Source organism: Castor canadensis, chromosome 9 (assembly GCF_047511655.1).
Source record: "Castor canadensis chromosome 9, mCasCan1.hap1v2, whole genome shotgun sequence".
Taxonomy (NCBI): domain Eukaryota; kingdom Metazoa; phylum Chordata; class Mammalia; order Rodentia; family Castoridae; genus Castor; species Castor canadensis.
The window spans coordinates 49,856,344-49,928,432 of record NC_133394.1 but is presented as its reverse complement, the minus strand read 5'-3'; positions in this window follow the sequence as shown (position 1 = coordinate 49,928,432).

The following is a 72,089-nucleotide window of genomic DNA, read 5'->3' as shown; positions in this document are numbered from 1 at the left end:
AAGGTAGGATATTCTGATACCATGTGTGCCCAGAAGGAGGAGATCTGGAAATATTGGTAATGTGTACTAATGTGTAACATTCATGACATACATAACATAGACCGAGAGGAATTACTTTGTTGAGTGTCATACAGTCATGGTCATAACACCACCACAAAGGAAAAAAATGCAAATTGAAAATAAAATCAATTCAATCTAAAAGAAAAAAGAAGACAGTTTTGATTTCACAAAGGAGTTGTTGACAAACTATTTATATTACAATAATTGTCATTTATTTAATAAGTAAGGCAATTATCCTATTATCTATCAGTATATATTATTCATATAAAGGAGTTTCATTATGTAATTTCCATATATGCATATAATACACTTTTTTCACATTTCTCCATTTTTTGACTTATATTTCTTTTCCCCATTTTGCTTTGCCCCTTCCACATCCCCCTTTTACTTTTATGCCCTTTATCTTCCTAGAGTCCCCACATGAGAGAAAATCTATGATATTTATATTCATGAGACTAACTTATTTCACTTACATGATGATTTCCAGATATATCCATTGTTCTGCAAATAACATAATTTCTTTCTTCTTTATAGCTGAATAAAACTGCACTATTGTGAACTCTGTGGTGGTAAACATGGCTATGTAGATTTCTCTATGAAAAGATGACTCATTCTGTTGACTTCTCAGCTGTGATATACCTAGATCATATGGAAGTTCTACTTTCAGTTTTTTGAGGACTCTCTATGCTGGTTTCCACAGTGGTTGGAACTTATTTACATCCCCATAAGCAGTATAGAAGGATTCCATTTCCTCACATCCTCACCAACACAATTGCTTTTTTAATTATTGCCATTCTGACTTAGGTTTTGATTTGCATTTCCCTGATGACTAAAGATGATCATTTTTTTCTAGTACTTTTTGTTCATTTGTACTTCACAATATTTAAGCATTCTTTCCTTGAGATGGCTCTTAGTCCCTGGTAAAGAGGACCTGTAACTTGTAAACTGGTGTGGTGTTCTCAGTTTTCTAAGAGCAAGCATTAGTACATCTCAAACTTTTTACATGCTCACTATTTTAAAATAGGCTTTCATTATTAGAAACATCCAAACTAAAAACCACATGCTTAGTTACATTTGGTTTGATTAAAAACAAAATGGAATGTGATGGTACAATGACTATGTGAATTCATACAGATGTTATGTAAGAAAAACATGTTTCACACACATGCTCACAGGCCATGAGCACCCAAGTCAGTTCTGCTACTGAGGCTAATGATGCACCTTCACAATTATTTTGCTGAGCTATCTTTCAGTAGTCCTGAATTTAAATAACAAGGGTAAGTCCAATATGGAGAGCAATATGCAATTGTAATTAGGAAAAAAGATCTTTGGTTATGTATGGAATGTCTGTCAGCAATATTTTAGCATTGTGTGTGAGTAGAAAAATTATTTTACTTCCTTTACAAATGCTCAAAATATAAGTTATCTTGAAGAATTGATTTTTGATCTCAAGTCTCTTCTAAACAGGCACAAACAGCAGAAGTAAAATATACATGCTAATTTCCATGTGTTTAAGCAAAATTGCAGAGACTTAGAGAGCATATTGGTCAGTACATATTATTTTAGACATGTGTTAATACACATAGGGTGCAGTGACTTTCTCTAAATAATTTCAGGACATTTCTTTTATGTACATCATAAATGATTTAAATATGCCATATTTATGATTGGTATACAGTATATTTTCAAAAATTATATATAATAATTTATTTTTAGTCAGAAGTCTAATATAATCATGTAAATGCATCTGGCTAGGTTTTCAGCCCACAATTTGGAATTCATAGGAAAAATATAACACTTTCTTATTTTATTACATAATTTATGTTTAGGAAACCTGTTAATCTCCAGTTCTCTCAAACTCCTGGAGATGTAAGCGAGCTTAAGAAAATAATTTATGTAGCTCAGTGGTTGAGTGTTTGTTGAATATACATGAGGCTCTGGGTTCAATCCCCAGTACTGAAAAAAAAAGAATATATATATATATATATATATATATATATATATAGGAATTTCCCTCAGTTACCCAAGTATGAGTTTTATCAAGGTTTCTAGGACTTGAAAGTGTGTGTATGTTAATGAAGTAAAAGAGGTAGCTCAGTGTCATTCATGCTTTGTTGTTTGTTCACACACTTTGCTGCTGTAATGTTCTTTGTTTCACTCTCTTGTCCCTTTCATTATATCTAACACTTTTATCTTCCTTTTGAGGATCTTGGGGGGAAGTTACTTGAATTTCTATTTATGAACACTAGCTATCTAGATGATACATGTAGCTGTTATCACATTCAACATTATGTATAATCCATAGGGTCTCTCTTTTCTCTAGGGCTTGAAAATATGTCTCTAACAGTGATAGGAAGCCCCTCATTACTTCTAGCCTCTTTGGCCTTCCTAGAAACAAAATACAGCCTAGATAGCTGTTACCTGGCACTTGGCCTGGCCATGATATTTCCTTCTTAAAATCAACAATTCCAGAAATCACCATTAGTCAATGTCATTCTATGAATGTGTTTAAGCAGAACAAAAATTAGATCACCCTGTAATCATCTCTGAACCCAGACAAAAACAAGTCCCCTGTGAAAACTATAAAAATGAACAAAAGTTTTTCCTTTCTTGATTACCTGAGAGAATGAGAATGATGTTTCTTTAAGAAGTATGTTAGCCCCACTTTGTTTTACCTATTTCCTCAGTAAAAAAAATTTCAGAATACCAGATTACAGAATAATCCCAAATTTATGACACAGACAATGCACCTGTTTCTTTCAAATCCTATGCTACACCTTTCCTGAGAGTTTCTTTCTCATTTGCCTCAGGGACCACAGAGTGTGGGATCAGAATGCTCAAGTTCAGCTGTACTCCTAGTGGTCTTTTTTTTTTTTTAATTTTTATTTTTTTATTATTCATATGTGCATACAATGCTTGGGTCATTTTTCCCCCCTGCCCCCACCCCCTCCCTTACCACCCACCTTGTCCCCTCCCTCTCACCCCCACCCCCTCAATACCCAACAGAAACTATTTTGCCCTTATCTCTAATTTTGTTGAAGAGAGAGCATAAGCAATAATAGGAAGGAACAAGGGTTTTTACTAGTTGAGATAAGGATAGCTATACAGGGAGTTGACTCACATTGATTTTCTGTGCATGTGTGTTACCTTGTAGGTTAATTCTTTTTGATCTAACCTTTTCTCTAGTTCCTGGTCCCCTTTTCCTATTGGCCTCAGTTGCTTTAAAGTATCTAATTTAGTTTCTCTGCGTTGAGGACAACAAATGCTAGCTAATTTTTTAGGTGTCTTACCTATCCTCATATATCCCTTTGTTAGGACCCGGAATCCTATTCCCCCGAGAGACAGAGAGCCAGGCGTGAATGCAATCAACAAAGCAGAGTTTATTGGACTGGCTAGCCAGGGTCGAGCTCCCACACGGACACGCAGGACCGGTTAGGAAAGCAAGACCCTGAGCCTCTTAGGGGGAAATCTTATATAGACTGCAGTGGCGTGCATATTTTTGTTATCAACATTAGACAAGCAGGCAGAGCACATCCTGCACGTACTTCACATCTTGCTCGTACCTCACATCTTGCTCGTATCTCACATCTTGCTCGTATCTCACATCTTGCATTCCTCACATTCTATATGCCCTAACTGAGCCCTGCCTCATTGCTTATCTTATCTACATGGGATGTTTGGTACTGGTTTCTCCAACAAGGGGGTTGGGGCCCGCTGAGACCTCATATTCCTTTCATTCCCCCCTTTCTTATGGCCTAAATTGAGGAATCATCCTCGAGAGGATGAAGAGCCTGATATTGTTGGCGGAGGACCAGAAGTTGGATAGTATTAATTCGACTTTTGACAAAAGTCATAAGTCGGTTTAGAATCCAGGGTCCTATGGTAACAAGCAGTAGGATGATTATTATTGGCCCTGCCAGTGCAGATAAAAGGGTAGCCAACCATGGGGACTGGTTAAACCAAGACTCGAACCAGCTTTCCCCTGCCTCTTTTTCTCGTTTTCTTTGTTCCAGGCTCTTTCGAAGTTTAGACATGGAGTCACGAACAACTCCGGTATGGTCAGCGTAAAAACAACATTCTTCCCCTACAGCAACGCATAGTCCCCCTTTTTGGAGGAACAACAAGTCCAGACCTCGTCGGTTTTGAAGTACTACCTCAGACAGGGTAGTGAGGGATTTTTCTAGGTGGCTAATGGAGGTTTCTATTCTCTCTATATCTTCATCTATGGCTGCGCGCAGTGAAGACATCCCTTTATGTTGAGTAGCCAGGGAGGCTATGCCGGTCCCTGCCCCAGCCACCCCTAGGCTAAGTAGGGTAGCAATGGTTAGTGTAGAAATAGGCTCTCTCTTCTTTCTCTCACCTGTTCCTATATTCCAGTATGAATATAGACTTTCCTCCGAATGATAGAGGATGCAGGGCAGCACAACCACTATAACACAGAATTCTTTAGAGCTGTTAAACACCTTAGTTGATAGGCATGGGGTGAGTCCGGACCGCGAGCATAGCCACCACCCATTGTCCTTTGGAATTACCCATTTAATAGCATTTCCCCAGGTAGAACTGGCGTTAATAACAGTACATAAGTCCCGTCTGTTCTTTGGCACTTTTCCTAAGCAGGTTCCTTGGCCGTTTACCTGCTGTATGGTCAGACCTCTCTTACGGTCTCCCCAGGAACATTGACTAGGGTTTTCCTCAGATGAGGTATCGTGAGTGGTGTTTAGCCCTATTGCCTCATAGAATGGGGGCCTCACATCATAACATAACCAACAGGAGTTAGTCATGTTAGGGTTGGTGTGGTTTAACGTCAGGAAGGCAGCACCCACTAGCTCCCAGAGGGGGTCTTTAGATGCGGTCATGAGACTGGGCCTCACCAGGGGAGGGCTGGTTTCTGATGGTCTTGGAGTTGTAACATTAGCCTGAGCTATGGTTGAGGGAAGGTGGTGAGTTGTGGAAGGTTGGGGAGATGGCTTTACATTGGGCGGCCTAAGTACCTTATTGGGGCCTACTGCTGTGGACGGTGGCCCTATGGGCTCAATTTTTAATCTGACCACTATGGTCGAGCCAGCATGTCCACCATATTTATAAAATACAAGTCCCCATACCTTACCTTGTATCCACCCAGGGGTGTCCTTCTTGCCAGTTTCAGTGAAAGTGACCTTGATTCTATCTAGATCCGTGGGCTGGCATTTATGGGTGGGTATTGGAATTCTGTGCCCCCTTAATATCCCATTTACAAAGGCAAATTTGACTAGGTCTGATTTTGATATCCCCCATTTCCATTCACTATCATTGGATGTGACACATGCCCATGACCTACAGAAGGAGTATTGTATCCCCCCACATTCCTGGTTCTTTTTGTGGCCGGGGCAGGCATAAAACCCATAACGTCGGGCTGACTCCGGGGCAGTAGACTTGTAGGCAGGATTGATGTCTCTGAAGCAGAACTGAAGCTCCGGCCACCAAGTTCCTATGGGGGCAGTGCGAGTAGTCTCGTTGAGGGTGGTATGAGTCTCCCCATCGGTGAGTATCCAGGTTTGCTTATAGGGCTGGTGAGGGTTGGTTTCTGCGAGGCTCCCGCTCTGGGCATTGAGCAAGATCAGAGCGATCAGCCACCCCATCCGTGGCTGCTCCTGAAGGCTCTGCATGTTCCCGGGGCCACAAAAGCTTTAGCTTTAATGGGTTGTCTGGGTGCCGCCGTACAGTCCACTCCTTGACCCCTTCTTGTTTTTGATGATTGGCTCGACGCACGTGGGAGTGGTGGATCCAAGGTCCGATGCCATCAACCTTGAGGGCGGTAGGGGTAGTAAACAGTACAACATAAGGTCCTTTCCATCTAGGCTCTAGGGTTTTGGACTGATGCCTTTTAACCCATACCATGTCACCCGGGACTATGCCATGTTCCGGAGCCGGGTCCCTCTTAACAGCGTGGTATGCTTGAATTAAGGGCCAAATCCGTTGTTGCACTTTAGCTAAAGCCTGCAACATGGTCAGGTAATTTGGGGCCAGATCACCTAGTTCTGGGCTTAAGGTCCTCTGAATGATGGGGGGTGGAGCCCCATACAGGATCTCAAAGGGAGTTAGCCCATGGACATAGGGGGAGTTCCGGACTCGGAAGATGGCCAAGGGAAGGAGCGTCACCCAATCACCGCCAGTCTCCAGGGCCAATTTGGCTAAAGTCTCCTTTAGTGTCCTATTCATCCTTTCTACTTGCCCTGAGCTCTGGGGGTTATATTCACAATGTAGCTTCCAATTGGCCCCCATAGTCTGGGCTAGTCCCTGCAGGACCTTACTAACAAAAGCCGGACCGTTATCTGACCCAATTGCCTCGGGCACCCCATATCTGGGTATGATTTCCTCTAGCAAAGCCTTTGCCACTACCTGACTCGTCTCCTTCTTTGTAGGAAAAGCCTCCACCCAGCCTGAAAAGGTATCTATGAATACCAGCAAATATTTGTACCCAAACTTTCCCGGTTTTACCTCAGTAAAATCCACTTCCCAACTTCTTCCCGGAGCCCTCCCCCGTTCCCGAGTACCTGTATGGTGCCCCTCCCTTCGTCCTGGTTTCATGATTGTGCAGCTGGCACAATCTTCCACAATTTGGCGGACTGCTATGGTCTGGTTCGGAAATCGGAGCTGCGCAGATGTCAACAAGTCTAGTAATTTTCTCCGCCCCAAATGGGTGGACTTATGTAAGTTAGCCAATAGGAATCGTCCGAGTTTTTCAGGCAGAATTAACTTGCCTTCCAAGTCGCTTTTCCATCCGTCTTCCCCTTCTCTAAAGGGGGAGTGGGCTCTCATCCAAGTGAAATCCTCTGTGGAGTATTCTGGTCGGGTGGGTAGCGGAGGGAGCTCTGGGACCGGCACGTCTATCGCCGCAACCGTGGAAGGTTGCCCTGTCTCCATGGGAGGACTCACCATTGCTACTCTCTTTGCTTCTTGATCTGCTCTGTTGTTACCGACAGCTTCCGGCGTCTTGGCAGACTGGTGGCCTGGGACATACATCACTGCCACTGCCTTCGGTTTTTCCACTGCCATTAATAGACGCTGGACTTCGGCTAGGTTCTTTAGATGTTTTCCTTCTGCTGTGCGGAATCCTCTTTTGCGATAGATGGCCCCGTGGACATGGATGGTACCGAAAGCATAGCGGCTATCGGTGTAGATATTGACTCGCTTTCCTTTTGCCCTCTCCAGGGCCTCTGCCAAGGCAATTAATTCCGCTTTTTGGGCTGATGTTCCGGGTGGGAGGGCGCTGCTCCATACCGTATTTCCTTCTTGGTCGACTACAGCTGCCCCTGCCCTTCGGGCTCCATCTTGGAAAAAACTGCTTCCATCCGTGTACCAGTTTAATTTGCAGCCGGACAGGGGGGTATCCTTTAGGTCAGCCCGTACCTGTGTAACTTCGGAGAGGAATTCTTTGCAGTTATGGACAGGTGTCTGCAGTTCCGGGTTAGGCAACAAGGTGGCAGGGTTCAGGATTACGGGATCTGTGAATGTGATCCGAGGGGAATCCAACAAGAGCCCCTGGTAGTGGGTGAGCCTGGCATTCGTCATCCATTTCCCAGGGGGTTGTTTAAGGATTCCCTCCACCGGGTGAGGGGCCATTACCCAGAGGGCCTGTCCAAAGGTTAGTTTATCGGCTTCTCTCACCAGCACGGCAATGGCCGCTATGATGCGGAGGCAGGGGGGCCATCCTGCCGCTACTGCGTCTAATTTCTTGGAAAAGTATGCCACTGGTCTCTTCCAGGGACCTAGCTGTTGGGTCAAGACTCCTTTGGCTACCCCCTTTTTCTCATCTACAAACAGAGTGAATGGTCTTGTAGGATCTGGCAAAGCTAAGGCAGGGGCCTGCAAAAGAGCGTCTTTTAGCTGATCAAAGGCCTGTTGTTCTCTCTCTCCCCAACTCCAATCTGGAGCTTCTTTGGTGGCCTCATATAGGGGTCTGGCTATTTCCGCAAATCCTGGAATCCAGAGTCTACAGAACCCCGCGGAGCCCAGGAATTCTCTCACCCCCCTAGTGGATGTCGGGGATGGGATAGCCAGAATAGTCTGTTTCATGGCATCAGTCAGCCACCTTGCCCCATCTGCAATCCGATAACCCAAATACGTCACTGACCTTTTACAGATGTGAGTTTTCTTGGCACTTGCCCGATACCCCAGCTCACCTAATTCCGTTAGCAGGTGTTCAGTAGCCTTGATGCACTCCTCTCGGGTTTCTGCCGCTAACAGTAAGTCATCAACATACTGTAATAGAGTGACTCGTGGGTGGCTCCGACGAAAAGGTTCCAGGTCCTGGCTCAGGGCCTCATTAAACAGGGTGGGAGAGTTTTTAAATCCTTGCGGCAGTCTGGTCCAAGTGAGCTGTCCGGATTGGCCCCCATCTTCTTGCCATTCGAAAGCAAATAGCGGCTGACTAATTTCTGACAATGGAATGCTGAAGAAAGCATCTTTCAAATCAAGGGTTGTATACCATACTTGCGAGGGGGGTAGGTGGCTGAGCAAGGTATAGGGATTTGGAACGGTGGGATGAATGTCCTCCGTCCGCTCGTTTACCTTTCGTAGGTCTTGCACAGGCCTATAGTCCCCGCTTCCCGGCTTTCGGACGGGGAGCAGAGGAGTATTCCAGGCAGACTGACAAGGTCGCAGTACTCCTTCCTTTATTAGCCTGTGGATATGAGGGGCTATGCCTCTTCGGGCCTCCTCAGGCATAGGATACTGTTTCACCCGAATGGGGAGAGCAGAAGCCTTCAATTGTATAACTACGGGCGGGAGGTGTTTGGCGAGGCCGGTTCCCGCAGTCTCCGCCCAGGCCGTGGGAAATCTTTTTACCCAATGAGTCATGTCCCCTCCTGGTTCCTGTTGACTCTCAAACAGACGATGCTCGTCAGCCAATGATAGGGACAAGACATGAATCGGGCTCCCTTCTCGATCAGTCACAATTATTCCATCTGGTTCAAAATGGATATGGGCCCCTATTTTGGTGAGTAGGTCCCGTCCGAGCAGGGGAGCGGGGCTCTCAGGGACGACCAAGAAGGAGTGTGTGACCTGGTGTTTTCCTAAGTTCACCTTTCTTTTGGTAGTCCATGTACATAACTGCGTACCGGTGGCCCCCTGAACAACACTTGTTCGTGCCTTGTTCAAAGGTCCATGTGCCTTGTTTAAAACCGAATATTGGGCGCCGGTATCCACCATGAACCCCATCGGCTTCCCCTCCACATGCATTGTTACCCAGGACTCGGGGAGGGGGTCTGAGCCCCGTCTCCTTCAGTCCTCTTCTCCGGCTAGTAGGACTCTGGCCTGCTCTACTGCTCGTTCCCTTTCCCTGTTTTCCCCCGGTCTCCTTCCAAACCCTCTTCTTCCCTTTAACTTAGGACATTCTCTCTTCCAATGCCCCGTTTCCTTACAGTAAAAACAGTGTTCCTTATCCGGGGTCCTGGCGTGGCCCCCTCCTCTGGGTTGGTCCCGGACACCCGCTAGGAAAATACGAGCCATTTCTCTCTGTTGCTTTCGGTTTTCCTTAGCCTGGAACTCCCGGTCCTCCTTTCTCAATTTCTCCTGGGCTTCCCTGTCTTCCTTTCTCTGTCTTTCCTCCCTTTCTTCTGGAGTTTCCCTAGCGGTAAAAACCTTTTCTGCTACCTGTAGCATTTCCCTTATAGTCATCTCCCCTAAGTTTTCCTGTTTATTGAGTTTTCTCCTAATGTCTGGGGCTGCCTGATTAATGAATGAGAGTACCACAGCAGACCGGTGGAGGTCCGCCTCAGGGTCAATCGGGGTGTACTGACGGTATGCCTCATAGAGGCGCTCTAAGAAACCGGCTGGGCTTTCGTTTTCCCCTTGAATGACTGCTTTTACTTTTGCAAAATTGGTGGGCCTTCTAGCGGCTGCTCGGAGACCGGCCATCAGAGTCTGGCGGTAGATCCGAAGACGCTCCCTACCTTCTGCGGTCCCGAAATCCCAATCAGGCCGGCGTAGGGGAAAAGCCTCGTCTATGGCCGGTTGGAGAGTTGTGGGTCTCCCATTATCCCCCAAGACATTCTTCCTCGCTTCGTTGAGGATGCGCTCTCGTTCCTCCGTCGTAAAAAGAGTATTGAGCAGCTGATGACAGTCATCCCAAGTGGGGCGGTGTGTATGCATGATGGACTCCAGGAGATCTATGAGACACTTGGGGTCTTCAGAAAAGGGCGGGTTCTGCGTCCTCCAGTTATATAGATCACTGGAGGAGAAGGGCCAGTACTGAAACTGTTGCCCTCCTCCCGGTCCCCCTTGGCCCACCATCCGGACTGGAAGTGTAGGGACAGTTTCCTCCCCCTGTGTTGATGAGGGGGGCCCGTCTTCCCCCTCCCTTTCCCGGATCCCTCGGGGGCGAAGTCTTCGACCCATTCCTCCTCCTGCTGCCAGTCCTGTTGAGGAGGATGAGGAAATTTCCTCCTCCGGGGCACTGGCTTGGCCAGGGGGAGTCACGTATGGAGGCGGCCGATCTTCCTCTGCCCCTGCGAGGGATGGGTAAAGGGGGGAACTCTCTGGTAAGACCGGAGATGGTGAAGGAGATGCCCTAATTTGAGGACCGGTCAAGGTGGGAAGAGGAAGTTTTTCCTCCTCCTTTATGACCAAGGCAGGCGTAACTGGGGTTTTAGCCCCGGGGGCCGAACTGGAGGGGTGGGTCAGAAAAACTGTTAACCAAGGGGGAGGGTTCCTCACCAGATCCTCCCAAACCAAAATGTAAGAAACTTGGTCTGGATGGCCTCGATTGTCTGGCTGAAAAATGACTGCTTTAACCTTAGTGATCAGGTCTAGGGAGAGGGAACCTTGAATGGGCCACCCGACTCCAAAGGTGGGCCACTCTGCAGAACAAAAGGTGTCGAACTTACCTTTCTTGATGACCAGACCCGCATTTAAGGCCCTTTCTTTAACTTCTGGAAAGTGAGAAAGGATCAGAGACTTTGGGGTTGTTTGTCCCTGTCCCATTGTGGAAGGAGACTCAAACACCAAGAGAGATAGAACAAAAAGGGTAAAGGCAACAATAATTCCACACACACACAACACTCTCCAGCACTCGCTCGGACCGGTCCTTCTCTCACACTGGTGCGCACCCCATTCAACCTCCTCACCGTCCAACTGGGATATCAGGCCGAAAGGCGTCCACTTGACGGGTGGTCGGTCGACTAGCTCAATTAGTTCTTCACCTGGCGCCAGGGTTCCTAAAATGCTCGAGCCCAAATGAGAGGAAAGCCTCTCCCAATAGGACCCTGTGGTCCTCCTTGCGAGATTCCCAGAATGAATCTCCCTGGGGATTGGCCGAATCCCCGCCGCGGCCCAAATGGAACACTCAAGTTCCTCCAAATGAGGGTCTGGGATCCCCTCCCAACGCCTAGGACTTGGGATCGCCCCTGCTTTCTCGCAGGCAGGTTCTGTCTCTCGAGAAAATGAAATCTCGGTGGGACCTCCAAATGTTAGGACCCGGAATCCTATTCCCCCGAGAGACAGAGAGCCAGGCGTGAATGCAATCAACAAAGCAGAGTTTATTGGACTGGCTAGCCAGGGTCGAGCTCCCACACGGACACGCAGGACCGGTTAGGAAAGCAAGACCCTGAGCCTCTTAGGGGGAAATCTTATATAGACTGCAGTGGCGTGCATATTTTTGTTATCAACATTAGACAAGCAGGCAGAGCACATCCTGCACGTACTTCACATCTTGCTCGTACCTCACATCTTGCTCGTATCTCACATCTTGCTCGTATCTCACATCTTGCATTCCTCACATTCTATATGCCCTAACTGAGCCCTGCCTCATTGCTTATCTTATCTACATGGGATGTTTGGTACTGGTTTCTCCAACAAGGGGGTTGGGGCCCGCTGAGACCTCATATTCCTTTCACCTTGTGTGCACTCGTTTTTATCTTGTGATCAAAGTTCAATCCCCTTATTGTGTTTGCCCTTGATCTAATGTCCGCATATGAGGGAGAACATACGATTTTGGTCTTTTGGGCCAGGCTAACCTCACTCAGGATGATGTTCTCCAATTCCATCCATTTACCAGTGAATGATAACATTTCATTCTTCTTCATGGCTGCATAAAATTCCATTGTGTATAGATACCACATTTTCTTGATCCATTCGTCAGTAGTGGGGCATCTTGGCTGTTTCCATAACTTGGCTATTGTGAATAGTGCTGCAATAAACATGGGTGTGCAGGTGCCTCTGGAGTAACCTGAGTCACATTCTTTTGGGTATATCCCCAAGAGTGGTATTGCTGTATCAAATGGTAGATCAATGTTTAGCTTTTTAAGTAGCCTCCAAATTTTTTTCCAGAGTGGTTGTGCTAGTTTACATTCCCACCAACAGTGTAAGAGGGTTCCTTTTCCCCCGCATCCTCGCCAACACCTGTTGTTGGTGGTGCTGCTAATGATGGCTATTCTTTCAGGGGTGAGGTGTAATCTTAACATGTTTTTGATTTGTATTTCCTTTATGGCCAGGGTTGTTGAATGTTTCTTCATGTGTTTTTGGCCATTTGTACTTTTTTGCTTGCAAAATTTCTGTTTAGTTCATTTGTCCATTTCTTCATTGGGTCATTGATTCTTTTGAGTGTCTATTTTGAGCTCCCTGTAAATTCTGGTTATTAATACTTTGTCAGATGTATAGCTGGAAAAGATTCTCCTCCATTCTCTGGGCTGCTTCTTAAGTCTGGTGACCATTTCCTTTGCTGTAGAGAAGCTTTTCATCTTAATGTAATCCCATTTGTTAATCCTTTCTCATAATTTTTGAATTATTAGAGTTCTTTTTTGGAAGTTACTGCCAATGCCTATATGTTCCAATGTATTCCCTATTATTTCCTTTAGTAGTTTCAAAGTTTTAGGTCTTATATTAAGGTCTTTGATAGACTTTGAATTGATCTTTGTATAGTTGAAAGACAAGGATCTACTATCAGTTTTCTACATGCATATATCCAGTTTTCCCGCAACATTTGTTGCAGTGGCTGACTTTTCTCCCTTGTATGTTTTGGGCACCTTTGTCAAAACTCAGGTTGTTGTAACTGTGTGGATTTATGTCTGGGTTTTCTATTCTGTTCAGTTGTCCTTTGTGTCTGTTTTGTGCCAGTGCCATGCAGTTTTTGTTGCTATGACTCTAGTAGAATTCGAAGTCAGGTACTGTGATACCTCCAGTGTTGCTCTTTTTGCTCAGTATTTCCTTGGCTATTTGTGTTTTTTTTTGTTTCCCTATGAACTTTAGGATTGAGTTTTTAACCTCTGTGAGGAATGTAATTTGGATTTTGATGGGTTTTGCACTGAACATTTAGATTGCTTTTGGTAGAATTGCCATTTTCACAATATTGATTCTGATGACCCAGAGCCTGAAGATCATCCATCTTCTGATGTCTTCCTCAATGTTTTTCTTTGGTGATTTATACATTTTGTTGTAGAGGTCTTCTACTTCCTATGTTAAATTTATGCCTAGGTTTTTTCTTTTTTTTGTGGTTATCATAAATGGGATTGTTTTCCTAAATTCATTGTCAGTCTGCTCATTGTTGGTATATAGAAAAGCTAATGATTTCTGCATGTTGATTTTGTATCTTGCTATTTTGCTGAAGGTGTTTATAATGTCAAGTTTTTTGGTGGTGTTTTTAGGGTCTTTTAGGTATAAGCTTGTGTCATTTGCAAATATGGATAATTTGGATTCTTTTCCTATTTGAATTCCTTTTATTTCATCTATGAAATAAATAATAATATAATATAAATATTATAATATTTATTATATAAATATAATAAAATATATAAATATAATAAAATACATCATATTATATTTATTATAAAAATATAATAAAATATAAATATAATGAATTATTATATAAATATAATAAATATTATATAATCTATATAATAAATAATATATAAATATTATAATATTCCATATGATTTGTATGACTAGGAATTTCCAACACAATGTTCAATAAAAATGGAGAGAGATGACACTCTTGTCCCATTTGGACTAGAGTCCAAACTCTAGTCCTACCAAAAAAGACACCTTGATAAAGTGTTTTCTAATATTTATTTCTAGTCTGCATATTGCCTATTCATCTTTTGCAGAGTTTTTTACAGATGAATTTTTTATTTTAATAAAGTTTAATTTATCAATTTTCATATTCTGGTGATAAACTTTTTTGCATGTCAAGTCTAGGAACTTTTTGCTTCACCCTAAATCCTGAATGTTTTATCCCTTTGCCTCTAAAAGTGTGCAATTTTTATATTATAGACATATCCCATTACCTAATTCAAGTTAATTTTTTTGAGAAAGTAAGAAACTTAGGTCCAGCTTTTTTTCCTTGGTTTATGTATCATTTGTTGAAAAGACTTTTTCTCCTGCTTTTCTGCAACCACCATTTTATCCTCAACTTCTATGAGATCAAATTTTTTATTGTCCATAGGAATCAGATCATGAGTCTTTCTGTATCTGGCTTATTTCATCTAACCTAGTGATCTCTAGTTCCATCAAAATATTTCAAATGACACAATTTAATTCATTTTTATGGCTGAATAATAGAACTATAAAATTTCACTATAGAACTATTATATATATCACATTGTCTTCATACATTTATTGTTTGACAGACAGGTTGTTTCCATTTCTTGGCTATTGTGTGTAGGGTTGTTCTGAACATGGTTTTACAAATGTTTCTTCAACAGACTAATTTCATTTTCTTTGAATATGTAATCAGTAATGGGATTCCAGGATTCCAGAATAACATGGCAGTTTTCTTCAATGTTTTAGGAACTTTCATGCAGTTTTTCACAATGGCATTAAGCATTCACATAAACACCAACAATGTGCAAGAATCCCCTTTCTCCATTTCCTCACAAGCACGTGTTATCCTTAAGTTTTTGATGTTAAGAATTTTTATGGGTGTGAGGTAAGTGCTTCATTATGGATTTGATTTGCACTTCTTTGATGATTAGTGAAGTTAAGCATTTTTTATATACCTGCCTGCCATTTTATATCTTCTTTTGAAAAATACCTTTTAAAGTCTTTTGTCCACTTTTAATAGGACTATTTTTTGCTATTGAGCTTTTGGATTTCCTTATCTGTTCTAAATATTAAAAGTTTGTCTGCTTTGTAGTTTGTAAATATTTTCTGCAGGTTGTCTCTTTACTCTGATGATTGCTTCCTTTGCTATGATGAGACTTTTTATGTAATTCTATTTATTTATTTTTACTTTTTTTACAGTAATTTTGGGACCTTGTCCAAAGACTCATTGTACCATTTCTTGAAAAGACTCTTCTCCAATGTATGTTCTCAGAATCTTTGTTGAAAATCAGTTGGCTGTCAATATATTGGTTATTCTTAGGCTGACTATTCTCTTCCCTTGGTTTACATGCTTGTTTTTATGCCAGTACTATGTTCTTTTTCTTCTTTTTTATTTTCTCTTGTGATTGGGTCATGAACTCAGGGCTTTGTGCTTGCAAAGCTGATACTGTAACATTTCAGCCAAAGCTTCAGTCTATTTTGCTCTGGTTATTTTGGAAATGGGGGTCTCATGAACTATTTGCTGAGGCTGGCATCAAACTATGATCTTCTCTATCTCAGTCACCCAAGCAGCTAGGATTACAGGCATGAGCCAAAAGGACCCAGCTTAACATAGTGTTTTGATGATTAGGGCTTTTTTTTTTTTTTGAGGTACTGAGGTTTGAACTCAGGGCTTTACACTTTCTTGGAAGCATTCTCCAAGTTGAGCCATGCCTCTACCCCTTTTCTCTGTTTATTTTGGAAATAAGGTCTCATTTTTTTTTCACAGGACAGCCTGGACCATGATCTTTTGATTTTATGCTACTCCTACTGTCACTGGGATGACATGTGTCACAATTTCTAGCATTTTCCATTTTCTATGAGGTCTCCCAAATGTGTTTGCCTGGGCTGGCTTCAAACCTTGATTCTACTAATCTCAGCCTGCCACATAGATAAGATTGCAGGGTTGATCCACTGGCTTCTGGCTGTGGTATTTTTTAAAGTCAGGTAAATGCTTCCTGCTTTGCTCTTGTTCCTTAAGATGGTTTTGGCTATTCATAATTTTTGTGGTTTTAAACATAGTTCAAAATCATAGTTACTGATTTTTATGAAGATTGCCATTGGTATTTGGATAAGGATCTCACTGAGTGTGAAAATCATTTCAGGGACTATAGAGTATATTGATTCTTTAAGTTGTGAAGTTGGAATGCTTTCAGTGTGTGCGTGTGCCTGTGCATGCAAGTGTGTGCATGTGTGTGTGTGCGTGTGCATTTGTGTGCATGTGTGTGTGCATGTGTGTGTGTGTGCATGTGTGTGTGTTTGTGGTTTGTATCCATCCTTTTGAATTTCTCTCACAGGTACTGCATGTTTATTGTAGAGATCTTTTACATCTTTGTTAAATTTATTCCTACATATTAGCTACAATTTTTTAGCTAATATGAATTTGACTTCATTTTTTATTTCTAATTCAAATTATTGGCTATTGGTATATAGAAATTCAAGTTGTTTTTACATATTGATATAATATCCAAAACCTTGGCCAAATTCATTTATTAGTTTTAAGATTTTTTTGGTGGACTCTTCAGGTATTTTCTATCTATAAAATCAAAACATCTACAAACAATAACAATTTGAATTCTCTTTTCCAATTCAGATGTCATTTATTTCTTTCTCTGGCTTGATTGCCCTGAATAGGACTTCCATCACTATACAGAATAAAAGTGTTAGGTCCCTGGCATTCTTGGGGCAGGATGAAAGTCCTGAGGCTAGCACCAAAACCAGACCCCCTGATTTATGACCACTTGCCAAACTCCCCTGCTTGTTTCCCTGCTCTGCTTGCAAAACAACTCAGGAACTTCCAGTTTCTCAACTAGCCAGGCATGTCGACCTGTTCCATCTATTGATCACAGATAATCAGAGACCATAGACTCTCTCCCTCCCCCATGGCTTGGCCCCTCCTATAAAGTCCACTACCCATTTCAGCCAAGCTGCTGCACTCTGAATCCAAGAGTGATGGCCCTGTTGTCTGGTTCCTAATAAATCTTTCTTTTCCATATGTGGCATGGTCTTTATTTGGCAGGACCTTACATCTGGGGCCAAAACCCGGGAGAGGTTAGAAGGACACTTTGGCTTAGGGCTGCTCCCTTGGCCTTCGTGTCCTGCCCTCTCCTGAACCCAGACTGCTAAGTTTACCCCATGTGCCTCCGGACTATGAGTTTTGAACCTTACTGCCTTGCTGGCTTTCCCGTCCATCATTAGCCTTTCTCTTCCACTGCTCTCTATCTGACCTACTTCTCTCTTCAGACTAAGTAACTGTCATCCTTCTTGGGGCTGCCTGCTCTCTCTCTCTCTCTCTGTCTTGGAAGTTGCAGGCACCATGCCAGGCATACCCCCTACCCTGGCTTGGAGGACTTCTCTGCTTAGCATGGATATGCCTGGCTAACCAGTTGGGCATTCTCTGTCAGATGGCAACCCAGGCCAGGGACGCCTGCCCTTGGGAACCCGTTTGAGTGACACCTCCCCCCTCTCTCTCACTTCATCACTCTCTCTGTCTTGCTCTCCCTCTCTGTTTTCCTCTCCTCTGCCTAGGGTGAGAGCTCAACAGCCCCTCCAGCTTACTTTGACCAAATGGCAACTGGACGATTATTCTCTCCTTGCCTGAGTCACGTAAGGGAGGCTAGATCTGGACCTAGGTCTATATTGGCCTGAAGGGTAAACTCACCAAGGCACCTGCCCCCCCCCTCTTTTTCTCTCTCCTTTTTCTACATTATGGGGACCACACACTCTACATTAGACGCGTCCACTGAGATGCCTTCTCTGCACTCTCACCTTGGTATCCAAGACAATATAAAATCTAAGCTACTGATTTTCACACACTTCTAGATCTTGAAAATATCTGCCATTGCAGTGGCAAGTAGTCTGAATTCCATTCGTCCAAGCTTTCCTTTCTCTCCACTCTCAACACTCCCTGCTCCAATCCTGTAATGCTGTTCAAATCTTCCTTGCCAGTGACAAAACCCCCTCAAAGTCTGTGTCTCTTCCTCCCACTGACCACTCTCCTGAAGACTCTTCTCTTACTTGTGACCTCACAGCCTCCATCTGCCCACGCACCTCCCAACTCCACCCACTGGTCCTCTACTTCAATCTCTTCTCCCAACCCATCCTCCTATGACTCAGACCCCCCTTCTTCCACCCCTGCTGGCTCTTCAAAATATCTGCCACCCTATTCCCCTTCCATAGTAGTCACAATTGACACTGAGCCACTGGCTCCTCAGGAACCAACACCTCCAGCCTTGCCCTCAGCCCCTGCTATGCTTTTACCCTTCTCCCCACCTGCATCCCATACCTGCTTCCATACCTCCTCCCCAACACGTTCAGTCCACCTGTACCACTCTGGGAGGTGGCAGGAGCTGATGACACTATCAGAGTTCATGTGCCCTTTTCCATGACTGATCTCTCTCAAATTGAAAAGAGATTTGGCTCCTTCTCTGATGACTCAGCCTCCTATATTAAAGAATTTAAATACCTAACCCAAGCATATGATATTACTTGGCATGAGACCCATCATCCAAGGATGGAATAATTATTCTCAACTCTCATTTTATTTCCCAATCCTTTCCTGATAGTCAAAGAAAACTTAAACAAGCAGAGGGGCCCTCAAATCCCCCAGGGAGATCTTGTGAAAATGGCATTTAAGGTATTTAATAACTGAGATGAGGCTTGAGACCAGCGATAGGCCCAGCTCTTGGCAGCTGCCCTGAGGCTGCCTCCTCCAACTTTGAGACAGGCAAGACAACAATGCATGCCTCCAGGGGCCTGTTTCAAGTGCAACCAGACAACACATTGGGCAAAAACACTGCCCTTCACCTTGCCTGCTGCCAGAACCCTGTCCACAGTGTGGCCAGAATGGACACTGGAAGGACAACTGCCCCCTTTGTCTCCGCAAGGTAGGTCAGTCTCCCATTCCCACTCTCAACAGAGTGAAGCCCTCATGGACCTCTTGGGCCTGGTGGCAGAAGACTGATGTGGCCCTGGGACCTTGGCCACCTTTAAGATCACCTCAGAGGAGCCCAGGGTAACCATTCAAGTAGCAGGTAGGCCTCAATCACCTACTTGGTGCTACCTGACGTCTCAGGTAAGCTTTATCCTTCACAGATCTCCATGGTGGGGGTGGACAGTCTCCTCCACCAGCCAAAAAGAAAAGACAGTTTTATTTAAATTTAAAATTCTTACAAAAGTTAATTTTAAAATACAGGTTACAAAGTAAACAACTGGAAAGGATATAGATAGGTAAACTCCAATGTGTGACTAAGTTAAAGTTGATTATAATCTAAAGTTGCCCAAAAGATTTTTAAGGTTATGTCAAACTAAAATCAAATTCTCTATGTCTATAAAATGACAAGGTTATATTAATGTTCTGCTCTGAGTAACATCCACAGAAAACTATTATAGGGAAGCATTTTACCAAAGAAATTATTTGTGTTTTCTGCTGATCTTGTCAAGCTTTAAGTACTACTAAATCAGAGTTCTTACATATTTGCTCATGTGTCTTAAATGACCACCTTGTAACAGTATTGTGTCTATACTTGATCTAAATATAATACAAACATTTACAAAGTTAGAAATGTAGATTTATATAAAATAATGAACTAAAGCTCTCTTTTATCGAAAAGTGTTACATTTAACCTGCATTCTGACAGTCAGACCCTGTTTGCCTTTAAAGATTCCACAAACCCTTCACAGCAACTAACCTGGACAATTTTGCCACAAGAGTTTAAAGACAGCCTTCATCTTTTTTAAACAGATCCCAAACAGAAATTTATTAGGTTGGCACTACCCAGAGGCCACACTTCAATGCCTCCTGGGATACAAAGTCTCTAAGGAGAAGGCTCAATTATGTCTCCCACAGGTCACCTACCAAGGTGTGGTCTTAAAGGGACAGACTCCCCAAAACCCTTCTTCTTGAGCCCCTTTGAAATAATGTTTGGCTGCCCATTTCTCTTAGGAAACTTGCCTCCAACAGACCCTGCTCTCCTCTGGCTGACTATCTTCCTTACCTTAACCTTCTCAGGGAACTTCTCAGAGAGCATGCAGACCAGATCCTGCCCACCCCACAGAGGGCCCTATAACCATTTCTGTTAAACCAAGGGATCTTGTTCTCCTAAAGGATCTTTGTCCCTCTCCATTGGGACCTTGGTGTACCGGCCCTCATCTGGTCATCCTCACAAAACCCACCACTGTCAAGCTCAATGGGATTCCCTGTGTTAGCACCTTTCAAAGATAAAACATTACCCAACAACTTCAGACTCTTCCACTGCATCACAGGATGAGTACTCTTGCATACTGCTGGGCCCCACATGGCTACACCTCCCTGCAAACTCTATCGCTCTTCCACTCCTATATAAGTTCTTAGTCCATATTTAGCTGTCAATCTGCTTTCCCTTTGCAGCCCAGAAATCCTCCTACTGTGACCCACACATGTGCATTACATGTGCAGGAAGTATTGTTACTAAGACTTTACTATTCCTGTGCAGGCTCTGTTATCGGGTCATGCACTCACAATCACACTATCTATCAAGTGTGCTTCAACCCCACTTATCACCCTGTGGATCAGTGGTTAGAACTCAGGAGTGGCCACCACACTTGGAATATTGTTACTTGCACCCAGGTGTTCGATCCTGAAAAACCAGTGTCATTATTGTTTGATGCGTGTGCGACCATAGACAAACTATGTGGAGGTACAGGCTGTGGCTGTGGAGGCCTGGGTTGGGAAAAGACCTATACATCAAATGAAAAATATATGTGCCGGGGAGACAACTCTTGGCCATATGATGATGAGGGTTATCATTTTTGCCCTTATTGGAGTTGTGTTTCATGGGCCACATGGCACGGGGCTGCACACTTAGCCCTCCTTCAAGGGCACCACTACCCCTAGCTGCAGTCAAGGTACCTGTAACCCTGTAAATGTCACTGTACTTAAGCCTGGACACAGGGACAGATAATTAGCATAAGGAGAGATGGCCAAGGCTTTGACCCCAGGACTCTGTTACACCTGAAGTTAACAACTGTTATCCATGAGAGTTCTTCATACCAGGTCTTCCACTCCTTTTATGAAAATATGCCAGATAACTTCCCCATTTCTGTTACAACTAAAAACTTGTTCCTCACACTGGCCGAATCTATAACCCAGACACTAAACGTCATTTCATGCTATGTGTGCGGGGGAACCAACATGGGAGACCACTGGCCCTGGGAGGCAAAGGAGTTAAACCCACGAGTGCCTTTCAATGAAAGTGCCTTCCCATGACACAGGACAGGTGTCTGTCTCCTTAAAACTTCCATTATTGGGAATTACTGTATCTCCCTCCATGGAAAACAATTCTCCATCCTAGTGGGGGACCTAACTTGTCTAGGACAAAAGTTTTATAATGACACAATCCAAGAGACTCAGTGGTGGAGTACTCCAAACTATATGGAACCCCAGCCTTACCCACTGGCCAACTTTTCTAATCTTAAAACAGCATGGGACAATCTTACTGCAGATATAGATTGGCAGGCTCCCAGGGGGCTATATTGGATCTGTGGAAGGCAAGCTTATATGGTGTTGTCTAGAAGCTGGTTTGGGTCTTGTGTGCTGGGCTCCATCAGACCATCCCTCTTCTTGCTTCCCCTGGGACAAGGTGAAAATCTGGGAGTCCCCATATATGAACAAAGATTAAATAGAAAAAAAATGGGGAATCTTACAAGCAGGCACTTGGAAGGATGATGAGTGGCCTCCTAAGCAAATCATCCAGTACTATGGTCCTGCCACCTGGGCAGAGGATGGGTCTTGGGGCTACTGCACCCCTATATATATGCTCAACTGCACCATCAGGCTGCAAGCTGTTGTTGAAATTATAACTAATGAGACTACAAGAGCTCTCAATTTGCTGGCTAAACAAGGCACTAAGATGCGCAATGCTATCTATCAAAACTGCTTGGCTTTGGACTATTTGCTAGCCTCTGAGAATTTGTGGAAAATTTAACCTGAGCAACTGCTGCTTACAGATTGATGATAAAGGAAAAGCCATAGAGGAGATCACTGAGGGAATGACAAAGCTTGCCCATGTCTCCATCCAGACTTGGAAAAGCTGGGATCCTAATAACTTGTTTGGAGGATGGTTTTCTGCCATAAGTGGGTTTAAAACACTGGCAGGGGCAGTGGACCTAATTCTGGGAGCATGCATACTACTTCCCTGCATCCTTCCCTTGGTTATATGATCCATTAGGTCCATTATAGAGGCTACTATAGAAAGAAAAACAGTTGCTCATGTAATGATGCTATGGAAATACAAACCCTTAAACCAGGAAAATGCTGTTTAACCCTAGATGCCTCCAGGATCATTCGGGAAACTCAGCAGACAGACTTCCCACCAGATGCTACTACAAGCTTCTCCCAACAACTGGCCTTGTCTGCAAATGAAGCCTGGGAAAAACCATCAGCCTCCACTCCTGGGGACCCCACAAATTTCCAAATTCCAGCTGAACCTCCCTTAACAATGGTCCCACTCAACATGAAGCATCTAGATTGATAGGCACCTATAATACCAACAAAAGGCTGGAATGTTAGGTCCCTGGCATTCCTGGGGCAGGCGGAAGGTCCCAAGGCTAGCACTGAAACCAGACCCCCTGATTTATGACCGCTTGCCAAACTCCCCTTCTTGTTTCCCTCCTCTGCTTTCAAAATCTCAGGAACTTCCAGTTTCTCAACTAGCCAGGCATGTTGACCTGTTCTGTCTGGTAATCACAGATAATTGGAGACCAGAGACTCTCTCCCTCCCCCATGGCTTGGCCCCTCCTATAAAGTCCACTACCCATTTCAGCCAAGCTGTTGTGCTCTGAACCTGAAAGTGACAGCTTTGTGCTCTGGTTCCTAATAAATATTTCTTTTCCACATGTGGTGTGGTCTTTATTCGGCAGTTCCTTACAAAAAGTGGTGAAAGTGTAAATCTTTGTTCCAGAATTTAGAAAGGAATCTTCCAGTTTTTCTCCATTTAAAGTGGTTGTCTGTTGGCTTATTGTATGTAGTCTTTCTTATCTTGCAGTATATGCAGTATATTTCTTTTGTAAGTCAAATTTGTGCATTACTTTTATCTTGAAAGAATATGATATATCTTTTCCACATCTGTTGAGATAACCATGTGGATATTATCATTCATATTTTTGGTCAGTGCTGTGGTTTTGAACTCATGCCCTTGCACTTACTAGGCATGTGCTGTGCCACATGAGTCAAACTCCAGCCCTGCTTTAGTTATTTTAAGACATGGTCATATGCTTTTTGCATTTTTATTCCTGATTTAATCTCATTACTCATACTTGTTGTGTTACTGTTTCTTCATGATTCAACCCTTCAATGTGTATTTGTTCAAAAAATTGTCCATTTCTTCTAGGTTATAACAATTATTGGTATATAGTCATTCACTAAAATTTCTAATGATCCTTTATTTTTGTGCTGTCAGTGGAAATGCCTCACTTTTCTTACCTGATTTTATTTATTTGAGTCTTTCCTGTCTTCCTAGTAAATCTAGCTAAGCATTTATCTGTTTTACTTTTCAAAGAACTAGCCTTTATTTTCATTGATCTTTGTTACTTTTTATTCTTCATTTCATTTATTTCTGGTCTGATCTTTATTATTTCTTTCCTTCCACTAATTTTGGGTGTGGTTTATTCCTATTTTTCAAGTTCCCTGAGATTTAGTGATAGATTATTTCAGTTATTTCTACTTTTTCAATGAGGGAGACACTACTACATATTTTCTCCTTAGTTTTCTGATACTATGCAGGTTTTTGTTATCATACCTCTCTATTTTCATTTATGTTAAAAATGTTTAAATTACTTTTTCCATTTTTTTCCTTGGCTAATTTGTTATTCAAAAGTAAGTTGCTTAACATCTATGCAATTATATTGTTTTGAGAGGTTTATCTTTTACTATTGATTTCTAGTTTTATGCTTTGATGTTGGGGTACTCAGTATCATTTCATTAAGTCTTATTTATGGCTTATATGCTTTATCCACATTCCATGTCATGATAATATTCCCTGTCATTATATGCTATTGGATGGAATATTCTTTAGATTTCTGTTACGTATGTTTGATCTATGGTACAATTTAAATCTACTGTTTCTTTATTTTCTGTAATGTTCTGTCCATTGCTGAAAGTAGAGTGCCAAAGAGTCCTACTATTACTATATGGAAATATATATCTCCCTTTAGATCTACTCATAATTGCTTTATATCTTTGTGCCCTCTAATGTTGGGTATATACATTTAAAATTGTTCAATTGACCCCTTTGTCATTTTATAATGACCTACCTTATTTCCTTTTACTATTTGTCAGTTAAATTCTCTTTTAATTGCAATAAATATGGCTAATCCTTCCTCCCTTTGGATTTCATTTGCATGAAATACATTTAATTATATGTATGTCCATAGAGGTAAATTTTGTTTCTTATAACAACACAAAGTTGTGTTTTGTATTTCTTTCTATTCTGTCACTCCTTGCATTTTAATTGGAGAATTTAACCCATTGTAATATAAGGTAATCATCAATAAGTAAATTCTTACTGAAACTGTTTTGTAACTTACTTTCTAGTTTCATTATAATTCCTTTCTTTTCTTTCCAATTTCTACTGTCATCTTTTGTGGTTATGATTTACTGCATTAATGTGTTGTGATTCATTACTTATTACACTGCACTATTATAGATTTTTTTCTTTGTGGTTACCAGCAGCTTACAAAAAGCATCTTTTTGTTATAATCTATTTTGTAATGATAACAACATGATGATAAAGATAAGAAAAGGCACAAAAATAGAGAAATACACTCATAAAAACTCTATACTTGCATCCACTTCTCTTCAAATACTGAATTTTTGATATACCATTTTATATCTTCCTATGATGTGTCTCTGGTAGTATGTTCTCATAGTTACTATTAATTTAATTCACTTGCTTTTAAATTCTGGTTCTAAAGATATGAATGGTTTTCTCACCATGATTATAATATTAGAAATTTTAATTTGTATACTTACTGTTGCTAGTGAATTTTATCCCTTTTAATGTTTTCTTCTCAGTCATTACTGTCTCTTGCTGTGAAGAACTCTCTTGCCAGTTTTCATAGGACAAGTCTCTGAAGATATATTCTATTAGCTTTTGTCTGGCAATATCTTTGTCTTTCTTAATTTCTAATGGATTGCTTTACTAGGTAAATATGTTTGCTTTACAGATTTTTTTTTACATTGATATAGTGAAAATCTTTTGTCAATCTCTCTTCCCTAATAAGATTTCTGTTGAGAAGTCTTCTGTCAAGCATATTGCAATAGCCTCATGTATCTGTTTCTTTTCTTTTGATAACTCAGAATATTCTCTTTAGCTTAAATTTTTATTGCAATATACCTTGAGGTAGACTTGGTTGAGTTAAATCTAACTGGTGACCTTTGAAATTTCTATGCCTGGATATTTGTGTCTCTTTCTAACTTTGAAAATACTTTTTTGTTATTATCTCTTTGAATAATCTTTCTATCCCTTTTACATTTCTAGTATCTTCTTAAACCCCAATAACCTACAAATTGATCTTTTAATACTGTCCTCAAAGTTCCAATAAGCTTTGTTTGTTCCTAACATTCTTTTTTTTCCCTCTTCTATGTATTTTCAAATGTCCTGTCTTTGAGCTCACTAATTTTTTTTCGTTTCTTTGATATATCCACTATTGGTACTTTTTACTGCATTTTATATTGTCCTCACTTTCATTTTTCAGCTCAAGGTTTTATGTGTGATTTTTTTAAACTTGCTTTCACCATTGTGTAAAGTTTCTTTGTTACAGCATCAAAATGTTAAATGTTAAAGTCATTCAGTTTTCTTAAAATAGCTGTTTAAACTCTCCAGTTGGAAGTTCTCCCCATAATACTTGTTATTTGATTGGTTTATGGAACTTTGAGAATTGTGTGAGGTTGTGGTTTACCAGAAGCTCTTCATGCTTGTTAGCATGCAACTCAACTCAGCTTTGCATTGAAATATTATTTATTTCAGTCTTATAAACCTATCTTTCTAGAAATTCTATGCAGGCTGTTTATTTTTCTGAACCTTTAGACCCTTCCTTTATTTCTTCATTAGATGGTGGCGTAGGTTTTTTTTACTGCTTTTTGCTTTTGATATGTTGTCATCGGTTCAGCCTTAAAGGGCAATCCAAATCTGGGTTTGTTGCAAATCTGTAGTTTCCTGAACCAGGGAAGTGCCTAAAAGGAGTAGTTTGTAAGGACAATCCTCTCTTTTGGGCAGAGGTAGACCAGACACCATACATATCAATTGTCACCACCCTATTTTTAGGAAGGCAGAATTCTCCCCATGTGGGAAGAATAACTGTGGAAGAAAAGATCCAGGCTCTGAAGCCATCTGTATGGCCACCAATGCCATGAGGTTGTGACAGACCTGAGCTCATATTCCATCAACCCTAGCACAGTATTAGGATAGGACCAAGGCCCACATTTCTGTGTGCTCTCCACTTTTGAGTATAGTCATGGCCTAAGACTATTGCAACCAGCCACAGGTGATGTTGGCTGGAACAGAAGTCAATGGAATTCCATACTCCCCCTGGTTCCAAAGTTGTTTTTAAGGCTTCACATGCAAGGAGCCTGAGGACAGGGACCATTAGGATTTGTCCAGAGTAAGATTCACTATCCCAGCACTAAGTTCTAAGATAAAGTACTGAGTTTATTATCCTGTGCAATTCTCAGTGAATGGAGCCTTGCCCAATACTACACTGCTTGTGATTGGGGCAGTGTTGGTAAAGGCATCCATTGTCCACCAAAGGTGACATGAAACTGGTTCAAACCTGAGTCTCATAGCTATAAGGATCAGCACAATAGGGGTGCACTGAGGTCCATGCTACCTGTGGTAGTGCTGGAGGTTGAAATATGTGTCTGTTCTACTGGAGTATAGATTTCTGCCTTTGGGGGGCAGATCTAGAGGTTCCCTATGTGATCTGCCTATGTTTGGGGAACTAGTGGTAAAAGAAGTTTGTTGGCTTCCAAGCCTAATGATAACCTAGATCTTACCCAAGTCTCATAGCTGCAGGAACCTGCATTGCCTGTCCCAACCTGGTTGGCAATGATGCAAGTTGAAATTTGAATCTGTCCTTCCAGCAAGTAGATAGGACATCTGATTCTAGGGCAGGTTTAGAGGCCCTGTTTGTGAGTTCTGTCTGGGCAAACAGCTGTTGATTTCTGCTACCTCAGGCCTAGCACTAGCCCGGTAGTAGATTTCATATCTTGTTCCCCAGAAGAACTTTGTGATACCAGAGTGGTGGTGGAGGCAGTCAGCGGCCTGGCTAATGCAGTTCTATCAACTCAGTCCTGGAGGGAGGGTCATGGCACAAGAAGGGAGTGCCTGATACAAGGCTTCACTATGGCAGACCTGGTACTGGATTTCAAGTCTAAGGCCTAGACTAAATTTCCTTTCCTCTCAAGCATGAGGCTCCTTCCTCCACAGTGGGCTGCTTGTTGTTATTGGAGGGGCAACTCTGCATCTTGTCACTTCAATGTGTCATTCCCTTTTATTATAGTATGACCTGGCACAAAGGTCTCTCAGAAAGTCTTCCTTAGCTTTTGTGAAGACAATTCCCCACTGTCTGTGGGGAAAGGATAACCAGAGGGTGTAACTCAGTTACTATCTCTGGATATTACAGATATGATAGAGCTAAGGGTTTTAAGAATCTGCACCTGAAAACCAGATTCCTTCATACTGCTGAAGTCCATCCTAAATAATCTTCCATGGACCACATACTCAAAGATTTCCTGGGGCCAGCTGAACTTTATATTACATTTTGGAAGTATTTCAGAGTTAAAGCAACCACAAGATAAGAGCTCCAGCCCTTCATCTCTGGGATTGTGGCATTTCTAGTGGTGCCTGAACGGGTACTTCCACTTGCACCTTTGGCAGTCGATGTCTCTTTGTCATTTTGTTCTCATATAGAAGATCCAGTTCTGCTGCACAAATCTGCTTTTCTAACTATTTTCACATTTTGTATTGCAAAGTTCTATACTTATCAGGATAATCTTCATATACTAGGAATTTTACTGTGTTATTATTTTGGTTTAGAATTTTGCTAGTGCTCTGGTTAGAAGGCTTCATAGGATTGAATGGCCTTTTAGTCTTCCATGAAATGTACTTACATAATGTTACAGTGGAAATACCAATACATCTATGAATTAGAAAATTCAGACCATATTACTATACCATTAACTTTTTGAATACCTTAATTGATTTGTTGTAGCTCTAACACACAAACACACACACACACTGATACCTAACTTGATGTTTCATCAGCAACAAATAGTGAACTGAGAATATTATAATGATATGTAATACTTAAAAAACAACTGAATTTACTAATCTGCATTTTAAAATGATTTAATCAAACCACTAAGATGAAAGGAAATTTAATAACTAAAAGATTAAAAAAAGGAAATCTGCTGATAGTTGTGATTTTTTTTAATAATAATTATACATGATTTACCACCCTGTAATCAGGGAATTGTATAAATTTTGAATTGTTTATGAATTAAAAGATATTGAGTGTACCTCAGATCATTCAAGAAAAATCTGTGAATAAATAGAAAAGACAATATGTACTAGTTCAGGCAAATCAATAGAGACTTTTAAGTCTTAAAATCATTATACAACCTTCAAAATAAAACCAAATGGAGATGAGACAAAAGTTAATACTGAATTCATAAGTAATAAGAGAGAAGAGAAAGGATAACATAATTGCTTTCCACCAAGGCTTTTACAATGAATGAAGCAAAACAATAGCAGAGGAAATACCACACCATAGAAATGATTTGCTTTTTCAAGATTCATTTCAAGTTCATAATAGATTTTGTTTCCCTGCTTTGGCAGTAACACATTTATTTCATGCCCAATTTAGAGCAGAGCCAACCACAGAACTCTGAAGAAATGCAAGAGAGGGATATTTTTTATCTTTTGAGCCACACTAGTCTAACATTAGGTAAACCTAGAGGATCCTAATACAATATTGAGAAAAAAATGTGAGCAAGAGTTTTTCAAGAGCTCTACTAAAAAAAAAATCATTACTTCACCAACACATATAGTTGCCCTCTATTCAGCTATCACAGATCCAGTTTAGTTGACTCAATTCCTAATATTGTGGTTAGACACACTCTCATCTGGGGTTTGTAACTAAATTCTCTGAAATGGAAAAAGAGCAATAGTGCAACTGAAGAAATCTGTCGATACTAAGGCAGCCTCTCCTCTCTTATTGATGGCTTCACAATATGCTAACAGTTGAAAAAAATTACCCATCAATTAATCAACCAAAATATCAAATGTGGAATATATGAGTAGTTATTAAAATAAATGTTGTTGGGGAAAACATTTTCTTTTCAGTCTGTCAGTGGCTAGCTATGATAATAAGGATGTTGCATCTTGTGTAAGGGTCTTCATTTAATTATCAATTTCACACATAAACCTAATGGTTTAGGCTAGGTTTAAGTTAGGAATGGTTTAATGGTTAGGAAGCCTAAAGCCTCTGAAGGTTCTCTTCTCTCTATCTGGGTAAGACTACCCTGGCATAGTCCTATTTATCTACATACCACTTACTTCCCTCAACTATATCAGAATTATTGATTTGCTTTTCATCAGATTAATTTAGGAAGGTTTTTTTCTTTTGAGGTTTAATTCTCAGTTTAGGCCCACATAATGAAAAAAGTAAACTTTTTCAAACACACATTATGTTTAGAATGCAAATTTTAAATGAGTTATTTAAGATAGATTTTCTCTGAGTATCTTAGACTGATCTCAAACTGTTGATCCTCGTGCCTCAGCCTCCTGAGTAATAAGAAAAGAGGCATGTACCACCAGTCCAGCTTAAATGCATTTTAACTGAGCAGAACGTATCTACATTTATATCTTTCTCTATATTTCAATGTTATTGGTTACATATTATATTGGTAAGTTTTCAGGATAGCATTGATCTCCTTTTACACATACAAAACATTAACTAGCTTTGTATACTGGCATAATAAAGCTACTCATTATCGATGGCCAATCGGTGGCTGATGTTGCTCTTGAAGAGCAATGAAATTTGTCATCTCTTATGCAAATATGAGATGTCTGACAGCTGAGCACGCACTGTGAAACTCTAGGCATCACCGTTTATCAAAGCTTAGGCTTACATTTGAAAAGAAAATTTAGATTCATCTAACTTTCCAGTCATTTCCCAAAAAAGATGACAAGTGTAATGCATTCCATTACCTTACAAAACAAAGGTAATAATGGAACAACAATGAAATGAAGACCCTGTCAATACTTACCTTCCAGTGACCCACTCAGAGCACTTTTTGCCATTTCTCAGTTCTAAAGAAATTTAGAATAAAATGCTAAAATGTATACACACATTTATATGTCTCTGGGTATGTATATACATATATTATCATCTTATATTTTCTAGATCAGGATTTTGATAAATTTTACCCTAGTCTCCACCTTTCTTTTCAGCATCTCCTTCAAATCAAATTGTTAGGTTAATACTTTTTGTTTCTTTACAAGTTCTCACATAGCATAGTTAAAGCCGTGTTTTGTATGTGCCACAGACTATTTCTCTCACTTTTTGCGTTCCCACCAACCTTCTTTCTTCTCATTGCTTCAACTTCCTATTCTGTGAACAACTGTTTTTATAATTTTGTCAGATTTATAACTTCTATAGAATATTCCATGATTATTCTCACAATTGATTATAAAAGTTGAAAATCAGTCACTGTTGCCTATATTAGTATACTAAGTATAATTTACCTCAGGAATTACTTTGCTTCTGTACTTATTGGTTAATGTCATGCTTTCTGACATTCTCTGGATAAGGTAGAGAAACCCTGTCTCAAAAAAAGTATTGTTTGGTCATAAATAGATAGGAGCAAGTTTATGAGATTTATAGAAAGGGGAAAAGAGATATGATAACACAGAGGTCTGTCTTTTATGAAGTATGGTTCTTTCTGAACTAACTCAGTTTATGTTAATGTGCCCTTAAGTAATACAGATGTATAGAAAGTATATAGTGAAGTTCACTGGCAAGTAAGGAACTAGCTGCTCATGAATTACTTTGCTTCTGTACTTATTGGTTAATGTCATGCTTTCTGACATTCTCCTGTAATGAAGTTTTAGTTCTCTGTTGATTGTCTTTATCATAATCCTGCTTTATCAAAGATAGCGTTAACTCTTTGCATTATAATAACTTTTCATATTATCTCAGGGATCTTTATGTCTGGTCCATTGCATTCTTGTCTGCCAACAGGGTGCTGTGCATGGTAGGAGGACATCATACCCTTTCCAGTGACACATACACTGTTTTCAGTGTTCTGTATGGTCCTGTTACACAAAGATCTCATTATATAAGAGTAGAGGTCTGGAGGTGTAGTTCAGTGGTAGAACACTTGCCTATATTAAATGAAAGCTGCTGAATGCCACCACAACCAAAAGAAACTAAGTCCTTTATTTCTAAATCTTTTGTATAAAGTCAGCTATTAGAAAAAAACATGGAAAAAGTGTAATATTTAGCATGAAACAAAGATTCAAAACAGTAAAACAAAAACCAAAACACAACAACAAAAAATCCCCAAAGCCTTCTATAGGTGTAGTTACACTCTTAATTTGGGTACAATGCTTATTTTTCAAACTAGGAATCTCATGAGCAGCTAGTTCCTTACTTGCCAGTGAACTTCACTATGTACTTTCTATGAACCATCTGTATTACTTAAGGGCACATTAACATAAACTGAGTTAGTTCAGAAAGAACCATACTTTATAAAAGACAGACCTCTGTGTTATCATATCTCTTTTCCCCTTTCTATAAATCTCATAAACTTGCTCCTATCTATTTATGACCAAACAATACTTTTTTTGAGACAGGGTTTCTCTACCTTATCCAGAGTGCCCTTAAAATTGCAATTCTCTTCCCTAACCCTTCTGAGTGCTGAGATCACATTCATCATTCGTAGCTCAAAAATAATTTAATATATATTAGTTACAATAAGCAAGATAATCCCAACATGTCATACTAGTTAAAATAAAAGCTTATATTTTATTCATATTTATAATACCTCATATCTTACATTCATTATCTTCTACCGTTAATTTTGCATTCATAAAGCACATGTGTTCATGGAAAGGCAAATTAGGATGGGATGGTGATTAAAGACCACTGATCTTTCTTATTTATGGTTTTGCTATTCCTTAAGTTCTCATTTTTATCTGTGCCTACAGGCAAAAGAAAAAAGTAAATGTAGGGACATATCTGCTTCCTATAAACTTTGACCTATAAGAATCCATCATTTCATAAGTGTCTCTGGTCAGATATAGTCAGATGGCCACAACAGACTGAAAGAGGGGCTAGAAAATGTAGCTTAACTCTGTCCAAAAAGAGGTTTTTGGTGAACTGCTGGAAATGTCTGCCAGAGAAAGTTGCTATGTTGTAGCCACGAACAAGGACTGTGTTTGGTAGCAAAAAGAGTTGTAGAAATATGTCTGCAGGCTATAGATGCTCACAATCTTATTTGTTCTTCATCTTTGTTTGCTTCTTAGGAAAAAACAAAGGCTTATTTTAAATTCTGAGTATGTAGTCTTGTTTTCCACAACATCTGCTACATGATTTTCACTGCATATAAAACTTAAAAGATATTAGAGTAAAAATTTTCTTTTATTTTCATCATGAGGACTCTAAAGAATGAATTTAGCATTTTTTCATGAATACCCATATTATGGAAATAGCTTTTCTATGATCATATTTTCGCACAACATACTTTATAGAATTATTGATGTAGTGGTTAAAGTTTATTTTGTTAAATGTATTTATTTGGAGGGAGACATCAAGACCAGTGTAGGGATAAATTTCTCTCATTGTCTTCCTTAAACTAAGATATATATATATATATATATATATATATATATATACACACATACATACACATGTATATGTGTGTATATACATATATATATATATATATATATATATACACACATACATACACATGTATATGTGTGTATATACATAGACACATCTCATCTTCATTATCTCCTACATCCTATATACATGTATGTATATATATACGTGTATGTATGTGTGTATGAATATATATACTATGTATATGATATGCATATATATACACATATACACTATATATATTCTACTATAGTAGACTATTTAGAAAAACAAAGGGGCCACAAGTTTATTAATTCTCAAAAATCAGTATATTTAAGATATACATTGGATGGAAATGATTTTAAACACCCATGTGCTGACAAAGATGTGGGATATGTTTTTTCTCTATTGCCAAACAATAGGAGAGCTTCAAATTTTAGAAATTCTTGGGATAGGATTAAGGCTCCATTAGAATGCTCTGGTGGATGAATGACCTCCTGACAAATATTGTCTTCTCTACATCTACATGGTCTAATGTATTACTGTATTATTATCAATATTACATCTTGGTAACATGCATTATTAATTAATACACTGTTCTCAGGAAGGGGGCTAAATAATTAAAGCCTTTGAAGTTGTGGTACATTCTTTGGCTTAGAGTCATTTTTCCATTTGTTCAATGAAGAAAAATCACAGAAGCTCAATTTGTATATTGCAAACATAAATATATTCTAAAATATTTCTCCTGTTTTCATTGATCTGAATACATCTATCATAAAAGTCTTGTTTTCAATCTTTACTGCAACATGAATCAATGCTTTGCACACATTCCATAAAGCTAGATCTTTCCTGAGGGTTGTCATGGTCTGCCAGTGACTTTTGTGGCTTTGCTGGGATGTCTGTTAGGCATCAAAACAAATATCACTACATACAAATAAAATTTATTAAACAAAAAATTTGAGCATTCTGAAATTATTCAATTTATAACAAAAGAAAGGATGAGATAAATGTATAGATAAAGTTCAAAATATGTGAAAAACAGGGTCCTCAGCTCACTGGGCAAACTGAAGTACAGGCAGAAGTGACAAGGGCGCTGTCATACACCTTGAACACACCAGTAATCTAACATCTACAGTCCTCATACGCACATTGGAACCCCATACCTACCGGAAATTCATCCTGGTCACTGCTGGAGAATTTTAAACATCTCGATTTCCAGTGTTCCTGGCTGCTGTGTTAAATAACATAGTAGGAAAAGCTGCAGCCAGGTCAAGACACCTGCATCCATTATCCATGACGGAGTCTGTTCTGCTTACAAATCCCCAGGTTTTCATCCTAATGTTAGCCAGTAATTCCCTTCCTGTCACTCTAACTCTTTCATTTTTACCCAAATAATTTCACTGTATGCTGCAGAACCTCTGCATCTTAGAAAGAAAGCCCTCATTCTTAACTTCTTTCACTTCTTTGATGGAACAGAGACTAATTATGTTGCTTCCACTGATGTCCAATCCAGAAGGTGAGACGGACTCCTGCATGACACTATGATGCTTTTAGGTCTATCTTACCCTCTCTTCTCCATCCACTTATAAATTAAACTGGCCCTATTAAATTTAAAGTCATTAAGTACAACAATCTGTTTTCTTTCTCTTGGTTTCCAAGAAATTTACCTTCATTTTTGTCCTGTGTGTAATTTAGCTCATGTCTTCCCTCTTTTTAAAGGTTCATTGACACCATCTTTGCTGACTTCAAATTCATGTGGAATATTAAATAGCACCCAGACTTTCAGTTACTCCACACACTTACTTACTGAAAGACCTGGAGTGTCCATTCTCAAAGACACTTTTATGTTCTTTTCAATAGTAGTGTGGGCAGTGAAAAAAAAAAGAAAAGCAAATGGTATTGTGGTACTAGTTTTGCAAATGTCCAATTCAAACATCACATGTTTTATTTCCGCTTTTTTTTCTTATTAATTTATCTTTACATCTCTCCTTTGATTTTATTGAGAGCCCCAGTTCTGTGACTCTATGGAACTTTTTGTTCTTGCTTGCTTTGTTTTGTGTTGCTGTGGTCTCATGACTTTCCTCTCCTGGTTCTCTATAGTCTCCCTGACAGACACCCTAATAGAATATATAATGTATATTAATTAGAATAATTAGAATAATGAATATTATTAGAATGTTTAATGTATAATAGAATATATGATGTATATGTGATAGAATTATATATACATTTATATACACACAAATATATAAAATTAGCTACAGTGTCCTGATTCTCTCTTCAGTTGCTCACTACCTGTGTCCTGGAGGTCATCTTTCTATACACAGCACCATCCTCCTAATTGTTTAAATGGAAGTTAAACTGTTAATTATCACATTTTATCTTAGGTTTTAAACAACCACGTCTTATCTTCTTCTTCATAAGACAAGCATACACTCATAACATTCTCATCTCCACATTGATTTTCACAAATATAGCTCTCATTTTTCTGTTACAGCCAGACTTATTCTGAGGTTCATGAACTTTTGGTTATGGTTTACCTCTCACTTCACAATATATTCCCATATCAACCAGTAAAATAGTTATGAACATGATTGACAAGTAGCTACTTATATATGGATTTAATTTACTTTTATACAATAATAGGTATGTATCATCAGAGTAACAAATGAATAGACAATTTAATAATTTATAATACAAGTCCTTCCAAAACATGATTTGAAAATTCTTGCCTCAGTTTAAGTATTTTCCTTTCTTTTAAATATAGATTTATAGACTTATAGACTATTTGAAATTGCTCTAGCTATTTTAGGAATTTGAAGGAGTGGGATTTAAATAATGGATTAATGCCATCATCATAGAAATTTTGGAATCTATTTTATAATTTTTGTAGTTATTGATGTGTTAAATTTAGATTATGAGAAATTTCTTATCTTCCCAGTTCTGTGTGAATTGCTTTATCTATCTATCATCTATGTATTTATTTATTTCTAGTCTCTGTCAAAATTTAGGTTAATTTATTTTTAAAATTTATCATACATTAATAACATGTGGCCATTTAATTGTGATAATTCAGTGTTTGCATACAATATATGTTGAACAAGTTCACCCCCTCAATTACATTGCTGTTCACCTTTTCCCTCTTCCTCTCTCTTTCAGTGTTTGGTGCATTATTTTAAACAAAAACTTGTCTGTTGGCTCTCTCTCTCTCTCTCTTTCTCTCTCTCTCTCTGTCTGTCAGACACACACACACACTCACACACACACACACACACACACGTACATATAAAAATCATTTTAACCAAAACCATCTTTTCGTTATCTAAAACAAAAAAAAGAAATATATAATGTGCAAACTATTGTAAAAGAAACTAACTTGGGCAATTTTTCTTTTCAATTCACTTAATTTCTGTTTTCAAAATGGATTCTTTCCATCCTTGCTTGTGTGCTTATTTCTTCACTGAGAATTTTAGTGCCTGCCTGAAATAATGGAGAGTAAATTCAAAAATCATGCTATTCAAAGTATTGGTGCATCAAGTGTGTAAACAGATTGTTTTAATGACCCTACAGTCTGACAAGCCAGTGTAGTCAGCCCGAAGAGTTACTCTTTCAATGTAAAATAATGAACTGAGTTGGAAGAAATTGAAAAATTGAAGCTATGCTAATATCGGCTTCTAACTCAACAATACTTCTAATGGGAAAATGTATGCATCCCATAAAAATTTTCAAAATGAAATCTTAATAAAATAGGTAAATCACTTTATAAGTAAAAAAAATTTAACATTAATTTTATAGAACTACTGGTTTCAATTTTAGGTGTGATTAGAAAGTCATTTATTTGTATACTCCTCATCACCATCTTTTCTATATTGTTGACAAGCATTGAATTTAGACATGGCTTTTTCCAAATGCCCTATAATGATTTTTTAAATGATCTAGACTTTCTTTTATATGAAATAATACTTGAAAACAAGGGCTAAAATTTTTCACTTGAACAGCTATTTATTTGCTAACATAGTACTGCTCTATTTTGGTTTTTCTTTGTTTTTTTTTTTTATTATAGCTGTATTTAAGTAGCTCAAATGAACAGGAAATATTGGCATTTTAGTAGAAATGAGATGAAAAATTAGCATACAAACCATCCTTATAAGTTCAAAGTCTGGTTGACTTGAGTTATTAAAGGGAAGGTTATGCTTAGCACTAACTTAAATATTCTTTGCATAAAATGAAGTGCAGGCATATTCCTAGTTACAACTGGGATGATGTGTGTATGTTTATATGACAAGTGTTTACCTATTTGCAAAATTCTAGACATTTATTATGTCCTAAGGTCCTTTTGAAAGATTGTTGCTATTATTCTAGATAGCAAAATCTCATATAATTGATGTTGTTATCCAAATCAACAGAAGATAACACTTCTAGTTAGCTATCTAAAATATTTTATTTTCTATGTGCAGAGTTGTTAGTTAATTGAAAGTCATTTGATTACTTTAAGAGAATGTATCAATACTTTCTCTATGGTTAACAGAAACATGCTACTAAGATACAGATTTAAATTCATATTGTTTAGGAATTGTTTCTATTGGACCTTGAAATATAAATAAGTATATTAAGCCTACCTCTTTTATAATAAAATTATTAACTTTAATTAAGTACTTAATTTTAATTTGATCTTAGCATTATTTAAATTAATGATATAAAACAAGGATATACATATATTTTTATGTAAAGGCCACAGTCACAATATTTTCAATTTTGTGAGCCATACAGTCACTGCTTCAAGTCCCCAGCTCTGTTGTTTTAGCAGGAAGTCTGTCATAGGCAATATTTAAGCAAGCGACATGGCTGTGCTAAAAAACATTTACTTACAAGAACTGGAGAAGAGCTGGGTTACAGTTTGTGACCTTTGCTGTTAGTTCAATTCCAGGAAACTTGTACTAAAATTAGAACTAATAAAAAGACAATTTAGTGTCTAACATATTGTCTTTTCCATAGACTGTTCCAATTTATGAATTAAATTGGTTAAAAGAGATGAAGCATGATTATAAATTTAATTTACCACACATTACTTTAGAAATTACCACTGAAATATCTATTTCATAGCTTTTTTGTTTATTTATTCTTAATTGTAAGCATAGTGAATTTCATTATGATATTTTCATGCATGCATACAATAAATTTTGATCAAAATACTTTTCTTTTAAAAAGCTTGTCATCTAATTGAGTGGTTAAAAACTTTCAGAAAAAATATAGTGCCAAAGAAGTATAAACCACTTATTGGCTGACATTGTTTAGACTTCTGGATGTCTTCTATTTGAGTTTTGACATTTTAACTGCAGCAGAAATAAGAAAATGCTTTGTCTCTAGTAATTTTATTAAAATTTTGATATTTTGAAAAATATTTTAAAAATACCATTTTATGAAAACTAACATCATTCTTTAATAACTAACTTCACAAGTAGGTAGTGCTTAGTAAATTTATGTAGCATAAAATAATGAGCATGCACTGGCATTTATGGCCGAAGTTAGATATTTCTGAATATGTCATTGCTGACCAAGGTTTCAAGTGGCAAACAAAAAAAATGACAACATTCTACTATTGAAGAATTTCATTTTTGCTTCTCATTGTCATCGATCTATTTATCACATATTTATTGCGTACCAATAATAACATAAACTATGGCATCTATTGGGTACTAAAATTTTAAGGGAAATGTTGCCAAACTCTATTTCTCTTTTTATTTTTTCTGGCATACCCATCTTATCTAGTTTATTGACCTCTCTCCCTATCATGTGTATATGGTGTGTGTGTACGTATGTATGTCTTTATCATCTACCGATCTATCAATCTATCATCTATCTATCTGTCACCTATCTTCATGTTCAAAATTTCTAATTGGTTCAGAAGAACAGAAATTAAAGTATTTTAAATACGGCAGCAGTGCTTTTAAGAGTAAGTGCCTCATTCAGTTTTGTTTAGGATGGTTGGGCCTTGGTATAGTATCTAAAATAAATTTTATGTTGCATTCTGTTGTGGTGTACTTTTATATTTAGCATGCACATAACATTTTTATTGGCATTTTAATGTCATTATTAAATGTACCCCCAAAATTGGAAAATTGAACAAAACATGGCTAATTTCCTCAAACCTTGTAAGTGTCTGAGTGTTTGACTCTGTATGCATGTGTGTTTTATAGTGTTGTGACTATAAACTAATTTCTTTGTCTTTGTACTAGGTACACAAACTAAAGTTCAGTCATCAACCCTTATGTTCAGGATCATGTGAATACTGCTGTTGTAAGTAACTATAGACACAACAATTCTTATGTATAAATTTGGGGCAGGAATAATGGGTAAGAAGTTAACCAAACTAGGAGTGTTGGTGGCAGAATTGTTTAAGGAACTGCTTTGGTTTCCTTGATTCCTTAGAGGAAACGTTTTCTTCATTTAAGAAACGAAATGGGGGGTGCTTTTTCTAAACGTTTTAAACTGCTTTTCCTTGCTTCTATTGTCACCACCTGGTACAGAAAAAATAAATTAGCATTCTTTTAAATTCTATAGAAACTGGGACTTTTGCTAAATTGTTGGGAACTGCTGTTTGCAGAAAACACAGCAAGCTGTACCAGGAGTAACACCCTGAGCTGTGTCTGCAGGCAGAAAATGAGTAATAGTAGCAAGAAACACCATGGTGAAACTGTAAGAACCTGAAAAAAAATCCAAGACTTTGTTAGAAATTGAAATATTCCTGAGGACCTAAAAGCTTTTGGTTTCTTATGAAAGAATATTGATATTCATTAATTTACCCAGCATATTTGAGGAGGCTTTTTTAAAAAATGATTTATCTGGCTGTTCTGAAAGCCTGCTTTTATTCAGCATTTTTGCTTATCAGCAGGGATTCAGTAAGACAAAAAGAATATGGAAAAGTTCACTGAAATACCAGACATGAGCAAGGAAATGAATGTTATTAAATATCCAAGAGTACTTTTGAGGCTGTAAAGAGGTTAGGAAGGGTGTGTCGTGGAAGAGGGTGGGTGCAGAGAAGTCTGATAAACCAGTCTCAAAATACAGCTAGATAGGACAAATAAGTTCTAGTGTTGTGTAGCACAAGAGGGCAATTATAACCTACATAAATTTATTATGTATTTGATAAAGAACTAGAAGAGGGATATTTGAGAATTTTTAACACCTCTCTAAAAATCATGAATATTTAAAATATAAGTGGTAAACACTCTTATTTGATCAGTACATAATACATATATATGTAACAAATTATCATATTATGTAACAAATATGAGCAATTTAAAAAATTAAGACCTATATATTTGCACCAAAATGAATATTTCTGTCTTTAACTTTATTTGAATGACTATGCAATGTATATGAATTATTTTCATTTTTCCATTTGTTCTTTTCAGAATAATAGAATTAAAAAATTAGATGCTTAGTAAAATGCCAAAAAAAAGTTAATTAAGTAGAAAATTAGGTTGAAGCAGTTAGTTGGACTAAGATTCAAAATAAATTTTCACCTAGTATTTAGTATATATACTTAAGTGCACAAAACATCCATGTGCTATATATTTTATATTTAAAGAAGTTTGAAATACTGGGCATTATTATCACAAGAGTGGTTCAATTCAAAGTCATCTTATGTAGATTTTTATTTTCTCATACCTTTCAGATTTTTATTTAATTGTGATTCAACCGCTCTGAACATATGTATTAAACAAACACAGGCTTAATGTCAATCTTATAACACATGAAGAGAATATTAGAGGTTAAAGTGATTCAGTTTGTTAGTATATAAGTCAATGTCTTGAAAATATTTTATCTTTTCTTTTTGAAGATAACAGTTTGATAGCATGAGCATATAGTAACAGGGGTTGTTTCTAAACCTGTGAGTAGGTATTAAGTGAATAACTTCCAGCTATGGTGACTAATATAGTTCCTTACTTAAATTACACATGCAATTTCTTAACCTGACTCCCACCTACTTTGACTGAACATCATTAAGGGTCATTCAGATGGCAGCCAGTTCCTCTTATCTGTTTCCATAGAGACAGTTTGTAGTAGTCATGCACATTTTTACTTTGAGATTTTTTTCCTTCTGGAAGATCACTTCCTTTATGTAATGCAAACACATGCTCAAAAAAGAATTAATTTTCTTCTTCATCAGCCAGATTTTCCCATCTTAAAGGCAATAGTTTCTTGATGGTAAAGGCTGAGAAGTTTTTACAGGTTCTCTTGAATTATTGTTCTGGCATACATGGATTTTTTACACCACTTAATGAATCAGTCTATTATGAAATGCCATCTATTAAAATTTATGTATTTTCAAATGGAGCATTAAATTTATCATATGGTACTAACTCAGATTTGGAAACTATGGCTGAATATAATGTATTATCAAAAATGTGTAAGAAATCAGTGATTCAGCATTTCCAGTTAATAGTGTATTCAATTTCTGCAAACCTGCTGGACTTTGATAAGAATATTCATGTTTCTTAATATTACTGAGATAATGAGACTCTCTGTAAACTATCAAGCATGTGAAACCTCACATTCCCTGTGAGTTTCAACATCATAAGCTATCATCAGCTGTGTAAAATAACCAGGACAGGCTGAGGAACTCAACATATTAATTTATATTCTTCTTCCATTATATGTAAATACTCAAGTCTGGGTCTGCTCAGATATAACTAAAAGACTATTAAAAGACTACTCTTTCTTTTCTTTAAAACCCATAAAGTACATCTTTTTGAAATCATATTTATAAAAGTTTTATAATATTGGAATGAAATATGTTCATCAATTTTTTAGTCAAATAATGACACAATCACATTAATAAATAGTAAATTATTTACATTATTTCTTCATGAATATTAAATAATGGTGTGATTATTTCCTTGTTTTGTGACTTTAAATGAAGCATTGGAAAACTTGTATATGTCACTATTAGTGAGACAGCTTTCCAATATATTAAGACTGTTCTAAAGAACTAATTGGTGATATCAGTGAATGTGATTTTGGATAATGAAGAGTGTCAGCATTTGAAAGATCTTCAGATTTTCCAAATAGCTCACATATTTATGCTTGCTAACAAACATTAGCCTCCCAACTCCCACTGCTTATAGATATTACCACCAAAGGGTCTTCTATATAATATGTAAACTACTGGTCGGATATTGAAACTGTGAATTAGTTATTGCTAAATTACAACTTCAGACCAGGAACAGAAATAGCACACCAACCTAGCTAACAAACAAGACAGCCAAAACACAAAAATTAAATCAAGGGAAAGAAAACAGGTGACTAAAACCACCAACTAGCCTATCAAGAACATAGCTACACAGTACCAAGTGGAGTGATGGGAAGAAGAAGAAGGGCTGGAAACCACTCTCTTAAAAAAAAAAAAAAAAAAAAAAAACAGGATTCAGAGGGAAATGAAGAAAACAGATACCCAGTTCCTGACCCCAACAAAAAAAAGATAAATGACACCAAGGAACTCAGCAATGCCCACAAAAACAGTCTTAAAGAAGAAATCTTGAAGTAATTACTGAGAATTTCATGGAGAAAATTCTAGACATCGTCAACCAAAATGTACCTAATGCACTCAAAAAATTTCAGGACAAAAAATAAAGAATATGATAAGAAAGCAGAAACAAAAAAATGAACTCAGAGGAGCCCTAAATAAACACCAAAGTGAAACACTGAACACTATAAAAAGAGATATTTATGAATTAAAGATGAAAATAGAAAATATTAAAGAGGAAGTGGCCCATGATATGGAAAACCTTAGAAAAAAGAATCAAACAAAAACACAAAGCCCAGTGGAAAGCCATTCCAGCAGACAAGAACAAGTGGAAGACATAATCTAGACCTCAAAGATAAAATAGAAATTAAAGAAAAAAACTGAAGAACTGTTAGTCAAACAACTGAAGACCTGTGAAAGGAGTATGCAGTAATTCTCCAGGTCCATCACAAGACCATACCTGAGAATCATGGGCATTGAAGAAGAGAAAGAGGTCCAAGCAAAAGGGATTTGTAATATATTCAATAAAGTAATAACAAAAACTATAACAATATATGACCACCAACCTACCACTATAGAAAATTCTGCAAGGAATTCTGCACACAGATGATGAAAGCAAACAAAACCATGAGAGGATAGCAAATATTAAACCACAGGAGAAGAAAAGTCAAGTAATCAGATAGTAGCATTGATTCGACTGCACACAATCAAATCCTTAAACAACAAAAACAACTAAATGTCAGAAATCACCATCAATATTAACACTGAAGATCAAAGGACTCACTCAACTCCCTCATCAAAAGACACAGTTTGGCAAACCGGAATTAAAAAGGAAGATCTAACAATCTGTTGTTTACAAGAGACCCATCTCATTGATAGAAACAAACATGGGCTTTGGGTAAAAGGCTAGAAGATTTACCGAGCCAATGGCCCCTGAAAATAGGCAGGAGTAGCAATACTTATACCAGACAAAGTAGACTTCAAACTTACATTGATCAAATGAGATAAAGAAGGTCACTTCATACTAATAAAAGGGGAAATACACTAAAAGAAATAACAATTATCAACCTATATGCACCCAATGTCAGTGCACCTGATTTCATCAAACCTACTTTAAAGGACTTAAAAGCTCATATAAACTCCAACACAGTGGTACTGGGAGACTTTAATACCCCCTGTCACCAATAGATAGGTCATCCAAAAAAAAAATCAATAAAGAAATTCTAGAACTAAATCACACCATAGATAAAATGGACCTAGCTGATATCTACAGAATATTTCATCCAACTTCTGCACAACATACATTCTTCTCAGTAGCCCATGGAACTTTCTCCAAAATTGATCATATCTTAGGGCACAAAATAAGCCTCAGCAAATATAAGAAAACAGAAATAATACCATGCATTCTATCTGATCACAATTGCATTAAGACTAGTACTCAACAACAAAAACAACAGCAGAAAATATGCAAACACTTGGAAGCTGAACAACACATTCCTTAGTGATCAGTGGGTCACTGGTGAAATAAAAGAGGAAATTAAAAGGTTCCTAGAAGATAATGAAAATGAAAACATGACCTACCAGAACCTATGGGACACAGCAAAAGTAGTCCTAAGAGGAACGTTTATAGCTATAGCCATGAGTGCAAATATTAAAAGGGCAGAAAGATCTCAAATAAATGACATAATACTACATGTCAAGCTCCTAGAACAACAAGAACAAGCAAAATCCAAATCAAGCAGAAAGAGAGAAATAATAAAAATAAGGGTCGAAATGAATGAAATAAAGATTAAAAAAATACAAAAAAATCAACAAAACAAGAAGCTGGTTCTTTGAAAAAATAAATAAGATTGACAGACCCTCAGCAAATCTGACTAAAATGAGGAGGGAAAAGACCCAAATCAGTGGAATCAGAAATGTAAAAGGGGAGATAACAACAAACACAAAGAAAAATCCAAGCAATCATTAGAGACTACTTGGAGAACCTATATTCCAATAAATTTGAAAATCTTGAAGAAATGGACAAATATTTAGATACTTATGCCCATCCAAAACAGAACCAAGAGCATATTAACCACCTAAACAGATCTATAACATGAAATGAAATTGAAGCAGCAATAACAAGTCTCCCAAAAAAGAAAAGTTTAGGACCTGACAGATTCAACCAGATCTGCAAAGAAGAACTAATACCAGTTTTTCATAAACTTTTCCATGAAATAGAAAGGGAAGGAATTTTGTCTAACTCATTCTATGAAGACAATATTACACTCATCCAAAAACCAGACAAAGACACATCACAAAAGGAGAACTATATGCTGATCTCCTTAATGAACATCAATGCAAAAATCCTCAATTAAATGATGGCAAACCGAATCCAACAACATATCAGAAATATCATCCATCACGACCAAGTCAGCTTCATCCCAGGGATGCAGGGGTGGTTCAACATATGCAAATCAATAAATGTAAGACAGCACATTAATAGAAGCAAAGACAAAAACCACTTGATCATCTCAATAGATGTAGAAAAAGACTTTGATAAGATTCAACACCACTTCATGACAAAAACTCTAAGAAAACTAGGAATAGAAGGAATGTACCTCAACATTATAAAGTCTATATACGACAAACCTATAGCCAACATCATAGTTAATGGGAAAAACTGAAACCATTTCCCCTGAAATCAGGAATGAGACAAGGGTGCCCACTCTCCCCACTCCTATTGAACATAGTCCTGGAATTCCTACCCAGAACAATAAGGCAAGAAGAAGTAATAAAAGGAATACAAATAGGTAAACAAACTGTCAAAGTATCCCTATTTGCAGACCACATGCTCTCATAGCTCAAAGGTCCAAAAAACTCTATCCAAAACTTCCTAGATACCATAAACAGCTTCATCAATGTGGCAGGATACAAAATCAACTTACAAAAATCATTAGCTTTTCTATACACCAACAATGAACAAATTGAGAATGAATATATGAATATACAGGGAACTCAAAAAAACTAGATTCCGTCCCCCAAATCAATGAAGCAATAAAGAAGTGTCCAACTGAACTAAATAGAACTTTTTCAAAGGAAGAAATCCAAATGTCTAAAAAACACATGAAAAATGCTCACCATATCTGGCATTAAGGAAATGCAAATCAAAACCACACTAAGATTCCACTTCATCCCTGTTAGCATAGCCATCATCAAAAACACCAATAACAAATGTTGGTGAGGATGTGGGGAAAAAGGAACCCTCATGTGCTGCTGGTGGGAATGTAAGCTAGTACAACTACTTTGGAAAGAAATATGGAGGCTTCTTAAAAAACTAAACATAGATCTGCCATGTGATCCAGCAATACCACTCCTAGGAATATACCCAAAGGAATACAACTCAGGTTATTCCAAAGACACCTGCACACCCATGTTTATTGCAGCACTATTCACAATAGCCATGTTATGGAAACAGTCAAGATGCCCCACTACCCAGGAATACATTAAGACAATGTGGTATTTATATACAATGGAATTTTTCTCAGCCACAAAGAAGACTGAAATTTTGTCATTTGCAAGAAAATGGATGGAACTTGAGAACATCTTCTTAAACAAAGTTAGCCAGGCTCATAATGCCAAACTTCGTATGTTCTCCCTCATAAGCGGACTTTAGACCTAAACAAATGCAGTAATATTATTGGACATGAGTAACACGCTAAGGGGAGACTGCATACAGGAGGAGTAGCGAAAGGTAGGAAATCCAAAACTTGAAAGTGTTTGATGTGCTCACTGTAGAGGAGTGAATTAAGTAATCTTAAAGTGAGAAGCCACTAAGGGAAGCTCACCGGGAAGAAGTGAAGAGGTCTGGTAGAGATTAACCAATTTCGGTTGTAATACACATGTGCATGCAAACAATGCTAGGAATTCTCTGTATAGCTATCTTTGTCTCAAGCTAGCAAAAATGCTATGTCTTTCTTATTATCTCATATTTTGTCTTCAACAAAATTGGAGAAGAGGGCAGAACAGGTTCTGCTTGGAAGGGAGAGGGGTGGAGAGAGGGAGGGAGTAGGAGACAAGGGGAAGAGATGTCCCAGACGGTGTTTGCACATATGAATAAATGAATAAAAAATCATTGATGTGAACATGGGAAACAATGAATAAAACTAATGTTTTCTTTCTGAAACTGTTAAGAAAATAATTTCACGTATTTATTATCTATGCTCTGTGATAAATGATAGATTTAGAGGCTTAACATGACACCCGTGTATAATCTCATGGTTACTGTTAGTCAGAAACCTTGGCACATCTGAACTTGATCCTTGACTTCAGTGTCTTGTGAAGCCTCATTCAATGTCAACTTGAACTTGGGGCTCATGTGAACCCCAACCCTCCTTAAACTGTTCCATGAAATAGAAAGGGAAGGAAAACTGCCAAACACATTTTATGAAGCCAGTATTACACTTATCCCCAAACCAGGCAAAGCCACCTCCAAAAAGGAGAACTATAGGCCAATCTCCTTAATGAACATTGATGCAAAAATCCTCAACAAAATAATGGCAAATCGAATTCAGCAACACATCAAAAAGATTATTCACCACAACCAGGTAGGCTTCATCCCAGGGATGCAGGGGTGGTTCAACATACGAAAATCAATAAATGTAATAAACCACATTAACAGAAGCAAAGACAAAAACCACTTGATCATCTCAATAGATGCAGAAAAAGCCTTTGATAAGATCCAACATCATTTCATGATAAAAGCTCTAAGAAAACTAGGAATAGAAGGAAAGTTCCTCAACATTATAAAAGCTATATATGACAAACCTACAGCCAGCATTATACTTAATGGAGAAAAATTAAAACCATTCCCTCTAAAATCAGGAACCAGACAAGGATGCCCACTATCTCCACTCCTATTCAACATAGTACTGGAATTCCTAGCCAGAGCAATTAGGCAAGAAGAAGGAATAAAAGGAATACAAATAGGTAAAGAAACTGTCAAAATATCCCTATTTGCAGATGACATGATCCTATACCTTAAAGACCCAAAAAACTCTACTCAGAAGCTTCTAGACATCATCAATAGCTATAGCAAAGTAGCAGGATATAAAATCAACATAGAAAAATCATTAGCATTTCTATACACTAACAATGAGCAAATGGAAAAAGAATGTATGAAAACAATTCCATTTACAATAGCCTCAAAAAAAATCAAATACCTAGGTGTAAACCTAACAAAAGATGTGAAAGACCTCTACAAGGAAAACTATACACTTCTGAAGAAAGAGATTGAGGAAGACTATAGAAAGTGGAGAGATCTCCCATGCTCATGGATTGGTAGAATCAACATAGTAAAAATGTCGATACTCCCCAAAGTAATCTACATGTTTAATGCAATTCCCATCAAAATTCCAATGACATTCATTAAAGAGATTGAAAAATCTACTGTTAAATTTATATGGAAACACAAGAGGCCACGAATAGCCAAGGCAATACTCAGTCAAAAGAACAATGCAGGAGGTATCACAATACCTGACTTCAAACTATATTACAAAGCAATAACAATAAAAACAGCATGGTACTGGCACAAAAACAGACATGAAGACCAGTGGAACAGAATAGAGGATCCAGATATGAAGCCACACAACTATGAGCAACTTATCTTTGACAAAGGAGCTAAATATATACGATGGAGAAATAGCAGCCTCTTCAACAAAAACTGCTGGGAAACTGGTTAGCAGTCTGCAAAAAACTGAAACTAGATCCATGTATATCACCCTATACCAAGATTAACTCAAAATGGATCAAGGATCTTAATATCAGACCCCAAACTCTTAAGTTGATACAAGAAAGAGTAGGAAATACTCTGGAGTTAGTAGGTATAGGTAAGAACTTTCTCAATGAAACCCCAGCAGCACAGCAACTAAGAGATAGCATAGATAAATGGGACCTCATAAAACTAAAAAGCTTCTGTTCATCAAAAGAAATGGTCTCTAAACTGAAGAGAACACCCACAGAGTGGGAGAAAATATTTGCCAATTATACATCAGACAAAGGACTGATAACCAGAATATACAGGGAACTTAAAAAACTAAATTCTCCCAAAACTAATGAACCAATAAAGAAATGGGCATGTGAACTAAACAGAACTTTCTCAAAAGAAGAAATTCAAATGGCCAGAAAACACATGAAAAAATGCTCACCATCTCTAGCAATAAAGGAAATGCAAATTAAAACCACACTAAGATTCCACCTCACCCCTGTTAGAATAGCCATCATCAGCAACACCACCAACAACAGGTGTTGGCGAGGATGCGGGGAAAAAGGAACCCTCTTACACTGTTGGTGGGAATGTAGACTAGTACAACCACTCTGGAAAAAAATTTGGAGGCTACTTAAAAAGCTGGACATCGATCTACCATTTGATCCAGCAATACCACTCTTGGGGATATACCCAAAAGACTGTTACTCCAGAGGCACTTGCACATCCATGTTTATTGCAGCACTATTCACAATAGCCAAGTTATGGAAACAGCCAAGATGCCCCACCACTGACGAATGGATTAAGAAAATGTGGTATCTATACACAATGGAATTTTATGCAGCCATGAAGAAGAACGAAATGTTATCATTCGCTGGTAAATGGATGGAATTGGAGAACATCATTCTGAGTGAGGTTAGCCTGGCTCAAAAGACCAAAAATCGTATGTTCTCCCTCATATGTGGACATTAGATCAAGGGCAAACACAACAATGGGATTGGACTATGAGCACATGATAAAAGCGAGAGCACACAAGGGAGGGGTGAGGATAGGTAAGACACCTAAAAAACTAGCTAGCATTCGTTGCCCTTAATGCAGAGAAACTAAAGCAGATACCTTAAAGCAACTGAGGCCAATAGGAAAAGGGGACCAGGAACTAGAGAAAAGGTTAGATCAAAAAGAATTAACCTAGAAGGTAACACCCACGCACAGGAAATCAATGTGAGTCAATGCCCTGTATAGCTATCCTTATCTCAACCAGAAAAACCCCTTGTTCCTTCCTATTATTGCTTATACTCTCTCTACAACAAAATTAGAGATAAGGGCAAAATAGTTTCTGCTGGGTATTGAGGGGGGGAGCGGGAGGGGGTGGAGTGGGTGGTAAGGGAGGGGGTGGGGGCAGGGGGGAGAAATGAACCAAGCCTTGTATGCACATATGAATAATAAAAGAAAAATGAAAAAAAAAAATAAAAAATAAATGAATAAAAAATCATTGATGTGAACATGGGAAACAATGAATAAAACTAATGTTTTCTTTCTGAAACTGTTAAGAAAATAATTTCACGTATTTATTATCTATGCTCTGTGATAAATGATAGATTTAGAGGCTTAACATGACACCCGTGTATAATCTCATGGTTACTGTTAGTCAGAAACCTTGGCACATCTGAACTTGATCCTTGACTTCAGTGTCTTGTGAAGCCTCATTCAATGTCAACTTGAACTTGGGGCTCATGTGAAAATATTAATTTTAATTTTTAATTTTAATTTGTGTATTTGTTGCCAGAATTTACTTATCTTGGGGTTTTGGACTGAGGTTTAATTTGCTAGCTGGCAATATACTGATGCTCACTCTTGCTTTCTTGTGACATGGAGCTCACCAATGTAATGACTTGATTTACTTAGACCAACCAAGAGAAAAAGTAAATAAGGACAATCTGCTAGGTGGAACTTAGAAAGGTCTTGTAACCCATCACAGAGGTGGTAAGGCATTCAGGAAGGGCATTCCTCAAGGACACGCATACCTGGAGGAATGCCTCTTGCATACCTTTATCCACTCCGTGTGTAATTGCACGAAAATTTTCTTGGAGTTAAAAAAAGGAATTTGTTATTTATAGTGTAAGATATATGTTTTGTCGGGGGGTGGTTGGGGAGTGGGTGAGTATACAAACGAGAGTATGGAACTTAGTTTGTTTTAATATTTGGAGTTTGTAAAGGGAACCATGTTTCAGGATTATTTTTTCATAAAGCAGATAATCATTTTTTAAAAACAATTCGTTATATAGAGCCTTTTTTCGTATGTGCTACTGTGAGGAGTTAGAATAGAAAGTAATGAAATTTTAGTATTTTCTAAATTAGTTGAAGAAATAATATTGAGTTTAAGAAATAATATTAAGTGAGATCATGCATTTTTTAAAAAAGGCAAGTCTCTATATTGGCTACTGGCACAACATGTAAGAAGAAATATCTAAACAGAACATCAAGCAGAATAAGCAGAATTCTGATCCCTTGTTGGCCTGGGCTACATTAAAGTGATAAACCAAACACAATGGATCAAAATTTGTGAAAGTCTTCAAAATGTATACAAGTGACCTGTCCCCCACCCCCTTTTAAGATGGGGACAAATCCTCCTGCTCTGTCTCACAGTGCTAGGATTACAGACGTGTACCACCATGCCAGGTTGTACTGACCATCTTCACTGAAACTGGGCATTATCTGGTGTACCACCAACGTAATGTGATTTTGTTGATTTTTCTGAGGCCTGTTATGTCTTTAAAATACAACTGCCAAAGTTATACAGGTTTTATATTGGGTATCTCTGTGTCACGAATACTATAAGACACTCATATTTGAGTACTAATATAAATGGCCCCCAAAATATAGTTACCTTTGTGTGAACTAATTATTTTATAATTTTATAAAGTCCAAGTTTTTAAATTAAATATCATAGCTTTAAGTCTTTGAGAAATGTTGTTAAAATTTATAACTACCTATTGCAATAGCAATGGAAAAATCACTTCATTAAATTGTAGTACAGAAGGATGGACATCTTAAATGGAAGAATTTTCAGATTTAATTAAAACATTAAGCTGTTGTTGAAACAAAGGTCATGATCATAAAATGTAATTTGAAGGATTTCATTACCTGGTACCCTGATGTGCTATTTCCATTTCCCAATGTATAGTGCATATGGCCATTTAAAGGATAAATGGATATCATTTTATTTGAGTGGATGAACTAAGATGTTAATAATTATTTTAAATGATATAATTTTGAGAATTAAACTTTCAAACATTCATTTTCTGTCTGCACATGTGTAATTTACTACCTTTATATCCAAGATTTAGTATGGTTTTTAAAACATATCAGGATAATACAATGAGAGGTTTTAATATACTTTAACATTCTTCACATTAAGCATTCATTCTTTGAATACTTAGATGTAAGGTATTGTGCTCAGCATCACATTACATTTTTCATTATAATAACATATTACGATAGCTTCCCTTGTTATGTAATAAATAAAGCTAAATAACCCGCAAATTTTAAAACCTAAATTGTGGATGGGATGCACATCGAACACTTGTCTTGGGATGAGTCCACCTGCTGTGTTCACTCTGGGGTGGGACAGAAACTAAAATTGTGTAACAGAAAGAGTATTTCCCTGGGAATAACAGTAATTATTCTGGCTGTGTGATTTTGGAAATAAATCAGCAAATTTTTCAAAGCTATGATCTTCACTCTGTCAAACACAAAGTGAGATAAATGTCTTTTGTAATCTTGTATATATGAATCTTTTGTTCTAGACATTTTCATACCTGAACAAGAAACAATAGGGATTATGCTCAATTTGTATTTATTGCAATTGTGATCTACCATTCGGTTAAAAAATGATATTTTCTTCTGCATGTAAATATCATAAGAGAATGAATTTCAGGCCAGCTGTACACAGTGAATTGTCTCCTATAGAAAATCTAAGAACATATTTAAATATACAAAATAATTTATAATATGAAGGATGCAGAATATAAATTTTTCATCATAACAGAAGTCACAATGATACTAACCAAAACAAAATTGTGGCTAAGTCTCTCAATAATGTTTACTGTTTGTGCTGATTTTCACATATCACATTAAATATTTTCTAGTAAAGGAGAATGCTCATAAACATATAGATAACAAATAACCAAAACCTTTCCTCTATTTTTCTATCTTGTGATTCTTAAATTTCTATTTCCTTCCTTGAAGCAATTCTATCTGTATATCTAAAACTGGCTGAAATACAAATATATCATGATGAAAGGTTTTTATGCCATTCTTATTTCAGAATAAGAAATTTTTTAATTTTTCTTATGCATCATTCATCATGAGTACTGTGATTCTTTACTCATTAAGATAAGCAATGAAGAGGGCTGGCAGAGTGGCTCAAGAGGCACTGTGCCTGCCTAGCAGCATGAGGCCCTGTGTTCAAACCCCAGTGCTGCCAAAAAAAAAAAAAAAGCAACATATTTATATGTATCATTGCTGTAGTCCCTGAATTTTCTGTTTTTGGTAGTACTTTTTTTGTGGTACTGGGGTTTGAACTCAGAGCCTCGCATGGGCTAGGCAGATGCTCTACATCAGCTAGACACAACGTCCTTTCTCTTTTTTTCTTTAGTTATTTTTCAGATAGGGTCTGGTGTTTTTGCCCCAGGCCAGCCTTTGATCTCAATCCTCCTACTCATGCCTCTTGTGTAGGTGGGATGACAGGTGCAATGCCACCATGCCCAGCTTATTATTAATTGAGATGTAGTCCAACCAGCTTTGTACCAGGGCTTGGCCTCAAACCATGATCTTCCAAACCTCTGCCTCCTCAGTAGCTGGGATTACAGATGTGAGCAACTTTATCTACCCCTCTGAAGTTTTTAGATTTGAATGGATATATCTTGTTTTTTAAAACAAACACCATAGATATGTGTATTTGAATTTCGTAATAATGAAGCCTAGCTTTTTCTTGAAGTATTCCTAAGGGTGAAAAACATGACATTTTATGCAAAAAAATCATCATTTTCTCAATTAAAAACTTTCAAGGAACACAATTTTTCTGGGTTGGGTGTTGCTTTAATGGAAAGGTGTTTATAATATAAATTGCAAAAACCAGATAATGATTATGTATAGTCTACATTATGAGTGTAGTATTCTACATTCCCATCAACACTGTACAAGCACTGCCTTTTCTCTTCATCCCTTGTTATCTCTGTCTTGTTCATAATAAGCATCCCTAATGGATATAAGGTGATGGAGGGTTTTCATTTGTATTCTCTTATGACTAGTGATATTAAGCACCTTTTCATATACCTTTTGTCCATTTTTATATTGTCCTTGGAAAAATTGTATTCAGATTATTTGCTAATTTTAAGTAGGTTGTTTGGTTTTCTGTTATTGAACTGCATGAGTTTTAAAAATAAATTTCATATATTACCTTATATATGACTCACCAATACTTTTTCCCATTTCATATAGCACTTTTTTTTGTAGCCTTTTTTTTTCTTTTATTCATATGTGCATACAATTTTGTGTCATTTCTCCCCCCTTACGCCCATCCTCTCCTTTACCCCCCATCCCCTCCCTCACCCCCCCTCACTACCAGGCAGAAACTATTTTCCTTTATCCCTAATTTTGTTGAAGAGAGAGTATAAGCAATAATAGTAAGGACCAAGTGTTTTTGCTAGTTGAAATAAGGATAGCTATATAGGGAGTTGACTTGCATTGATTTCCTGCACATGTGTGTTACCTTCTAAATTAATTCTTCTTGAACTAACTTTTTCTCTAGTTCCTGGTCCCCTTCTCCTACTGGCCTCAGTTGCTATAAAGTATCTGCATTAGTTTCTCTCCATTGAGGGCAACAAATGCTATCTAGTTTTTTGATGTCTTACCTATCCTCATACCTCCCAAGTGTAGCACTTTTTTTGATGATTGTTTCTTTTGCTGTGCAGAAACTTTTTGGTTTGATATAATCTTATTTATTTATTTTATCATCTGTAACTTGAACTTGATGTAATCTCCAAAACAGCATTGCCAAGGCCAATGGGAAGGAGTTTCTTATGCTTTCGTCTAGGAGTTTTATAGTTTCAGGTTCTATGCTTAAATTTTTAAAATTCATTTTGACTTGGTTTTTAAATATAGTACAAGATAAGGCTCCAATTTCATTCTTTTTTTTTTGGAAGTCCAGTTTTCCCAGAGCCATTTGTTGAAGGAAAGGTGCTTCTCTTTCCTCACTGTGTCCTCTTGGCCCTTGTCAAAATTAGCTGCATGTTTGAATTTGAGTTTGTTCAGGGTTCTATACTAAGTTTTTCTTGTATGTGTGTATGTTTTATGTTGGTGCGATACTGGTTTGACTCCCATACCTTTGTAATGTAATTTTAAATCAAGTGTGATGCCTCCAACTTTGTTTTTCCTTTCTTAGAATTTGACTGTTTATGGACTTTAAGGATTTTTTTCCTTCTATTTCTGTGAATAGTGCCATGGGATTTTGAAAGGAATTGCACTGAATTTGTATATTGATTTGGGTAAAATGGACATTTAAACAACAATTCTTCATGCATGAACACAAGATATTTTCTACTTATAGAACTATAACTCAGCAATCCACTTTTTTGTATCTAAACAGATGAAATGAAATCACTACCTTGAAAATATTTGTATTTACCAATTCATTGTTCATTTCATCATTATTGAATTATTAACAATTGCCAAGAGAGGGAAACAACCTAAGTGTCTCTTGACTAACCAATGAATAAAAAAACTTTCACACACACATAGTGGAAATAATATTCAGTTTTAGCAAAGGAGATCCTGCCATTTAGCAAAACGTAGATTAACATGGATGACTTGATGCTAAGTGAAATAAAGCAGATTCAGAAAGGAAAACACTGTAATGATCTCACTTGAATGTGGATGTTTAAAAATGACTAAATATACAAAGTTAGGGAATAAAACATTGATTATCAAGGTACCAAGATTGGGGCTGTTGGCAGAGAAAAATAATGGAGAGATGCAGGTCAAAAGATCCAAAATAGAAAAGCTTTATATGTATATTCATTTTATTAATGTAATTCTTTTTGCTTTTTTTTTACTTTCCCAATTTTAAATGGTTAATAATCTGTTACTAAATATTTGTATCTGAAAGGTATATTTCTGAATTCAGCTATTCCAAAACAGAAGGAAAAGCAAGTGGCAAAGGGACGGTGTTGTGTATCACCTATAAAAGAGAAAACAAACTCCAAATCCAAAGCACACACCCATTTGTGCTTCACTTACCAGAACTATTAATGTCAGAAGAGGTTGAGTAGTATGAAATTTTAGCAGGATTCATGACCACTTCAAAGAATTTTGGAGAAATAAGAAGAGCTAAATAGTTATCAATAAGAAAGTAAGGAGTTCTGTTATCTTTGATTTTTTTAAGTTAAATTAGTTTGTTATGTAATTTTATCATGTACTTAATATTAACATCTTTAATATTTTGCTCACATTTTTCAAATTAGTATTTGAAAATATGATACCCCTTTTGGGTATTACTCTGTGCAAATTTATATGAAAATAGTTTTATATGACTAGTTTGCAAAAATTCCATTTCTTCCTTGAAACATGTGTCATTGGACTTAGCAATTCTTTGGATGTTAGCTAAAATTCTGAGGGATACCTCTGCAAAATATTTGAAAAAATTGAGGAAAATGTTTCCATTCCTGTATGTGAATATGATGTTTGTAGTTTTCTGTTTGCTGCTATTTTCTAATTCACTTCAAAGTTTTTCCTCTACCCTCTTTTCTCTTTGTGGGTTACATAATGTTTTATCTATTTATTTATTTTCAAAGAATATTCTGTTTGTTTTGTACATTAGTCTCCTATTGACCTCTTCTAAAGTTGATTAATTATTTGATATTTAAAGAATGACTTCAAGAAACTCAAGGAAGGCAGAAAAAGAATAGGACAAATATGAAGGGTGATAAACTGTAATATAGGCATGCTAATGTGAAACAATATGGCATCTAAAGAGAACTAAAGGGTCTAAAAAAGATGTTTATGAGGCCAGGGATGGCTCAGAGCACTATAAGTTAATTGGCCCCTGCCCAATATGAAGTAGGTAAACTCAGGACATTCCTTATCCCAGGAACTTTATAACATTCACACTTTGCAATATAATAAAAGATAAAAACATTCTATTCCGAACTCAGTAGTTGGTTGGGATACACTTAAGTCTTCATAGACAAGTTCTTCAAGTGAGCTCTGAACCTTAATTTTCATTTTGTGTAACTTATTGCCTTCCCTATTCACTCAGAGTCTTTAAAACAGAGTCTTTAAAACAGAGTATGACTAATACACGGAACTATGCAGGTGATGAAGTGTTGAGAAGACAAATAAGGCACAGTAAGACATCCTTAAATTAACAAGATAAGACCTGTCTTACCAGTTATCCAAAAGGGAAAATGGAGAAGCAAGTATACCTGATCCTATGTGGAAGATGTACAATGAACCAAGTCAATGAAGAAGACCTGAAGCCACCAAAAAGAACCAAATAGACTGGTATTCACCATTGCAGGTAGAGAGCAAGGGCTGAACACCCTAATGTTTCCCTTCCATGTTCCCTCAACTTCCCCCTTGGGAAAATCCAAGGGCAAATGAGCTGACAGAGCTGGATACCGGTTTGCAGTTTACAGAGCTTAAATGCCACTCATTCAGGGTACAAGGAAGCAGCAGGAAGGTCACAATGTGAGGACAATCAGTCCCTGAGCTAGCACAGAGGATAATATGAAATAAGCAAAGTAGGCTTGCTCAGATTTCATTGTAATTATATCAACTTGATGTCAATGTCAAGTCTAGCTAGAATGAAGAAAGAAACCAAAATAGGAAGGTGTAAAGATTCCAGCAGTTTCGTCAGGCAGTTGAGTCCTTCTGACTGTGTAAATAATCAACTTCAAAATTCTTTACCTGAAGTGTTCAGAACTATCACTTCAGATACTGGCTTTCTTTAACTCTTTCTTGAAATAAGATTTTTTTTTTCTGTGTGTACTGGGATTTGAACTCAAGGCTTACACTTTGAGCCACTCCACAGTTAGGTTCTCGCTAACTATTTTCCCAGGTGGCTTCAAACCGCAATCCTCCTGATCCCTGCTTCCTGAGGAGCTAGGATTACAAGCCTGAGCCACCAGTGCCTAGCATAAAATGTCTTCTGATTTGAATTTTGGGGTTTTTTTTCATAAGCATAGGAGTGAGACCAATGTATCAAACTTTTTGGACCTCTGATGAGAAGAACATTTTTAAAGAACCATAAAAACAGCTTTATCCATAAGTTCAATTATACCTAATGATGTCTCAGAGTATATCAACTTTGTATATCACATAGCAACATAATGTTAAAATAGTTTCATAACATCTCTATGTTGCTTCTTAAAGTGATACTGCACTGTTCCTAAAATTATTTAATCATGATGCATTGCATAATTGTTTTACAATTTAATATAGTAGTACCCATGTGACTCTGTCATTGTTTTACATTCATCTGAATGTAAATTTTAATAATTACTGATATTTTAGAAAGTAATACTTTATCCCCAACTCCAACATATAAAAGTTGCAAATAAGTAGACATAGAAAAAACTGAACTCTAATTTATACAGTTCTTTTTCATGAATTAATACCTTAAACACAACTTAAAATTATTTTATAGATGTTTATTACAACTGAAATAGCAAGGAAATTAAAAATGGATAACAAATAGATATAAATTAAAAAGAAAAAAACATTTGCAGCTTTATTTCACATCTTGTCTTGAAAGCCAAGACTTTGTCATCACTGGGCGGAGGTGGGGGTGAGAGAGGTACTTTAAAACAAAGAGCTTAATAGAAAGTTGGTATATGGCCTGAATGTTTTATGAAGAATAAGGCTTTAGTTGCTGACAGTCTCCAGTACATGGACAATAGTTCCACTACTGAGTCTCACTATGAAAGAGCTATAAAATGATACTGCGAAGGTATGAACAAAGATATAAAAAGTAAAAGAAAATGGAGAGGGGGACTCTGACAGGTAAGACGCGACATTTTTAAATGACTCAAGGAAAAGGGAAAAATGAATTGCCTTTGTGATCTTGTTTGATGTGAGGGTCAAGGCTGTTCTGTTTCAATGTGAGCTCAATGATAGAAATTATTTCTGAAAATTACCAATCAGTACTCATGTATAATTTTTAGTTTTGTCTTATTTCAATTTATAAGAGGTTAAGCCAACCTCTTAACACAAATATATAGTGTTTCATTAATTCATAAAAATTTTCTAATTTTTTAAATCATTGCCTTGTTTACATGAAATGTTAAAACTATCTTCAAAATACTAAAGGCCAATTTCTTTTACAAAGGAAATGGAAAGGATCAGTCAATGAAGTAAAGAGGATAAGAGGAGATTTGAATGCTTAAGTAAACAAGGCTTTATCAGGTGACACTCTAAAGATGTCATCAATATTTACCAAAACCTGTCAGGGAAAAGAAAGAGAGAGAGAGAGAGAGAGAGAGAGAGAGAGAGAGAGAGAGAGAGAGAGAAGGAGTAAAGGAAGGAGGAAAAGAAGGAAAAATGGAAACAAGGAAATAAATCAAAAATAGTTAAACCGAAACCAAAAACTGTTATAAAGATTAAGCAATAAATTACTTTCGCCACAAAAGTTGCAATTATGTCATGTAATATATATGTTATTTAGCCATTCTACACTGTACAATTCAACCATGACATAGAACACAATATATACATATATATTTATTGGTCAATTAAGAAAATAAAGTTTACCTTGCTACTAAATGATAGATTCAGTATTCAAATCTACATGTTCATTCTTTCCCTAAGGCACATTGACTCTCAAAAATATATAAACTTCATATTAACATGAAAGTCTTGAATTTCAATTAAAATATCAACATTGTGTCGCTTTTCTACTTTAACTGAAAAATTATATATCTCATTTCTTATATTTTATCAACTATTGAGTCAATTTCACAAAACAAAGTATTTTCAACACTAATTTACTATTTAATAGATTATATGCAAGGTAGTTTAGTATTTCAAAATCCAGAAAATATTTCTCATATGTAATGATTTTTTTAATCTTCCTATTTCCACTGAAGTATATTAAGACATAAATAATGATGCTTTATGTTAAAAAATGTATAATCCAATGAAACTTAAGTGTTTTTTTTCATAAATTTGCTGTACTATTGTCATTTGATAAAGTTTTAATGGCAGAATAAAACTAATGATTTCAATTAGTAAGAAAAATGTCAGTACAGTAGAAAAACAGGAGTATCATTCAGGGAAAATTCATTTTCATTAGAGAAAAGTACAGCACTTCATTGTGTAAGAATTATATTAATTCTCCTGTAAGGTTTTTAAAGAACATCTAAAGTAAAAATAAAGTTTTATGATAAATTGCATTATTTTCCTAATATAAACTATTTTAACACTGCTTCAAACATACATATTTGTTTTGTGCATTATGTTCTTCCATCTGTCCATTTTCTCAATGATTTTTTTTTAATGTTCTGCTAACACTTCTTCACTAAGTGAGTAATGCTCCAGTATTGATGTTGGCTCATGACACCATATGCTGTCACTTTCTATATGGATTGGTTTTGAATCTACTATAAGATATAGTTCCTTCGTAGCTTTTATTTATATTTTAGCTTAGGTTACTTGAAATCTTCAGATTAGAGAAAATCTGTGAAGATGTCTAACTACTGAAAAAAATAAGTGAACCATCTTGCATTAATCCCCAACACCAACATTGAAATGATTGGAAGTTTTTGTACAATTTTAATATTTCAGAATTTGTGCATGTAAATAATAAATAGCACTGGTAAATAAATAAGTTAAAATGATGACTTTAACAAGTTAGAATTGTTTCATTATGATGCAGAATATTGAATACAGACTTTTTCATACATATGAAACTATACTAGTTAAAATCTATGTATCATTTTTAGTAAGCTTTTATTCATATCTGTGATCATTTTTACTCACTTTGTAATATTTGGATATTTCAGATTGTACAGATTGGACAGAGTCTGTATTGACTAACCTAATATTAAATTCATTATTACTTTGGTATTCCCATATTTAACACAGTTCAACAGAATTGGTGACTTGTGGTAGATACTAAGTTTCATGAGGTCTGAATTTGAATTTTGTAAACCACTAGGTACATATGTCAAAAGGAATTCTTTATTAAGGATATTTACTTCAGTAACTATCATCAAGCAGCTACATTTCAACTTGGTTTCATTTTTCAGGAATTAACTAATGCAATAATATCTATAATCAGAGGATAATTGAGTAACCATTGAAATAATTGCTAGTATGACAACTTCTAGTGTTTTTAATGAGAAACAAAATGTTTGAATATCGTCCTTTTCATGCATAAAATCTATATTACTTAAAATGTAAGGACAGCTTTTAGTACATCTTTTGCTTTTGTAATTGAGTGGCAGAAGTGATACCCATAAAAAAACAAAGCAAACTTTTCAGTTATGTTATAAATGAATTAAATAAATGATTACAATAAATGCATGACTTGGTGAAAAGAAATCATTGGTATTTTTATATTATTTCTAAGGGGACAAACTTTATCAACAAGCTTCTTGACATGTCTACAAGGGATTTAGACCAGAATTACTTATACATTCACACCGTTTGAAACTGCAATTGTTCACGTTTGTAACAAATCAAACACAATGTCACAAGGTAATGGCAATTTACTTTCATGATTATCAAGAATTATACAGTTATTATAAAATGGTAATCTTGTTTATAGTATGTGTTTTCACTTTATTGTATATTAAATGGCTTCAATATTCATTATCTATCCATTTATGTCATAAAATTTACACATTTTTAAAAGGGAGGTATTTATAATATGTATCTCTCTTTTTTCTTTTTGGTGTTCTGGACTGGACCTGCTTGTGCTGTACCACTGAATTATACCTCCAGCCTGAATTTCTCATTTTTAGTTGCACCTTTCTAGCTTCTAGTAAAAGGAAAAATCTTATAATACATGTAATATTTACAAAATCCATGAAAACTTATTTCATTCAATGTGATAATATTGCACTTTGCCAGAAAAATAGACATCACATTGTTGGCATAATTATAAACTCTTACAAAATCTTAGAAATATACATTTCTTTAAAATTGAAATTGCATAAACAAAAATTTTTTAAATTATTTCTGGAAATATATCCTTTGTAAACAAGAAAAAGGAACATTTAAGAATATATGGAAAATTTACAGTAGTCTTAAAAATATAGAATAAGCATGAATCTAACCACAGAGATGAAAGACTTGCATACTAAATCTACACAATGATACTGATTGAGTGAATTTAAAGAAGACACAAATGAAAGGAAATATATCTAATGTTTGCAGAATCAGAGATAATATTGTCAACATGTCAATACCACTTAAAGTGACCTACATATCCAATGCACTTCCTATAAAACTCCAAACCAATGCAGTGTATAGAAATAGAAAAGTACATTCTAAAATTTGTGTGAAATCTTAAGGGACAACAAATAGCCCAGAATAACCAAAGATTGAAAAAGAATAACAAAATTGGAGATTCAAGCCTATTGATCTTAAAATTCATTGCAAATCCACAGTTATAAGAAGAAAGTGGTACTGGCATATGGGCAGACAGAAACTGAAGGAATGATTAAATAACATGTAAGTCGTTATACATATGGTCAAATGATTTTCAGCAAGGGTGCCAAGATTATTCAATTACAAAAGGACAATCTTTCAACAAATGGGGAAAACTTGGTATCTACCTGGGGAAGATGTCAATTCTGTGAACATAGATGGTGGTGATGTTTACCCCACAATGTGACTATCCTCAGTGCTACAGTAATATGGACATAAATGGTCTAAATATCAAATAAAATAATATTAATATAAAATTGTTAGAAAAAGAATAAAAGAAAAGAAAATATTTAGGAAAATTCTTATGTCTTAAACTTATGATATCAGATAGAGCTCAGAATAGAAAGGAAGTCCATTGTGTGGAGAGAAATTTGAGACCAGAGACACAAGAAAACAGCATGTCAAGGAAGAGAGCCTGTTAAATTGTATACTCTCGTTTGCTTTCCGTTCTTGTTCTAATCCATTTCTCCCTGTTCTTTCCTATAGTAGATATGCAGCTTTCAAACTACAAATTGACTGGTGAAATGTGAATTAGATCTTCAACATAGTTAATAATACCATAACTTCCTAGTTTTGATGCCATGAAAATATTCTAAACATTTATGGAAGATGGGCGAGGGGATATGAGCATTTCTTAGACTTTCTTTGCAACTTTTCTCTAAATCTAAAATCATTAAATAATTTTAAAAGTGTGTGAAATGAAAGCATATATTAATGCAAAAAAGTTTCCTAGTTTAATTATATTTTTTCTTTTGTAGTATTTATATATTTATATTTATAGCATGTCCTACAATTTTTGTGAATTCCTAAGGTTTATTTTTATTATTTTTATAACATCTTAGATTGCTTACAGGTCTTCATTCACTTTGTTTGAGTTTCATTTCACCTCTTTAAATATAAAAAATCAGTACTTACATTTATAGATGACAAAATCATGCCTTAGACATTCTTTAACCAAGACCAAGTCAGGGGTATCTAGGTTAGTTATTTGATCCTATATACATTTTTTTTATAATATCATATATCTTTTAAAGTTAAACAGTGTACCAACTAGCCATTATTATAAGCAAAAACTGCAAGGAAAGAGAAATAGAAAGCAAGAGAAAGAAGGGAGAGAGAGGTGAACAAAAAAGGCAAAACATTAACTGCACATGAATGTGGAAAAGGGTATTATATGGCATTTTATTTTTTTCAACTACTATTAAGTTTGAAATTATTTTGAAATAAATAGAGTAAAAAAGAAACTATTGTAACCAAAGAAGGGTTTATTTGTATTTTGCGAATTTAAATAACAATTAAATGAAATTAGTTTCTCAACACCATCCAAACTTTCTCTACAAAGAAAATCATGGTGAAAAATATGTATTCAATTGAGATTATTTTTTTCACATGGCAAAAATGTTCTATAAATTATAGTAGTGGCATACTTTATACTTTCATAAGTTTAAAACATTAATTCTTAAACACAAAGGAAATACATTGTCTGGAGTGAAGAACTGGGACTAAATATTTTATAAATACTTGTTTTCATTCAAGAATCTCCAATTTTGAAAATATGTGATATATTTCTGAACTTTTAAAAATAAAAGAATTAAAATATTAATTGATTCTAAAATAATTGAAAATTAATCATGGAAAAGATTTTGAATGGCATTTTAAAACTTTCAGTAGTATTCTATAAATATATGATTGAAAGTTGTCTTCTTTTTGATATTCTTATAGATAAATTCACACATATCACTGCATAGTACATTTGCTATAGTTTCATATTTGAAAAAAATTGCTAATTTTTTCTATCTAGATGCACACATACACATATACTCACAAATCATTTTTATTTAACACACTGGCTTTGTATATGGAATTTATTATATTAGTGGAGATAATCTAAAATAGTTATAAAGAATTCCAAAAGGGGGTCTGAAGGTGAATATGGTGGAAATATTATGTACTCATATATGTAAATGGAAAACAAAGACCTGTTGAAACTATTCCAGAAATAGGAGGAGGGGGGTTAAAGAAGAATGATGGATGGTGTGAATTCAACTATGATATATGGTAAGAAATTTTGTAAGTATCACAATGTACTTCCAATATAACAACAATTAATAAATAAATAATTACAAATGAGAGATATTTGTGCTTTTTAATATTAGCATTATTCAGGTTTAAACTAAATAATATTAGTATGAAATGGTTAAGTCATAAGGTACATCTGGTAAAGTACCTCTTGTCATTAAACAGTGACTTGAAAAGGTATAATTTTAAATTTTAAAATCAGGAATATTGAGCAAGGAGCAGCAACAAGATGGCAGAGGAATAGATAGTTTCATTACCAGGCTGCTTAAATAAGAGTTTGGATAACAAAGAAGAGACTATAAACAGAAGAGTCAGAGATAGGAAAGCACAGGAGAAACATAAAAGACTAGTTGGCTAATTGGATTCTGAAAAATACAGGAAATCAAAAAGACCACAAAGAAACAGCTTGCATCAACTATCTCTGCCCACCTCCCCACCCCCACCCCCGGGGACATGGGAAGATTACCTGAAAGTAAGCCAAGTGATAGCTGGAACAGTCTGACAAAACTAGCTCTGGACAATATTTATGCCATCACAAATCCAAACCCTACCATAATACCACAGCCAGGTAAAAATGGAAGTTTCAGGCCAATATCCCTGATGAACATAGATCAAAAATCCTCTTGCTAACAGAATCCAATACCACATTAAAAAGATCATACTCCATGATCAAATAGGTTTCATTCCAAGCAAGCAAGAATGGTTCAACATTCACAAATCAATAAATATAATACATGAATAAAATCAAGGAGAAAATCCACATCATCATATCAATTCTTCAACAAAATTCAATATCCTTTCATGATAAAAGCTCTGAATATAAATAGAAGGCAATTCTTCAACATTATAAAGTATAACTATGACAAATCTATAATCAACATCATAGTAAATGAGGAAAAACTGAAGCCATTTCCTCTAAAATCAGGAATGAGACAAGAGTGTCTACTCTTTCCACCCTTATTCAACATAGTGCTGGAATTCTTAGCCAGAGCAATAAGACAGGAGAAATGAACACAAGGGATTGAAATAGGGAAGGATGAAGCCAAATTTTCCTTATTTCAGATATGATCTTATACCTAAAAGATCCTAAAAACTCAACCAAAATAGCTCTTAGCTCTCATAAACACATTCAGCAAAATAGCATGGTACAAAATTGATATGCAAAAACTAGCATTTTTATACATAAAAAATGAACAGTCTGAAAAAGAAATCAGGAAAGTAGTACCATTTACAATTGTTTCAAAAAATTAAAATACCTAGGAATAAATTTAACAAAGGTAGTGACTTACCTATGAAATGAAAATTACAAGTCACTAAAGAAAGAAATCAATGAAGATACCAGAAGATAGAAGGAGATGACATGCTCATGGATCAGCAGAATCAATATTGTGAAAATTACTATACTGCTGAAGGCATTTATATTTTTAATTCAATCCTATTAAAATTCCAATGACATTCTTCACCAAGACAGAAAAGTCAGTCTTAAAGTTCATATGAAAACACAAAAGACCTCAAATAGCCAAAGCAATCCTGAGCCACAAGAGCAACACTAGAGGTATCACAATATACTACAGAGACATGGCAATAAAACCAGCATGGTACTGGTACAAAAACTGACATGAAGACCAATGGAATGGGATAAAAGATCCTGAAGTGAACTCTCATAACTAAAACCATCTGATTTTAGACAAAGGAGCCCAAAATATGCATTGAAGAAAAGATCGCCTCTTTGACAAATGGTGGTAGGAAAACTGGATTTCTGTGTGCAGAAGACTGAAAGTAGAGTTCAGTCTCTCAGTTTGTATTAGCATCAATTCAAAGATTTATTTAAAGATATTAATTTAAGATCTGAAACAGTGAACTTAATCAAAGAAAAAACAGAGAACACACTGGACCACATAGGCATAGTAAATAACTTTGTGAATGGAACCCCAATAGCTCAGCAATTAAGAGAAAATATTGACAAATGAGACTGCATGACGAAAAAAAATTTTGCACAGCAAAGGAAGCAGCAACCAGACTGAAGAGACAGCCTACAGAATGGGAGAAAATCTTTGCCAGCTATATATCTAAAAAGGGATTAATAACCAGAATACACAGACAGCTCAAAAAACTAACCTCTCAAAGAATCAACAACCCACAGAATAAATAAACAAATGAATGGGCAATACTCTAAAGAAGAAATACAAATGGCCAATAAACATATGAATAAACGCTCAACAATTTTGGCCATAAAGGAAACACAAATTAAAATGAAATTTGAGATTCTTTCTCACTCCACTTAAAATGGCAGTCATTAATAACACAAACAACAAATGCTGGTAAGGAGGTGGGGGAAAAGAATGTAAATTAATGCAACTGCTATGGGATGGATTGTGGAGGTCCCTCAAAAAATTAAAAATATAACTACCATACAATCCAGTGATATCACTCCTGGGCATATATCTGAAGGAATATACTCCAGGATGTGATAGAGCCATTTATATTCCCATGGTTACTGCAGCACTATTTATAATCACCAAGTTTTGGAAATAGCTCAGAGGCCCCATGCTTGATGAATGGATTAAAAAAAATGTGGTATATATACAAAATGGAGTTTTATTCAGTCTTAAGAATGAAATTATGTTGTTTGCAGGTAAATGGATGGAAATAGAAAACATCATGTTTAAGAGAAGTAAGCTAGGCTCAAAAAGTCAAATATGCATGCTTTGCCTCGTATGTGGAAGATATACCTATAAGTTAAATGTATGTATTATACACATATGATCATTTATACATGTATACATACATATATATAGTGAGAGAGAGAACAGAATTGTATTAGTGAGTCTATCTGAGGGACTACGGGGGACAGTAGAAGGAAAGAAAATGTTAGAGAATGAAAACCATTGAAACAGCCCATATATATATGAATGCAATATAATGTACTATATTGTGAGCTGTCAAATACTGGGGGAGCATGGTGATGGAGAAAGAGTAAGCAATGGGGAGGTTAATTTGATTGAAGCATGATATGTACAGGGCTGAAGTACCAAGGAAAAACCCCTTGGAACTTCAATATACACTTAAAAAACTGAGGAGCAGGAGGGCAAAATAGACCTTTTTCTGGGACTGGGTATTAGTGAGATGGAGGTGGCCATAAGGAAAGGGTGAATGAGGGTGAATATGTTAGATGTATTTTGTATTCATGTATGAAAACAGAAGAATGAAACCTGTTGAAATTGTTCTAAGAAGGGGGCATGGGGAAAGAGAGAATGATAGGGGAGATAAATCTAAGATACATTTTAAACACATATGTAAATATCACAATGTATCCCCCATGCTAGTAAATTTTGGGAAACAATATTTAACTAAAATATGTGAAAAATTATCAAATCAGGATTTTGAAATGTCATAATGTCCTCTAGGTGTAAATATACTAGATGACCTGACAAATTTCAGCTTCATATACAGTGAATAATGCAATGTGATTTAAAATATTCCATCTTAAGGAAAACTCAAGGAAAAAAGAGTGAGATTAACCTATTTCTTGAGTTAAAGACTCATATTTTGCTGAGAAAATCTGACACTTCTTCATGTACTCTGATGGTAAATCTCTGTAAAAATCCTCGTTTACCATACAAATTTTTATAAAATGTCTAAGTACAAAGTTAAGAAAGGAAACATTTCAGGTTCATAATACCTCATTTCTAAACAGCTTTATTCAAAGTCACTCATTCTATTTTACTTCATTTGGTAAAGTTGGACATCTTTATTATGAAATATAACTTGATAAGTGAGAAAAAATACCACCTTCATTTCCATATTGAAAGTACTTCTACTCAGCATGTTACCTCACTAAACTTAAGCTGGTCCATCCTACAATCAAAATTATAAAATTGCTTTTGGAATAATTATGAATGTAGCAATAGTGAAGAAAAGATTTTATCCTGTTCCTTGGTATTATTAACATTTCCATTATGCAAACCATGATGTTAGTTGTGGGATAATATATCAAAAAGAGAGAAGCTCATTTGACGAAATCAGAAAAGCATAGATCTACTTGAAAATGATTAAATCTCTTAGCTGGAAGTATGATCTCAGTCTTAGAACAGAAGTCTACTTCTCTTCCGCCACCGAACAGAGAAAACTTTCTTGACGTAGATTGATAAAGTGAGCAACAAACACTACAGGAAGAAGAGAGGAAGGTTTTGCTTCAGTGGGGCTTTTAGGTTCATCTGAATGATGGGCTGAACAGATATTTACACTGGAGACCGATGTTTTCTTTAACATATAATTAGCTAGTTTAATGAACTAAATACTTAATTGAGTGTCTTAGAAAGGTGCTTTCAGCACTCAAAGGATAAAATAAATTATCTGAGTCAATATGACTAAACTGTTTTCATGAATTTACACTCAAATTAATTCCTTACCTGTATATTTACTGTATTTTATCCCATTTAAATGTATTTTCATTAATATTGTGTCTCAATCCAGAAATTGTATGATTTTGGCTTAATTCTTTTTCATTATGTGAATCCAGTTTTCAGAAAGAACAATTTTAATTTCTAAATAATCCTATGAAGCTATCTCTCTTCATTTCTAGTGCTACCAGTGTAAATCAAATCTTTACTATCCTTATAAAAAAAAATTTCTACTTCCAGTGAAAACTGTTCCATTCAGTCCTCCAGTAAAGCCAGACTGATCTTTATAAAGCACATGTTCTTTTTTTTCTGATCAGATAATTTGAGACTATCCCATAGTTGGGGAAAAATGTCCTCTAATGGAATCTGTCTCCTACCTGCCTCTCCACCACAATTTCCTCTCTCTCACATGTGTGTTCTAACTGCAATGAACACATTGCAATGCAAATGACTGTTTTAGCTAATAGGCTTTCATGCCTAGTGTTTGTTTTGATGTTTTCAGAGAATCCTCTCTAGCCTAATCAGCCACCCACCCAAAGTAATGAAAAAGAGAACCATCTACAAAGCTGTAAAGACATGGAAATGTCACAATGAAACTCCTTGTATAGCTATCTTAAACAAAAATGTCATTTTTTTTATAACAATAGAAAACAGGAAAGCTAAACAAGTCCTATCTGGGGGTAGATACTAGAGGGAGCGGGGAGGATATAAGGAAAGGGTGTAGGAAATATTTCCAGAAATATTCTGTACACATGTATGTAAGTGGAAAAATGAGACCTGTTGAAACTATTCCAGGAATGGGGGAAGATAAAGGAGAATTATGGAGAATTCAATTATGATATATTGTAAGAACTTTTGTAAATGTCACAATGTACCCCCAGTACAACAAAAATAAAAATAAATTTAAAAAATTAAAAAGAAGAAAAGAAGGAACATACCAGAAATAAAAAAATTCTGTTTAAGCTAGAATTTTTTCCCACTTATGAGATGGTCAGAATTTGAAACTATACATCTTTATTTATGATTTTTAGCTTAGATTCATTATCAAAAATGGCCTCTTCCTTTATAAAAGTGGTAACATAAGTATGTTAGCTATCAGAAACTCTGGATAGGTCTGAGAATGTAGCTGAAGTGATAAAGCACTTGTTCAGCAAGAGTGAAGCCCTGAGTTCAATCAATATGAGAAAAACTGGTTAGACTAAATACGTAAAGAATAAGTCAAGGGTTGGAAGAATGGCTTAAACAGTACAGTATCTGCCTACCATGCATGAGACCCTAAGTTTAAATCCCAGAACCACCAAAAAAAAAAAAAAAAAAAACCCAAAAAGAAGTAACTAAGAAACTGACTAGATAATAATTTTTAAAAATAAATTAATTATAACTGTAATTGGTAAAATTACTACTCTTGCTTATTTTATTAACATACCACTTGGAAAAATTAATACTGATGAATATATTAAGCTTTTCTGTTTTATTTTTAACTTTAAGTCAGCCACTTATATTTTGTGCTTTTTGACCGCAATTGCACACAATCAGAAACACAATAATAGCTATTACAAACAGGCCATTTTGACCATCTCCCTTGTTCCCAGATACAGCCATGTAACAAGTGTGCCAGTAGACTGTGATAGTTTGGGGCATACAAATTTCCAGTCATAACACCCGAACAAAACCTAACAGCTCAAATTACAGGACTTGTTGAATAGGCTGTGGAAAATCTAAGCAAAGCATGAGCAATATTATTCTACTTAATAATATAATAATAGTGATTTAGATGAATGAGAATCAAACAAAACAAAGGATGATTATAATTGTTTTATATGTTCTTTGGTTGTATGCATTATATTTACTGATTTTCTTATAGTTAATTTTCTTTTTTTCACAATAACAGAAAACTGTAAGGTTAGGGGATAAAAATAATAAAATAAAATTGAATACGATAAAAGACTAGAATCTAATTTTTATTCTACATATTTTTAAAAGCTCTAATGATTTTTAAATTACTCAATATTCATAATAAGTATGTAATCACCTAAAATTTTAGTTAATTTATCTATTTTTTAAGACAGTGTCTCACTATGTCGTTTAGATTGGCCTTGAGAACTTGCCATCCTCCTGCCTGAGCCTCTGGAGTTCTGCAATTACAAGCTTGTGCTACCATGCCTGGCATCTAAACTGCTTTAGTAATCTCTCTTTAAAAGATTTGTTATGAAGACTAAATGAAGTAAGACTCTAGTTCTGATGATGTCTTATTTGAATCTTCTTCCTTGGTTTAACTGCTTGCTTTCTATTTTCACAAACTTTCGTCAAAACCACCTCTACCTCAGAAAATAGAAGATGAATCATAGAGTTCATTTGTCTTCACAAACCATCTAGCTTTTCAAGCCAAGCAACATTCTATACTTACATCATTCACTTCTTCATCTATTATCAAGTTCTTTCAGTTCCAACTCAAATATACTCTGCAATTATATGCAAATATGTTCATCTATGTTATCAGAACTTTAGTCCATATCAAAACAACCTATCTAATATCCCCTTAACATGTCACATTTCCTGTTTGTGCCCCTAAAAAATTCTGTACCCACATACATTCACTTTGCTTTCCACTGCCTGTCTTCCCATCACACTTAATAATTATCCCCAAATCTTTGCCTTGTTCGAAAAAGATTTTAAAATAGAAAATTTCATGGATACCTAATGTACATTTCTCTTTACCTTACCATGCATTAGCCTTAGAATTTAGAATTCCTGACAATAAAGCAAGTTTTTGAAATTTCATCACACAACAGTGTCTGACAAGTCCTATACACTCAAATTTTTATACTTTTGTTTGGGGACTATGTATTCTTTATCTCAAACCAAACATGATGGTGCATGCTTGTAATACCCACAGGTGCAAGGCTGAGGCGGATATTATGGGTTTAGAAGTTTGAGGCCACTCTGTGCTACATAGTGAGACCCTGCTTAATTAAAAAAAGAGAAGAAGAAAGATTTATCTCAAATGCTAACTTCTTTATAACAATTATTAATATTCTATCTATTCTCCTGGACTGATCTTTGCATTCTTCAACTGAACATTTAATAATTATTATGGCTTGATTTATTTGTCTAGTTTTTAAACATTACTTGAATGTATAATCTATTACTTTAATTTCATATTGCTGCTGGAACTACTAAAGTACTTAACAAATAATTATGATGTCAGACGATGAACTATTATGTAATAGCAAAAACACTGTCAAATTAATAATTTATACATATTCAATTATTTATTTCACTATATTAACATTAGCTTGAAAGAATTTCAACCACACTTTTTTCTCAGAAAGTAACATAAACAGAGAGAGAGAGAGAATGTGGAATATTATCTTAATATACCAAGACATCCTTTGCATGAGCTCAACTGTGCTGTTGCCCAGTGCCCTGAAGAATTTTAGAATTCAATATTTTTAGTAGAGAGTCTAAGGCAGTCTTAATATCCTTAGAGGCATTGTGTCTGCCTGAAAGTGTCAATAAGAGACTCATATCTTTCTAAAATCTTAAAAATAGTGCTTACAGCTTTATGCTTTATCTGAGGTTACTCTTATTATCAGAGGCCTGGACTGAT